At 39.7% G+C, this 65,432-nt stretch overlaps 2 protein-coding genes and 2 pseudogenes across 3 annotated transcripts in view; all 4 read right to left on the bottom strand.

Moving 5' to 3' along the window:
* Nucleotides 1-11,477, bottom strand: part of capsl.L (calcyphosine like L homeolog) — a 16,651-nt gene extending 5,174 nt beyond the window's left edge. For both annotated transcript variants that reach the window (XM_018266409.2, XM_041569625.1), the window contains exons 1-4: nt 11,384-11,477; nt 7,753-7,889; nt 4,193-4,370; nt 1,993-2,202 (exon numbers count right to left, since the gene is read on the bottom strand). In XM_018266409.2, coding sequence (XP_018121898.1) covers nt 1,993-2,202; nt 4,193-4,370; nt 7,753-7,889 — 525 coding nt within the window. In that variant the 5' untranslated portion in view covers nt 11,384-11,477. The remainder of the gene's footprint in view (nt 1-1,992; nt 2,203-4,192; nt 4,371-7,752; nt 7,890-11,383) is intronic.
* A 3,461-nt stretch (nt 11,478-14,938) lies between these two features.
* Nucleotides 14,939-30,180, bottom strand: ugt3a2.L (UDP glycosyltransferase 3 family, polypeptide A2 L homeolog). Its single transcript, NM_001094584.1, is given in 8 exon segments — nt 14,939-15,364; nt 17,108-17,327; nt 17,733-17,964; nt 21,241-21,775; nt 22,794-22,905; nt 23,806-23,907; nt 25,395-25,540; nt 30,129-30,180. Coding segments are annotated over 7 exon segments (1,572 nt in total). The 5' UTR covers nt 25,489-25,540; nt 30,129-30,180; the 3' UTR covers nt 14,939-15,087.
* Nucleotides 30,181-33,664: 3,484 nt separating this feature from the next.
* On the bottom strand, nt 33,665-44,986 carry LOC108695827 (annotated as a pseudogene).
* A 12,126-nt stretch (nt 44,987-57,112) lies between these two features.
* On the bottom strand, nt 57,113-64,283 carry LOC108695818 (annotated as a pseudogene).
* Between the last annotated feature and the right edge of the window lie 1,149 nt (nt 64,284-65,432).

The raw sequence follows: 65,432 nt of genomic DNA, 5'->3' as shown, positions 1-65,432 counted from the left end.
TAAAAGCTGGGTAAATAGATAGGATTTGCTAAATAATTGTATTATAGTTAGTTAGGCAAAAATGTGATGTATAAAGGCTGGAGTGACTGGATGTGTAACATAACAGTCAAAACACTACTTCCTGCTTTTCAGCTCTCTAACTCTGAGTTAGTCAGTGACTATAAGGGGGGCCATATGGGATATAATTGTTCAGTGAGTTTGCAATTGATCCTCAGCATTCAGCTCAGATTAAAAAGCAACAGTTATGACCCATGTGCCCCCCCCAAGTCACTGGTTACTGCCTGGTAACCTAACCTAACTAAGGGAGCTGCAAAGCAGGAAGTAGTGTTCTGGCTATTATGTTACATATCCAGTCACTCCAGCCTTTATACATGGGCAATTCATCTTTTTCATCATTTACACAAATGATAGGTGATATAGGAGATCCCTAGTGTCATCCACCTATCCTATATGCTGTGTTTCATTCCAAGAAGTGAATTCTATAAGGGCAATGTGCAAAAAATCCTAGCACTTTACACCCATTTTGTACAATTTGCCCCCTTGCACGTGAGCCCAAATGTATATGGCCATAACTTTGAAATAATGGCTTTAACAGGGACATATAGAACTAGATGTACACTTATGAGCAGTTTACATTTTTTTTCTAGATATCAAATGATATTTGCAGTTCTTAAACTGCTAATTTCATGTTGTATATAGAAGGCCAGACACCAGAAACATCTCTTGATGCTTATATGATCATGTCTATACTTATATACTTAATAGTAGTAATTAGGTGCGCTCTACCTTTATTAAAACGTGTGTAGGTTTCTAGTGCTAAACTGGACGACCCTTGCCTGCTCAGTCTTGCGGCTTTTCCTGTCACGTCGTCTATACAGCCCTCGTACCTGCTGGCGGTTCAAGAAGCTGCCAACAGGTGCAAGGGTTGTATAGACATCCCAGGCAAGACCGAGCCGCAGCAAGATGATTCATCATGGTCCTTACCACGGTCGCACACTCAAGACGAGAGAAGCCTCCAGAGTCCAGCTGCAGCAGGTGCGAGGGCTATAGACGTGGATGTGATGCATATTTTAATGACGTCTATAGCCGTCGCCTTTAAACAGATGAGAACACTAGCATTTAATAGGGCTATTCAGTGTTTAATTTATTTCAAAGTAGGCCTACACATTGCACTTTTGTTGTTGTAACAGTTGAAATTAAAAAAAGTTTAAAACTTTTAGAAGTTTATAAGCGGTGTTATGTTTTGTGGCTCCAGACTATTTTTGTTTAGTGGAAGAGGGGGCAAAATGGCTCTTTTGATAGTAAAGGTTGCTGACCCCTGATTTAGCCCATATACAGTATGAACAAACAAGGGCAACATTTCGGGCCCCACTGGACCTTTTATCAAGCCTAGGCATGAGGTTTTATTTTGCTGTCCTACTAGGCCAAACTGTAGTGGGCACTCAGGTTCATGGTGTTAGCAGTTTAACAGACTGCTAAGATCATGAAATCTAAAAAACACAAAAAACTGCTAATTGAAAAGAGGCCCATAAGAGCACTCTGGGCAATTTTACAGAGTTATATGTTCTGTAAAACATATAAATTTTAGGTTATATGTTGCCTTTAAAAAAAATTATACATACACACACACACACTTTCACACACACACAGGTATGGGACCTGTTATCCAGGATGCTCGGGACCTGGGGTTTTTCAGAACGGATCTTTCTGTAATTTGGATATTCATGCCTTTAAATCATGTGAGCATATAGACCCAATAGGCTGATTCTGCTTCCATTAAGGATTGGCAATATCTTAGTTTGGATCAAGTACAAGGTGCTGTTTTATTATTACAGAGACAAAGGAAAACATTGTAAAAATTAGGATTATTTGGATAAAATTGAGTCTATGGGAGACAATCTTTTTGTAATTCTGAGCTTTCTGGATAACAGGTTTCCGGAGAATGGGTCCCATACCTGTACACAGTGCTAAAATGTGGAGCATATCACATACCTGCCCATCCTTGTCATACGGAGAGTCAAAGTTATCGAGGAAACTCCTAAAAACCTGATCTTCTGTCCACTCTCCATTCTGGTATTTTGGGTGGTGCCTTGCATTGTAAACCCCTCTCAGATCCTCAATAGTAACAACACCATCACCTGTTTTGTCCAGCTTCCGGAAGGCCTGCATGATCATTTCTTTCCTTGCATTCGACATGGGGGGCTGCATAGAGTGAGTCACATAATTAGTAGAAGGTTAGGGTGCCGCAGATACCACTGCAGTGTTACCCAACAGTCCTCAAACAGAAAATGAATTCTTATTATACAGTCTATTTACTACTAACATATGTTGATTTAAGAATTCTGGAATATAAAACTCCCTCCATGTGCTATGCTCACGCTTACATTATTTGGTTCCACTCCTACTGTGAATACAGGTGTATCTGTGAGCACCCGTAGCGCACCATATCCTATTTTTTCATGTCCTAGAAACATCAGGAAATAAATAATATAATGTAATCATAAATGGTAGAAACCTATGTCTGACATACTTGATAAATGAACCTTACCGTCTATTCTGGAATGTAGAAATACATATAACAATATGGGGTAAATTTATCAAAGAGTGAAGTTCCGCCACTAGAGTGAAATTCCACAGCTCTCCATTCATTTCTATGGGATTTTGAAAGGCGTATTTATCAATGGGTGAAGTGAAAGTTCACCCTTTGATAAATACTCCTATAAAAATCCCATAGAAATGAATGGAGAGTGGCGGAATTTCACTCTAGTGGTGGAACTTCACTATTAACTTCACTCTTTGATAAATATACCCCTATGTGTGAAAACAAATACGGAAGTAAAGTGTGGATTTAGTCGACTGTGGATCTGTTAAGTTCTGGGCACTAAAGGGATCTGCTTGGTTGGATCAGGTGAGTCCTATACACTGCAGGTCCCTTCCCCTTAGTGATGTCTCTGCAGGTTCCAGTTATACTGTATATAGAACAGATTAAATAGGGCTCAGACGGGTGTGTTTCATTGAAAAACAGGTTAGAGTCAGGTTAAAGGGATACTGTCATGGGAAAAAAAAATTTTTTCAAAATGAATCAGTTAATAGTGTTGCTCCAGCAGAATTCTGCACTGAAATCCATTTCTCAAAAGAGCAAACTGATTTTTTTATATTCAATTTTGAAATCTGACATGGGGCTAGACATTTTGTCAATTTCCCAGCTGCCCCAAGTCATGTGACTTGTGCTCTAATAAACTTCAATCACTCTTTACTGCTGTACTGCAAGTTAGAGTGATATCACCCCCCTCCCTTTTCTCCCCCAGCAGCCAAACAAAAGAACAATGGGAAGGTAACCAGATAGCAGCTCCCTAACACAAGATAACAGCTGCCTGGTATATCTAAGAACAACACTCAATAGTAAAAACCCATGTCTCACTGAGACACATTCAGTTACATTGAGAAGGAGAATCAGCAGCCTGCCAGAAAGCATTTCTCTCCTAAAGTGTAGGCACAAGTCACATGACTGGGGGTATGATATAAAATTACTACACAGCTATAACCCCATAACCCCTATAACCCCATTCTGTCCCTTTGCAAACCCATTTGAACAACTCAAAGGATAACAGAACTAATTACCAAAAGCAATGGTAGCAACCAATGGCAATGGCTGGGCACATTGTAAATTCACCAAACTAGAGATTCAAACAAGGGGTAATTTTTCTATTTTTCAACACATGGCAGTTTAGGTTTCAAGGACTGTTAATTGCTTTTTGAAGCAGATAGAGTTGTGTTGTGTTTGCCCAAACATTATTCACATAATGCTTTGTGGTGACCACAATACAAGCTACTGAGTCAATAAATCATAGGGTTGGACCAAATCCACCTAGCTGAATCCCCAAATCCTCCATGAAAGATTCGGCCAAATATCGAACTGAATTTGCACATGCAAATTAGGGACAGGAAGAGAAAAATTGGAAAACTTTTTTTTTTGCTTCCTTGTTTTGTGACATAAATGTACCTGATTTCCCTTCCCTGAACTAATTTGCATACAAATTAGGATTTGGTTCAGCCAGGCACAAGGATTCGGCCGAATCAGGCTGAAAAAGGCCGAATCCTGAACCGCATCCTGGATTCGGTGCATCCCTAATAAATCATGGCAAAAGATAACTCAATCCATTCTAATGAAATATTTCCTTTGTTTACTTACTCGTAACGTGACAAGAAATTCATCAAAATCTATGGTTCCGCTTCCATCTTTATCAAACACAGAGAAAAGCTGTTGGGCTTCCGCTTTGTCCATCATTACTCCATAATCATTTATGCCCTTTAAAAACTCTTTAAAATCAAGGGACCTGCTATTGTCGTCATCCATAATGCGAAATACTCTGCAGAAATAAGCACAAACATTTTAGGGTACAGGCAAGTTTTCTACTAAACCAATATGTGGACAGAGCAAACTGACTGTCATTTAAAGGAGAACTAATGCTTAACTAAAGAAGTAGCTAGAAATGTTGTACATTATGTTTTGGGCTTCTGTACCAGCCCAAGGCAACCAAAGCCATTTAGCATTAAAGATGCCCCAGTAGCTCCCCATCTTTTTTTCTGCTGATTCACTGTACATGCTCTGTGCTGCTGTCATTTACTGAGCTCAGGGACCCACTCACAATAAAATGTACACATAGAATAGAAATGTCACAATATAAGGCTGATAATTACTACATGGCAGCGCAGAAACCAGTGCAATTAGCATCAGAATTTAATAATCAGCCCTATAGTAGAGTCCTGCAGCAGGTCAGGTACCCACGGGTTAGCCTCAACAATCTGCAGTACCCTGCGTGTTGCAGATAGAAGTTTCAGGATCGGGTATGGACACGGGTCGGCGGCTCTCCGGGTTTGCCGGTCGGGTCACGGGTCTTCTTAATAGCAAGTTTTACTCCTTTTTTTCTGATCATGCCTACTTCCAATGAGGTCACTTCCGGTTTACAATGACAGCACTTCCTGTTTTACTCTTTTTTTCAGATCACGCCAACTACTAATGATGTCACTTCCGGTTAACAATGACAGCACTTCCTGTTTCTTGATGGTCAGTGGGTCTCGGATCGTGTTGCGGATAAGATAATTGCGGGTTGGGTAGCAGGTACAAGTATGCGGGTTGCGAGTCCGGCCCGCATTCGGGTTTAACAAATTGGTTCCATGCAGGACTCTACCCTATAGCATCAGCTTATATTACAGACAAACCTCATTTTCTGCTTGATAATTTGCGACGACCCCTAAGCTTAGCATCTCAACAGCTGCTCAGAGCCCACTGAGCATGTGAGTGTCACAGACACTTTCCAAGATGGTGACCCCCTGTGACAAGTTTGAAGTCCTGGATCATTGCTGCTATTGACAAGCTGAAAACTTTAGGCTGGTGCAATAAGTTCAGTATATAAAATAAGGCATTTTTAGTCATATTTATTTTTAGGGTTTAGTTCTTCTTTAAGTCAATGGCACACAGGGAGAGTTGGCGTCCGCTGTTAAAACTCTGCTACTACAGAAGATAAATCTCATGAAAATCTATGTCTATGGGAGACAGCCTTTCCGTAATTCGGAACTTTCTGGATAATGGGTTTCTGGGTAACGGATCCCATACCTGTAGTTGAAATTATTATTTTTTTTCATCCGTTCTCCAGTTTGGAATCACAGAAGGCAGCTCTGCATACATACATTAAAGGGGTTGTTCACCTTTTAGTATGATGTAGTGATTGATATTCTGAAACAATTTGCAATTGGTTTTCATTTTTATTATTAATGTTTTTTGGAGTTATTTAGCTTTTTATTCAGAAGCTCTCCAGTTTGCAGTTTCAGCAATCTGGTTACTAGGGTCCAATTTACCCAAGCAACCATGCATTGATTTGAATAAGACACTGGGCTATGAATAGGAGAATAACAATAGAAAGATGAGTAATAAAAACAATACAATCAATAACAATATATTTGTAGCCTTACAGAGCATTTGTTTTTTATATGGGGTCCATTTGAAAGCTGGAAAGAGTCAGAATAGAAGGCAAATAATTTTATATAAAATAAACAATGAAGACCAACTGAAAAGTTGCTTAGAACTGGTCATTCTATAACATACTAAAAGTTAACTTGAAGACGAGCCAACCCTTTAATTGAATTAACTACTCCTTTAAGCTTATTGGACCAAGTATTTCTAATGATCTCAGACTGATTGCAAGCATGTTGGGTAAATTTTCATGCATAACTCCCAAAACTCAGGATATTTTAATTTTATTTTCGATTCACCCAAAACAGCCTCATGTACCAGTTACAACCTAATTACCCATCTGTGTTTCAGCTCATCTGTTGTCTATAATCCATTGTCAATGAGATTTTGGTTTCCCAGGCAACTACAAGGCCTGGGTGTGTTTCCTTATAGAGAAGAGGCCCTGAAAGCAAGCTTTTCCTGTACATAGCAGTCTGCGTTGCATTAAATATGTTTTCTTGCTCTGCGGGTTTGTGCTTCCTGTCAATTTCAGGTTTGGTGATTGAGATGTGCTGTTAGAATTCTCCAGTTGCTAGGTATGCCTCCTAATCACTTAAACATTGATTACTATTCATGTCACTTTCTCTGGTCTCCATATTCTTTGTCTATTCATTCCAATGAGCACCCTAGTCTCACCTCCTACCCAGCAGCCAACTCACCTGCTGCTACCTCCTGTCCAACAGCTATATTGCGACTACTTACCACTCCAGCCCAAAAGCCACACTTAGCAGATTTCACCCTAAACAGTTCCAATCTCTAAATGAGCATAAGGCAAATTTTTACATGGCCAATGTTCCATGATTCCCTCAAGACCATATATATATATATATATATATATACATATATATACACAAATACAAGAGGTCCTCTTCACTCAACCCATTATCAATATATTTAAGACAGAGACATTTTGTGCACACTGCTACTGAAAAATGCCTTACCCTTTAAACAAAACAGGGATTGTTTGTCCATATATTGCAATATATTTAAGCTGGTCAACTACGTCAAAGTCATCCCATATCTGGCCAGTCCTATGCTCAATTTTATCTGATTCATTAAGAATTCTATTTCTTCATTATGTATTCCACAAAGGGACTAAGTTCTACCTGCAACTTACTTGCTGCTTTCAAAGTAAAACTCCCAAACTTGGCTGCCCTTTTATTAGACACCAGTGGGATCACCTGACTATAGCTGGGAAGGGTGGGAGCTACAACATGGAGTGGTGAGCACAACTTTCCCTTGTTTGTTATAGTTATACAGGAGCAGTGACCAGCTCCATGTTGTAGCTCCCACCCTTCCCAGCTATAGTCAGGTGATCCCACTGGTGTCTAATAAAAGGGCAACCAAGTTTGGGAGTTTTACTTTGAAATCAGCAAGTAAGTTGCAGGTAAAACTTAGTCCCTTTGTGGAATGTATAATGAAGCAATAGAATTCTTGATGAATCAGAGGAAAATTGAGCATAGGACTGGCCAGATATGGGATGACTTTGACATAATTGGCCATCTTAAATATATTGCAATATATGGACAAACAATCCCTGTTTTGTTTAAAGGGTAAGGCATTTTTCAGTAGCAGTATGCACAAAATGTCACTGTCTTAAATATATTGATAATGGGTTGAGTGCAGAGGACCTCTTGTATTAGAGGACCTCTTGTATTTGTCTATAACTTGTACTACTGTGATAGGAAAATCAACAATTACATGTACTTTTTCAAACATTTTTTTAATTAATATCCTACCTGCCCAGGCCCTTTATGCCTGCTGATCCCCTTGAGAGACACTGGAGACGCAGCTTCTCAATGGGATCTGTACAGGTTGAGAGGTTCTTTTTAGCCTGTAAGGCCATTTCCCGATCATGTCTTGCAGTTCCTGCCATCTAGAACAGACAAGAAAAGGAAATGTTAATATCCATATAATTTACAGTAGGGGGTACAATATCCCTTATAATACATGAGTGATACTCAGAGTTCCCTGTATAACTCAGCCTGCAGCCTTGTGAATTTATATGGTCACAGAACAACCCCTCAGTGACTTTTAATATTCTTATCATTTACAGTAGGGGGTACATTATCCCTTATAATACATGAGTGATACTCAGAGTTCCCTGTATAACTCAGCCTGCAGCCTTGTGAATTTATATGGTCACAGAACCCCTCAGTGACTTCTAATATCCTTATCTTTTACAGTAGGGGGTTAATATATATATAAATGGGATGTTTAAAGAAAATTGCTCCCATTTCAAGGAAAACTAATAGTAAACCTCTTGTCTCTAAGGGCATGTCCTGTAAGCTTCCTGTAATTGCAGGAGAGATAATGGAACAAACTGGGAGACCGAGTGGGACTATACAACATTTCTTCACATTCTTGTCGGAGGCTCCCATTTATAAAAACATGCATAAAACAGATACAATAATGATAACTTGAGATGTTTCGTATTAAACAGTTTATTAGACAGACATTTGGCTGTTGTAAAAGTACTCAGTGGATTTACTTCCTATCACAAAAGCACTCATGCCCTCTGTCATTGATTAAACCATTTGGCTAGGGGAGCTAGGTGAGTTAAAAATTATTTAATGATTTTCAAAATAACCGGTTTACCCATCTGATATAAAATGCAGTGTTATTACTGATTGACATAGATAGGATATTGTATAGCCCTGGAGCAGAAACTGGTTTATGGCTATTTTATGGACATGGAAATAAATAAAGGTGTGACTATTCTCTATCAGAGAGACACTAGGAAATAAGCACAAAAATTAAGAGGTTAAATCATGTTTAAAATATATAAAATGCCTCTTAGAAAAGGGTACAGGTATGGGATCCGTTATCCGGAAACCCATTATCCAGAAAGCTCAGAATTACAAAAAGGCTGTACATTTTATCCAATGATCCAAATCTTTTAAAATAATTTCCTTTTTCTCTGTAATAATAAAACAGTAGCTTGTACTTGATCTCAACTAAGATATAATTAATCCTTTTTGGAAGCAAAACCAGCCTATTGGGTTTATTTAATGTTTACATGGTTTTCTAGTAGACAGGGAGGCACATTTATCAAGGGTCGAATTTCGAATTCATGTGAGTTTTTTTAAAACTCCCATAAATTCTAAATTCGACTGGTCGTAATTTATTATTAAAATCAAATTTTTTAAACCCAGACGAATTTAAACAACCTGAAAACTTGAATCGAATTCGATCAAGATGGATTCGAGTTTTTTCTCCGAAAAAACTGGAATGTCAGGAAGGTTACAAACATCTCCAAATTGATCCCTGCACCTCTCCCATTGACTTAAACAGTAATTTGGCAGGTTTTAGGCGGCGAATAGTTGAATTCTAATTCTTAAAGGGCCAGAGTATGATAAAACTAAAAAATCTAATTCGAATTGTTTTAAAAAAAAAACTGTAATCGAATTTGGATAACTCTCTAGTCTGACAGTTTTGACCATAAAAAAAAATTATGAATACGAATTTTCAATTTGACCCTTGATAAATCTGCCCCTTAAAGTAAATCTGCCCTCCAAATTACAGGCAGATCTGTTGTGTGCAAAAATCCCAGGTCCTGAGCATTCTGGATAACAGGTTCCCATACCTATAAAATGTTCTTGACCTATTATACAGGATTGGACTGGGATGGAGGGACACTGGCAAAAATCCCGGTGACTCTTTTGGGCCCCCCGGCCCAGTATAATCCTGTATAATAGGTCAGGCACATTTTGCCTCTCCTTACCTCCCTCTCTGACCCCGGAAAAAGGTACGCACACGACCGCGGAGGGGGGGGGTGTTCGTAGCAAAGAGGCTGCAGGCCTGTTGGGCCGATGCTGCTATAATAGTTAAAGTCCTCGAGTTCTGGTCCTTTTGATACAGTAAAAAATTGCCTTCCCTAGAAATAATGAATGAAATGTAGGTGTTATGAGCTTTTTATATGTTCCTCAGTGCCATCTCTGTTGGGCAGCTCTCGCATACCTTCCCTGTTACTGATGCTGGAAGGTTGGGATGCCCATTTAAAGGATGAGACATTGTAATAATCAGCAATGCCCAACCTGCTGTTTGGTTTATTGTAGAAATTCTACCATCACCACATGGATTGTCAGGAATTGCAATTTCCCAACAACTGGAGGGTTCCACATACTGTATGTGTATTTCCTGAAAATATCTGTTATTACATGGGTGTGATTACAGAGGAAGCAGACCCTGCGGTTGCAGGGGGGTCAGAAAGTTATGGGGCCCCATGAGGCCAAAATAAAGAGCAATTTCAACATATATTGGTAAAACAAGAATACATCTGGATATTTTGGGGTGCCCTAAAATCAATTTGCTGTAGGGTTTTAATAACAACTAATTACACCACTAGTTGCTTAAATTTTAATTTTTTACTTAGATTTCACATTTCCCAGGCCCCTCTGGGAGGAACCATCTCTACTAGTGATGTGCAGGTCTGGGTTTTCCTGACCCGCACCCGACCCTAACCCACCCGACTTCAGCCTGCGCCCGCCCGCACTTCCGGGTTCCTTTTATAGACCCGCGCCGACCCACCCCGCCGATGACGTCACAAAAGGGGCAGGGCGAGCAGGCGCGTGGCTATAAAGCCGGCATTTGATGGTGGTGGGGGGCGGGAACAGCAGGAGAAGAGCTCAACCCACACCCGTCCGCCAACTGCGCAGAGCAGTGCGAGGCCGACCCGAACCCACCCGACCCGAGGGTTCCACGGGTATCGGGTCGGCCCGCACATCACTATCTCTACTCAAACACCAGCCCGGATCCACACTATGGTACCTGCTGGGTATCCACGTCCCAAATATGATAGATTGGGAACTTGCTATTGCAAAGACCCAGGGAAAATAAAGGTATGGGGATTTCCAGATAAGGGGGGTCTTTCTGTCACTTGGATCTCCATACCTTGTCAACTAAAATATCATTTAAACATTAATTAAACCCAACAGTATTGTACTGCCTCCAGTTAGGATTAAATATTTCTTAGTCGGGATCAAGTACAAGGTCCTGTCTTCTTATTGCAGGGTAAAAGGAAACCATTTTTTTTTTTTTAATTTGACTTATTTGATTAAAATGGCCTTCCCATAATTCTGCATAATTCTGGATAACCGAGTTTCCAGATAACAGATCCCATACCTGCACTGTATAACAAACCCTCTCATATGTATAGAAAGATAATAATTTGCCCCTGTTGTAAATGATTTGTACTTTTATACAGTCGTTTCTGTATCAAGTCTTCCTTAATAAATGTATTTATTTACATAATACACATTTATGTAGATCTGACACGCAATACCAGCTACTAAGACAAAGTACAGAATATAGAGAAGAAAATAAAAGGCAAAACGCAGGAAAGTCAAAGTTTTTATACATTTACATCACCTCAGATGTTCGGAAACCTCCTCTCAATAACCTGTTCCACCTGCAACTATGGACGCAATTCTCATTCAACAGGCACCGCTACCCCCGCCCCTCTGCCCGAACATGCCGCCGCTCATTGGATCAAGCAAGAGATTCTTGCATGACTATAGGTTACCCAGCCTGTCTATCACAGAGGAGGCGACCCTCCCACATCTTTGAGGCACATACACACGCAGAAGGGTTGCTATGGATACAGCTTGGGGCGGAAGTAGACACAGAAAGGAGCAACACACAGTGATAATAATAAACACAGTTGGGACTTGGGATCTAAAGGGATATCTCAATGAATTTTCTTGGGGTTTTTTTTTAATGTATTTTACTAATTACTAAACATCCCACTGCTATTCTTGGCTGTTTCATTTTCTAAAGAATTGGCCCAAATCTTTTGAAACAAAGTTAAATATAATTTACAGTTAAATGATGTTTGTTGCCCTGCTTGTCTTCTAGTTTGTACTTCACAAGGTAAAATATTGTGAAGTAATTGTGTGTGTAGGTTATGTTATTTGCTCATTCATTAAATATTAATACAAGTACCTTCTCAGTTTACCCTCTGTGTTTATTTATTTCATATGATTTTATTACATATGATTTACCACATGGATGGCCATTAGGGTTGCCCCCTTTTCTGGAAACAAATATCAGCCTTCCTATATATTTATCTTTTTTCCCTATTAATAACATTGCGATCAATCATTATTTTTACCGGCCAGGCCGGTAAAACACAGGCCAGGTACCAACTCTAATCAGAGGCGGGCCTGTCCAGGTGGGCGCCCTAGGCAGCCCAGCCGGCTAGTTCGCCCCCCATCTCCGTATCGCTCACTCACAGTAACAACTTTTGCGCACATGGAAGCAACTGGTACCGGTCTTCTGCCTAACCCTAGTCCATGTTCACTGCTCTCCCCTCCACTGCTTTCCCCTCCCCTCCGGAGCTTTCCCCTCCCTCTCCCCTCCAGAGCTCTGCGCATGTGTGCATACACTGCGTTCGGGCGCACGCGCACACAGAGGGGTGCGCGCGAGAGCACTGATGGGAGCACGGTCGCTGCCCTAGTCGCCTCAGGTGCCCGGTCGGCTTGGCCCGGCACTCTTTATGTGACATATTTCAGAGTTAATATACAGAAAGTTACAGTAGACTAAGTGGAAAATGATAAGGGCGTGAGTTTTGACTGTTTTTGATATTTATAAGTGGAAGTTTGATACACATATATCATTTTATATATATAGTGAAGTACCCATTCTTGTAAAATATAAGGATATTGTACATTTCTGAGGAGTTCTATGATCATATAAAAACACAAGGCCTAAGGCCTCAGGTCATGGAACTCTGAGGTGACTTCTAATATTCTCATATTTTGCAACAGGGGGTACTTTATTATAATACACAAGTTTCAGTGAGTCATGTGACAGAAATTACATCACTAACTCTGGTTATAACTGATGATGTCACTAATCAACGTTTATAAGGATATCATTTACAGAATATTCATGGCTCTTGTATATTATATATATATTAGTGAATAAAGTACCCCCTTTTATAAAATATAAGGATATTATAAGTTACCAAGGAGTTCCAGGACCATATTAAAAACACGAGGCCGAAGGCCGACGGAACTCCACTATATAAAAAAAGACAAAGAAGAGCACACCTATGAAAATCAAATGCTTGGGTGCTTCCATCCCTGAGGAATGTCACTTTATATGACTGAAACGTTGGATTTGAAATAAAAACATTTTTGTTTGTTGCTAAGACCTGTGAGTGTGGTTTTCTTTGTTAAATTGTATTTACCTTTTTATTCAGCAGCTTCTAGTGTGTAATTTTACAAATCTGGTTGCTACGGTCCAAATTAACCTAGCAACCATGCACTCATTTGAATTGGAGACTGGAATATGAACATTGAAGGGTTTGAATAGAAAGACGAGTTATAAAAAGTAGCAATAACAATAAATGTATAGCTTTACAGAGCATTTTTTTTTTTTAGGTGGGGTCAGTGATCTCCATTTGAAAGCTGGAAAGGGTTAGAAAACAAATGTTAAAAAAAATAATGAAGACCAGTTGACACGTTGCTTAGAAGAGGCCAAAGAATCCCTGGTGTCCTCAATTATTATTATTTTAATTTTTTGGCATATTGAGCTGTAGTCCAACAAGACCCTCACGTGTTGATTCCATATAGCGAAGGCCCATCCTAATAAAACAGATGTTATGTCCAAATTCCAAAAATGCTTTTATTTTAACAGCTCATTCTCATAAAAGGATTTTTTTCTGGAATGTAACCAGCTGTTGCAGCCTCTGACCTAGGGGCCAAATTTGTTTTAGAAAAAAAATCCCAAAATTAATGGTATAACCCATAATTTTTCTCATATGAGTCAAAAGGAGACCATTGAATTAAGGATCAGAGCAATTAGAGAGGAGAGTCTTTGGAACTCAATTTTCAGGTGACTGTGTGTTGAGAACAGGTGGGTATATGGCAACTGGGAGTGATGGTGTTGATATAGTTAAACTTCAAAGAGATGCAACCACCCAGTTTCATATTGTGTCCATTAAATTGTATATTGTGCCCTTATTTCTAAAACTCATTCCTTCCTTTTATTCTTTGATATAATTCAGTGTTTAAATTGTTTCAACTATCCCTATTTTTGTTACACTGGAAAGAAAAATTGATTATGAATCCATAATATGTTTATATTGTAAAGTGGCCCTCATTTATTAGTTTCTTTCTTTGAAATGACTTGATTGTGTTTTGGCCAGGGTAGAAATCAGATGTAAGGCCATAGTTTATCAGCCTGTTTGTAGACAAATGTTGAAGCTTTCTTGCTAGATAGGAGGGGTTTAAGTTGGGATGGATTTTTATCAGCATTGTGGATAATAAAAGGAAATTTTTCCCAGCCATTAATAATCATTGTCCATCCAAGGACCAATGAATTAGGTGGGATAAAACGGTCAGTTTGATTCATGCTAACAAGGGGAATATGATTCAGATAAGAGTATCTTCCAAGCAGAAACTATTCAAAGGCTAGTTTGTTAGGATGAATGTCAACAAAGCACTAGCAAAGATAATGCCAGGTCTTTTTAGGGAGAATTCAGCTCATCTTTTAAAAAAAGCGGGCTCTGATATAGTGAACATAGGTGTTCGAGCATGGTGGAAAGGGATTGCTGCTTCTTGAGGGGCAATCCTGGTCAAATAAGTTGACTAGGATGTTATTGGGTGCTCCTTATCATCCCATGGTATTATTCATTTTTAGATGAACAATGGCTACACCACAGTAAAAGTGAGTGCAAGGCAGAAATATATCCAATGTACTGGTGCAGTCTACAATACTTGCTGCCAGTGTTCTTAATAAGCAACAAAGATGAAGAGGAAGCCCTTATCCAAGTGAGGTTAAAAGTGCTCAAAGTGAGCTTGAACATAGAAATATTTATTGAACCCCCTGGTTAAGAAGAGTTATTAATGGACAAGAGGCTAAATGAAACCTAGATAAGTTCATATTAGAAAGTAAAAAGTAACCATCAATAATAGAAAGTAATAAACAATGGATATTTTATTATTGAAAATTGCTATGCGCTGTTACATGTTATTTTTATTAGTCCATTTGTTGACACAAGCTGTATGCAACCTTTCTATTCATATTTTAAAAAATATAAAGTTAAACCCTTTTTTCTTAGAATGCTTTTAATTTTGTTTCAGCTTTCTGAAAGAACAAAGTTTTTGGATGAACATCTTCAGTAGCTTGACAGTGAGGTAACAGGCCCCAATGACGCACACACACACAAATAGAAAGACATCCAGAAGATACTGCTGATACAAGGGCTGCTGGTAGGAGTAAGGAATAAGGTGATCGGTCCCACCCACTTTTACAATGTGCTCCACCCATCGCACTATTTGTTGGTCCTTGGGAAAAGGCTGCGACCTCTGTATCAGGCTTAGGTGCATCGCCGAGTTCTTGTAACTGTAAGAATAAATTTAAAGTATTGTGACAAAACTGCTGCATAAACTTATCATATATCATCTAAGGAAACACAGCTTTTAACCTATAAATAGGATGAGCACATGGCAGCAATATCTAATTTAATGTACTGCATTACCATGAAAAGTCACTTTTGCATATTGATCTATGTAGATATTGGTACAAATGGTGTCAGTGTCAGACTGGTGGGTAGAAGCTGCAATCAGCACTGGAAGGGGGAAGAGATCAGGGGGCAGCACAGGCCATAGACAGGTGTGGGTCTGGGTCGGTGGGGCCCATTGGGTTTTTACCCAATGTTCCACCAGCCTAGTCCAACCCTGAATGGTGTCTCATGTCAAGAATCATTTAGAATAAATGGCACAGAACTAAATGTGCAATTAAATTGTGAATATATGAAATTCTGAATATAAGGAACCGACAGCCATTTGTTAAAATCTGACATTGATAAAGAATTTTTAACTCACAAATTGTTTTTTTGTGGGCCCCTGGTTTTCAACCTTCCTGGATTCAAGCACCCTTTGAGGTCCAAAATTTGGCCACAGACCCTTTAACAACTTTTTTTAATAAGGTAATAGATTTGTTAAACATTGGGATTGGCATCTTACTCTAGTTTTAAGAATACTTAGGGCATTAAAGTAACATTGCACTTTGCCTCATTGCTGGACTTCAGACTCTGCTTCAAGGATTACCTTGTAGAACAAATAAGAATTCACCCCACATACCACCAAAACGTCTTTCAGGGTCGACCCATATCAATTGTTTTGTGTCCCCTTGGGGAACAATCCCCAAAGTTTGTGAATCTGTTAGGGTAAAGTAATTTCACAGCAAAAGGCACTAAATGTTTTAGCCAGTAGAAGAAATTAAAAAAAAAAAAAAAAAAAAAATTACTGATATGCAGTAAAGTAAAATCAGAAAATGTTACTTATGTCAGGAGAAATATAAGGTCTGTTTATCAAAATGCCAAATATAAATAGTATGAAAGTATAAAGAATAAAATTGCAGAGCAAGTCCAAATAAGAATGGAAAAAAAAAAAAGAAAAAACACTAGAAATCTTCATTTACTCCAAATGTTTGTGCCTTTACAAGTGAAAAGAAATTCTAAACTAAATAACTAAATATTTTACAATTTGGTAAGGACAGCTTCCATTGACTTCTGCATAACCTCAACAGCTTTCAGATTGTGCAGCTTTTCATTTGCATTTTTTGGTAACACACTAAGATACAGGTATGGGACCGGTTATCCAGAATGTTTAGGACCTGAGGTTTCCCGGATAATGGATCTTTCCATAATTTTATCTTCGCACCTTAAGTCTACTAGAAAATCATTTAAACATTACGGGGGTATTTATCAAAGGTAGAGTGTTAAATCGTTTTTTGCTTTTTAAACTCAATTGTGTGTGTTTTTATTTATTTTATTTTTTTTACACAAAAATTAGAGTTTTGACTGCAAAATACAACTCGAATAATCAAATATTCATGGAAAACACAACTCGAACCTTAATAAATCTGCCCATAAATAAACCGAACAGGCTGGTTTATATTAGTTGGGATCAAGTACAAGGTACTGTTTTATTACAGAAAAAAAGGAAATTATTTTTTAAAAATTTGGATAATTTAGCCCATAGATAACAGTCTATGGGAGTCAGCCTTTTCTGTAATTTGGAACTTTCTGGATAATGGGTTTACAGATCATATACATTAAAATATAGGTTAGAGATAAAATACCTTTCACCTCCTATTACATCCCTAATAGCATTTGCCAATTTCTCAGCTTTGAGTTGATCTTTCGGAATAAATGTTCCCAAATGTTTTGCTTTTATCCGAACTGCATTGTCAAACTGATCAAAAAAAAGAGGGATTGCCACCATAGGAATCCCATGATAGATAGCTTCCTGGATACTATTTACCCCTCCATGAGTGACCAGAAGGCGAGCCTTGGGGTGTCCTACAGTGAAACAAAACAATTACTGCTACAGCAGCCTTAAACATTAATAAGCATTAAGCAGTACAATGCTTTGCTTGATCATTCATTAATTATAAATTAAAACATAAAATAATCGTCCCGTCCAAATAAAAGAATTGTGCTGCTTCAGTGAAAGCATAATTAGAAGTTTATATGGGGCTCCATTGTTTAACAACTAAGTGCTACCAAACATTCAACTTTGGGTTGATCTCAGGACAGGTTATAATGGTTCAGACAGTCATGTGACATTGCTATCATCATCATAGCTATATAAACCCAAACAACAGCAGTTATAGTAATGCCATCTCATACATCGCACAAATCTGAATATTAATGGAATTATGACTGTTTGGGAATATAACACAAAAAATAAATGGAATTTTGTACCCAGGAGATCATTCTGAGAAATCCAATTCATTATTTTTACATTCGGAGCCAATTGCAGTTCTTTCGGCCACTCTGATATTCGATATCGCCAAATGACTTTTTGTGGGATTTTCGAAAAACCGTCATTCATCTCTTTTACAAACTCAGTAAGAGGATTGGACGGTACCATCGAGCCAAATGTCACAATGATAAACCCGTGCTCTCCTGACTGAGCGATAAAATCTTCCAATTCCTGTAAAACACATCAAAGAGAAATAAAAAGGGTATGACACTTTTTCTACAGAGATATTAAAGGAGAACTAAACGCTAAGGTTAAAAAAACCCTAACCCCCTACATAGACTCCCCTCCCTCAAGCCTAACTGTTACCCCAGGCAAATGCGTCCAACTCTTTACGTACCCCTCTGTGCAGATTCTGTCCAGCGGAGTTCATGGGCGCCATCTTCAGCCACATCGGTAATCTTCAGAGTTTCGGCATATGTGCAGTTGTCGCAAAACACGCACGCGCCACCATGCCTGTCTCATTCCGAAGAGAAGAAGATGCGCCCGTGAACTCCGATGCCTGAATCTGCACCGAGGGGGTAAGTAAAACGTTAGGGGCATTTGCCTGGGGTAACACTTAGGCAGGGGAGGAGGAGGAGGGAGAGGGACTATTTAGCGTAGGGTTTTTTTTAACTTAAGGGTTGAATTCTCCTTTAATATATTTGTAGTTTATTTAAGTGCAGGTATATACATAAAGGCTGTTTGAAAACTATTAGTCTGACTTTAGCGGTGGGAAAGATTTTCAAGTGTGTTATAAGGGGCAAGATACTGAAATGCATTGCAAATCACAATAATATGAATTTGTGCCAGCATGGTTTAATGCATAATAGATCTTCCCAGTTTTATTTTATTACCTTCTATGAGGCGTGCAGGAACCTAAACGCTGGGATGGCAGTGGATGTTATCTACTTAGACTCTGTTAAAGCATTTGATACAATGCCACACAAAAGGAGACTAATTAAATTGACCTGAAATTTGGAGGCCTATTTATAAACAGTCTCATTTCACTAAACTCGCTCTCTCATGAAATTTATAAAAAAAAAAAAAAAAAAAAAAAAAAAATGTAAAGAAAAATAAAAAAGCACGAATGCTAAATAACACTGGACGATCCAAAAAAAATATGTATACCACTACAACCTCTAAAAATTTGCGTTTTTTCAGACAATTCCTATTGGGGTAAAAAAATCTGAAAGTCCAAATTGATTAAAAAATTATCCAATAGAATCAGTGCAGCTCCCATTGAATTCTATAGGACCTTGACAGCTTTAACCTGGTGAATTTTTTGTACTAGAGTTTTTTGTGGCTTTTACACTTTATAAATCATGAATTTTAAGCTTTTTTGAAAAATAGGAAGAACAGCTAATTTTTAGAGATTCGAGGAAAAAAAATAAAACAAAAACAAGTGATACCTATATTGGCTAACAATAAAAATACCGAAATTCGATAGTAAATGGGCCCCATAATGTTTGTACTTGGATAGAGAACTGGCTAAATGATTGTTATAAAGAGTGGTGGTAATTGGAAATGTTTTAAATGAGACTAGTCTTGTTTGTGGTGTATCACAGGGGGTCTGTCCTTGGCCCTTGCTTTTTAATTTGTTTATTAGAGATTTTAGAGAGAGTTACTTATTAGAGACTGTTGCCGATACTAAATTGTAATGCTGCCAGTTTGCAGAGAGGTTTGACTAAATTGGGGAACTGGGCAGCAAACTGGCAAATTAAGTTCAATGCAAGGCTATGCACTTTGCAAACAGTATAACTAGAATTTGTTATTCCTAGCAGAGAGCTGATCTGAACTGCATGTGCAGCTTCTCTGTAAGTGAGGACAGACACAGCAACTTCTGTGTGAACAGTAACTTGGTTGCTTTATAGAACTCAGCACATGAAACATTACAGCACAACATGTCTGCAACAGGAACTTTTCATAGAGAGGAGACACAGGAAGAGGAAGAAGAAAATCACACAGGGTTACAGGTCAAACATGACATCACATTGCTAATCAACAATAGACCCTCCCTGCATTAAGTAACATCCACTGGAACAATCTCTGGGGCAAATTCACTAACCTCCGAAAATTTGACAGGACATCGCTAATTCACTAAAATCTGAAGTTGCGTTCAGGGTGCTGAACACTGGCGAAATTGTGCTAGCGTTACTGCGCCAAACTAAGAAGTTGCACTAGCGTTGCCTAATTTGCATACAGCGGGAGGTTAAAGTTGAATGTACGTATATATTGCAGCAAATACATTACACAAGCCGGTTATGCTCTTTTGCATCCTATCACCCTGAAAAAAGGAAAAGATGCTAGCATTTTTTGGGACTTAGAATACATTTTCAACTATTTTTTTTTTTAGGAACTTCAATCTACTCTATTGCACTTCGCCTGGTCTGAGGAAAGTCTGGTGCTAGAGGTAACGGTCAGTAAAATCCGCATCTTAGTGAATTTGCATTGTTGTGTTCATTCGCAAACTTGCCAGGCTATGGAAGCACCACTAGAGTCTATCTCCTTAGCTAGCGAAGTTACACCAGTGACCATTAGTAAATCTGCGAAGTCCCGAAATGACATCATGCTGGTGAATTTCCACCAGCGTTAGTCACTTCACTCTTTAGTAAATTTTCCCCTCCGTCTGTTGTTTTGCCAACATATACTGGTATGGGATCCATTATCTAGAAAGCATGAAATTAAGGGAAGACCATCTTCCATAGGCCCCATTTTATCTAAATGATCCAAATTTTTAAAGAGGATGCCCTTTTTCTCTGTAATAATAAAACTGTATTTTGTACTTTATCCCAACTGAGATATTATTAATCCTTCTTGGAAGCAAAACCAGCCTATTAGGTTTATTTAATGTAGACTTAAAGGTATACTGTCATGGAAAAAAATTTTTTTTCAAAATAACTAGAAAAAGTCAGTCTGGAAAAAAAAAACTATAAAAATTGAGCAAAAACCCGAATAGTACTAATTTTTCAGATTTGACGCCCGAAGCGCTAGATTTTTTTCAGGTTATTGGATGAAACCAAGCGCAGATCACAATCTCTTCAAATTTTAGAAGGGACATCTCCCATTGACTTCTACATGACCCCAACAGGCTTGAGATGGCGGATTTTCAGATTCTGGATTTTTGTAGCTTCAGGGTATAATAAATCTTGAAAAATGTGAATGATTTTTTTTCCCTCTTACAATTCAAGTTTTTGCCCAAAAAAAATAAATACATTTGAGTTTTAGTAAATAGCCCCCTAAATAGAAATGGGCTAGTTGAGAAGTATTATAAATTTCATAGTACTTTGATCCCTGAACAGGATTAATTTGTGAAGTGGCTCAGTTAAGAAAGATACCCAAATACATTGGGTACAAATCCATGGAAAGTAGAACATTTGTATTTTTATGAAAGCAGATACATGAAGTAGAAAACTGCACATCACGGTTTGCCATTTATGTAAAAATGAAATAGGAATATTGACCACTTACCTCTGAGACAGGCTTTGCTGGTTTTGCTAATACACCTCCAATGTAAAGAACATTTGGAAAGAAAGGATGGGGAAATTCAATGGTAAAATCTGTTAAATACATCCAGAGTGCCGTTTTCTTGTAGAGTTCTTCAAAGGATGGTCTAGAACATGCTGGAAAATGTTCTTCAATTACATCATCAAATAATGAGTAGATTTTTCTCTCCAATACAGCTGATGCAATGTACATAAAAACATTCTTCGCCCGTTCAAAGAAGTCCATGTGATCTGTTAGTTGGGACTGATACACTGGCATATAGGACAGCTGGTTCGGTATTCCTGAATGCCAGGGATTCTTTACAGGAAAAGGGTGAGTAGCAATGAAGGGGATTCCTAACTTCTCAGACACCAGAAAGGTACAAGGATTGAAAGAATCTATCACTGCAAGGTCATACTTCTCTTCCTTTAATAAGTTCATAATGGACGTCTGGTTAAATATCATCTTGCACTGGCGTGAGAAATGGGTCATGAGGCCCAAATAAGAAGAAAGTTCATCGCTGCAAAAATAATATTAAAAATTGTATTAGTATAACTTTCAGAAAACATATATGATATTCTGTATAAATAAATAACACCAGCACAAAACTTTTTCTCTGTATCAGTCCAATTGGCTGCCATGTAGCTTAGCTTGACTAGTAAATTTTCAACAGGCACCAATGCAACAGGCCGAGCGGTCAACAGGACATTCTACACTCCTGACTGCTGTCTCACGCTATGAATGTCAAGTTGGGGGGCTATTGCGACAGATAAGCCGAGATCCTGGTGAATTGAGAATTATTTTTAATTATCTAGTAGAGTTACGTCAAAAGGCAATTTGAATTTTTATTAAAGATTTCTTGACAACATTTTATCACAGAGTTGCGGAAATGAAGAAGCCCCTCGGATGAGTGGTGAAGTGTTTAAGAAAAAAAAAAAATTTGGTTTTGACTTAATTCTACTAGAAGCTCTATAAGATTGTTGTAGCAAAAGACTTCCATTATATTCCAAAAAAACAGCACCTAACCAGATGTCAGGTGGTAAAGACAGGGCAACCTTTCACACAACAATGCTGTGCTCTGCACCTAATGCCAGGCTTTTAATATGGCGCAAGGTGCAGAGTGCAGCAAAGCCCCTGATGCAAGTGCTGTGATGGCACCCCTTAGTGCAGTGATCCCCAACTAGTAGCTCATGAGCTTACCAACCCCTTGGATGTCGCTCCCAGTGGCCTCAAAGCAGGTGCTTATTTTTGAATTCCAGGCTTGGAGGCAAGTTTTGGTTGTATAAAAACCAGGTGTACTGCCAAATAGAGACTCCTGTAGGCTGCCAGTCCACAATTTCAAATAGCCAATCACAGTCCAAATTTCGCATCCGCCAGGAACTTTATTCATGATTATGTTGCTCTCCAACTCTTTTTACATGTGAATGTGGCTCGAACGTAAAAAAAAGTTGGATACCCCTGCCTAAGTGCATAGCACTTGCATCTACAGTAAATAAGGCCCCTAAATTAACCAGAGTTCATACTCATATTTGACTCACCAGTCCTTAAAGTTATATTTGCTGTCTCTGAAAAACTCGCTAAATTCTTTCAAATAATTCTTATCCAGGGACCAGGTGATTAATCTGTAAGGACTCTCCTGCATCTGGTAATCTGAAACATAAACATCAGTGACTAACAGCGCACATGTCATATACATAAGTACCTTTAGAATTCAATGCAATTAATCCTAGTATGCAGAGGTGGCCTTTATGGGACAGTGGACAATGTATTATAGCCAAACTACAATTCAAGATCCCAGACAATACATAAATGTGATGCTGGGAGTGGCATAATAATATATGGGGGTTCAGCAATGTAAGGTTACCCAGTGGGGTAATAACTATGGTGCAGTTTCAGTATAGTTGCAAAACAGGGTTCTGTTATTTGGGCCAGCAGCTGCTGTTTTAAGATCCCCATTACTACAACATTCAGTGCACCAATAGCTTGTCTAGGAATTAGGAAACTGATTTCTCATCCATTATTTCATTTTGGTTGTTGGGGAAGGTTGCAATCAGTGGCATTAAAGCACCAAAAATACCAGAGACTTTCTTGTTCAGTCATTAATAAGAGTTTATATGTACAATAGTATGATACTCTAAATTCAAGCTGCCTACTTTCATTTTCTGGGTAGACCTCAGCCAAAGGGCTGGCATCAGGATCCTTTAATAAAATAATAGGACCCTTACCCTTGGGGCCCACAATTATTAGTCATCTAGGTCTATGGTAGGAGGGCCCTGTCAACAAACCCTAATGAATAAATGACCAGTACACGAAACCCCAGCCCTGATCCACCCCTCATTATGATGAAACCCAACCCATAATCAACCCCAACACTACCCACAAGTTATACCCATTTGTGACCTTTGTGTTTTGCCTCTTGGGGCCCACTGACTGCAGTACCACCCAGATGGGGGCCCTTCACCCTCTGCTGAGGAGTGTTCCAGAGAAAGTGTCTGCAGAAATTACAGTGTTAACAAGGAATAAACAATGGTAATTCTTAAATATACATGCCTGGTAGCAATCCATCTGCAATCTGCAGGAACATTGTTACCTCTTGACCATTGTTGTGGAGAATACGTGAGATTTCATCCATCCAGAGATAATGGCTTCCTCCTAAAAGCATCGGACGTTTTTTTTTCAAAATCAATGGGTAAAAATAAAAAAAATAAAGTTACTGGCATTGCTCTTAGTCCCCAAACTCTTAAACTGTGAGCCACACTGAAATATTAAAAGAATTGGAGAGAAACACAAGGATGAACCTGGGGGTGCCAAATAAGGGATATGATTGACTATTTGTTAGCCCCCTATATGGCCTGGCAGACTACAGGAGGCTCTGTTTGATAGTACATCTTGGTTTTATGCAACTAAAACTTGCCTCCAAGCCTGGAATTCAAAAATTAGCACCTGCTTTGAGGCCACTGGGAGCAACATCCAAGGGGTTGTGAGTAACATGTTACTTATGAGCCACTGGTTGGGGTTTACTGCTCTAAGCGGTTTGTCAGCATTTCCAAGTTACTCCATGCAAAACTGATATAACTGCTGTGATCATAAACAAATAAGGAGAAATCCTATGGCTGTGTACTCTGGTATGGTAGAGAATTCTGCAGAATATATATATATATATATATATATATATATATATATATATATATATATATATATATATAGAGAGAGAGAGTTCTAGCTTGCACAACTGTGGCTAATCTATTGGTAATAAAATGCATCACAAGCTTTCCTTCTCCTTTAATAATGGAATTAATAAAAGAAAAAAAATATATAATGAATGCGCATTGCAAAAGTGCAAAAGAGTAGCAACCTCATCACTTTTACATTCACTTATTTTTAAGGTTTACTTATCCTTTATAGATGATGTATAGAAATATACAGATGGTACTAAACTTGGTAAAATCAGAACTATACATTCACTAGGATAGAATTGTGAGTAGACAAGTAATGGTTTAAACTTACAAAAGGTCAGAGTAGGAAAGATAAGCTTATTATTTCCATCATTGTTGTATATTTTTAGAATGCCAACATATTGCTGCAAAATAGATGTGTTTATACATCACATGAATTACATACTGTACATAGAACATTCAGAGTTGCATAGATAACCAGTACAACAGGGGAGGATGGCCCTGTGCAAAAGAGCTTACAATCTAAAGGGGAAGGGAATGACAAGGTGTGGAGTGGGCAAGATCAGAAATTAGCAGGTGAGAGATGTAGCATAAGGTATAGAATTTGGTGGCTAAACAAAATGAGGAAGGCTTCTCTAAATAAGTGTGTTTTCAGAGATCTTTTGAAAGCAGAAAGGTTGGAAGAAAGTCGGACAGACTGTAGGAGAAAACGTGCCCAAGAAGACTATACTTCAGGCACAAATATCAAAGCGAGAATAAACATTCACTAAAAGAATAACCCAACTTCCCACAGAACACTTGTTCTTCATATATTTGACCCTCTGTTATCTGAGCTAAGAGCCGTTTACTCAGGTCTGGTAAAACATTCTGCAGAATAAATATAGTGTTATAGCTTGCACTATTGTTACTAATCTATTGGCAATAAACTGCTTCGGTAGCTTTCCTTCTCCTTTAATGACTTACCTAAAAAGCACACTGTCAGGATCTTGGCTCCATGTAGCAGCACAAAGTGTTGTATCAACAAGCTGAGGATAAGGCTCTTCCTTCCTACTGCCATTCTTCCAGGGAACTGACCCAGGTGCCAATGTACTTATATCTCCTTGAACGTGCTACAAATTAGGAGACAAAAACTAACAATATCAACACATCTTGTGCCGAATTACTAAATTGCTATCTATGAAGGATAAATTTGCTACTTTACAATGATCATTGCTTTAGGCACATCTATGGGAGAGTAATATGTTATTGAGATAAAAGTAATCTGTGTCACATTCTAATAATTGAGAGGATAATATCCCCTTGTAATTTAACAATACCCAAATGGTGATGCATTTAATAGCTGACTGCACAGATAATCATTACACGTTTTAAGTACATGAGAGCACTTTCATCCACAAATCGAGCAAACATTGTCTAGTCCAGGGCAGCTGCCAGTTTTATTGCATCTGGCATGCCTGGGCCCTCAAAAACAACATCTTAAAGGGCCGCTATGCAGTACAGTTTTCCTACTGGTATTGGGGTTCATATGGGTGTAGTAGAGCTAGTACAGTGTAAGGGCATCTTTATGTAGAGGTTTGCTATTGCCACAGCTACTGAATACTTATGGAAGACTATTAGTAACTGTCTTTGGAATGACAAAAAACTTGTACTCTCCATAATCAGAGCCACTTCAGAACAGTCCAGCATTTGTCTTTAACCATTCCAGCTTTATGATCTGTGCCTAGGGTCATTGTCCTTTGGAAGAGCCGTGACCTGCAACAGAGACCCAGCTTTCTTCCACTGGGTTCAATATTGCATTACAAAAAAATGCTTTGGTAATCTCCTGATTTCAGGATGCCATGCACAGACTCGAGGCATCCAGTCCAGGGCTAGCAAAGGAACCCAATAATATCAGTGAACCTCCTCCATGTTTGATTGTAGATATGGTGTTCTTTTCATTGAAGGCTTCATTTTTTCCTGTAGACAGATGTTTAGAGAGATCCACAGCTTCTAATGTGGTCTCATCTGTCAACAACACATTCTTGCAGAAGGATTTTGGCTTCTTTATGCGATTTTGGAGAATGCCCGTTGGTAGTTCTGCTTCGCTCTCAGCAGCGGGTTCTTCTCCTTCCATAGAGCCTCGTTTCATGGAGTTGGCAACACATGGTGCATCTAAACTATTGTACCTTTTCTCTGAACTTGTAAGGCTTTACGGACAGGAGCGAATGTGCTATATAAAACTTAAGGTAGAGTCCTGCAGCAGGTCGGGTTCCCACGGGTTACCCGCAAAAACCTGCCGAACCCTGCGGGTTGCAGATAGACGTTTTGGGAGCGGGTATAGACACAGGTTGGCGGTTCTCCGGGTTGCCTCAATAGTGAGTTCTACAACTTTTTTTCTGATCACACCTACTTCCAATGATGTCACTTCCGGTTCCAGATAGACGTTTTGGGAGCGGGTATAGACACAGGTTGGCGGTTCTCCGGGTTGCCTCAATAGTGAGTTCTACAACTTTTTTTCTGATCACACCTACTTCCAATGATGTCACTTCCGGTTTACAATGACAGCACTTCCTGTTTCTTGATGGTCAGTGTGGGTCACGGATCGGGTTGTGGATAAGGTACTTGCGGGTCGGGTAGCGGGTCCAAGCGAGTACATATGCGGATTGCGTGTCCGGGTTTAACACATTGGTTCCATGCAAAACTCCAAGGTCAATAGAGAGAGATCCAAACATCAGAGGGAACAGATAAAACAGAGCAGGAAACAGGACAAGATTACCAGATTCAGGGACAGAAACATGATCAGGATTTCAAAAGGCTTAGAGTAACAGTAGGGCCAATAATCCAGCACTGAGGAGTCTGGGATGCAAGCTTAAATAAACCTCAAAATGAGCAGTTGCCCTCAGCTGGATAGAGGGCATGTAATTGTGGAAACTGACAAGGAGGCAGTAAAACATAAGGCATCCCATCAGAGCAAGGCTGCCAATACACTACCTCCTGTGGCTCAAGCAGAAGGAGCCATGCCTAGAATGTAACATGTCCATGGTTTGAAACCAGGGAGTTCCTGACACCACCCCCACCCTCTGGGCGATAAAAAATAACACATTTTTAAATAACCAAACTTAAAGTTCAAGTCTCTCAAACAGGTTATCTGAAAAGCCGACAGGGTCAGGAACCGGGGAGCTGCCAGGGTCAGGAACCGGAGGACCACCCGGATCAACGGCTGGAACCAGAGGACCGCCCGGATCAACGGCTGGAACCAGAGGACCGCCCGGATCAACGGCTGGAACCAGAGGACCGCCCGGATCAACGGCTGGAACCAGAGGACCGCCCGGATCAACGGCTGGAACCAGAGGACCGCCCGGATCAACGGCTGGAACCAGAGGACCGCCCGGATCAACGGCTGGAACCAGAGGACCGCCCGGATCAACGGCTGGAACCAGAGGACCGCCCGGATCAACGGCTGGAACCAGAGGACCGCCCGGATCAACGGCTGGAACCAGAGGACCGCCCGGATCAACGGCTGGAACCAGAGGACCGCCCGGATCAACGGCTGGAACCAGAGGACCGCCCGGATCAACGGCTGGAACCAGAGGACCGCTCGGATCAACGGCTGGAACCAGAGGACCGCTCGGATCAACGGCTGGAACCAGAGGACCGATCGGATCAACGGCTGGAACCAGAGGACCACCTGGAGCAGGACTGCAACTAAACTCAGGAGCCCAATAAGCTCCAGGGTCAAGAGCCAAAACTGAGGAGTTGCAAGGGTCAGGAGCATCACCAGAGGCAGGAGCCAGAGGCAGGGGCCGAGTCGGCCAGAGCCGGCTGGGTCACCAGAGTCAGCATACAGAGCAGAAGAAACAGCCAAGGCACCCATTACAGGTGGAGGACCATCCAGTACAGCAGAGAGACCACCACGCAGCCATCAGACTGGTAGAATCTGGAACAACAAAACTACCAAATCTAGTAGCCGAGAGGGCAGGTGTAGAGGTAGTTTTTTCCTCAGGCGTGGAGACCACTGCAGAAAGTCCCTGGAGGCAGGAGCAGGCAGAACTTCTGGCACAGGAGCTGTAGACGGGAGGGCAGGCAGCGGGGCTGAAGAGGGGAGGGCAGGCAGCGGGGCTGGAGACGAAGATTGGGCAGCCAGTACAGGAGCACGGGCTGGCTGGGAAGCCGGCATAGGATAATGTACATGGTCACAACTGGACTGCTGGAGAGCAGGTAGGGGCCCAAGCTGGGAAGGCTGGCAAAGTACCAGAGAGAGGAACCAGCCCTGGAACTGGAGGCTGGGCAGCCGGCCCTGGAGCAGAAACTGGAGGCTGGGCAGCTGGCCCTGGAGCAGAAACTGGACAGACAATTTTGTACAAAAGAAATCTTCCAGTACTGGCCATAAATCCCCTGTAGAGAGGGTTTTTATTAGAAATAGGAAAATACAAGGATCAATCCAAGATGGGTGAATCCTCATCTATGGTCTCTTCAAGGATAAGTAAACCTTAAAGGGATACGGTCATGGGAAAAAAAAAATTCTCAAAATGAATCAGTTAATAGTCACATGACACGGGGCAGCTGGGAAATTGACAAAATGTCTAGCCCCATGTCAGATTTCAAAATTGAATATACAAAAATCTGTTTGCTCTTTTGAAAAATGGATTTCAGTGCAGAATTCTGCTGGAGCAGCACTATTAACTGGTTCATTTTGAAAAAAAAATGTTTTTCCCCATGACAGCATCCCTTTAACAATAAGTGAATGTAAAATTGATGAGGGTGCTATTCTAAGAAATTTTGCAATGTTCATTATTTATTTTTTTAAATTCCAAGATATTAAAGGATACATGTACTGTTAACCTAAATTTTTTTACAACAGTGCCACCTGCTGGTCATGTTCCGAACACCAAGTAGTCAAGTAAGTTGTCAGAAGAAAAAGGCTGCTCTAATGTTCTTCTGCTTAGGAAAGATTTGAGAAAGGTTTATATTTTTTTCCTAAGCAGAAGAACATCAGAGCAGCCTCTTTCTTTCTCCTGACAACTTCCTTGACTACTTGGTGGTCAGACTGGTGGGAAAATGACCAGCAGGTGGCGCTGTTGTAACAAAATGTCATTCATGTCAACAGTACATGTATCCTTTAATATCTTGGAATTTAAAAAAAAAAATTAAATGAATACACATTGCAAAAGGGCTTACAATAGCACCTTCATCAATTTTACATTCACTTCTTTTTAAGGTTTACTTATCCTTTCAGCCGAGTTTTGAGCTTCCTCTTCCAAAAGAAGCAGGGTAATGAGCCTTTTGCACAGTAAGAGAAAGGCCCCAAACAAGTCTTTTTGCCTTGCATATTTTTTTTAATTGCAGGGAACCGCCCAGCAGCGTGCTGTAGTTTAGCAGTGTGCAACATATTAAATTACCAGCAGGCTCCTTTGTATTAGGCTAGATTATTCTGTAAGGATTCACAGACAGGAGCCAATGTGCTGTATATCTTAAGGTTTTTATTAAACAATCAATGTGCACAGACCTCTGCAGTAAAGTACAAGGCAGCAAAAAACAAGTCCAGTTTCAGGCCAAAAGTCAAGGGTAGGTGGCAGACAAACGGATGAAGGACAGGCCAAAAGTCAGAGCAGAATACATGCAAGGTCAAAAAACAAGGCCAGGTTAATACCAGGAGATCCAAAAATCAGAGGGAACAGGGAACAGATTGGAACAGAGCAGGAAAAAGGAGAAAATTACCAGATTCATGGACAAGCTCAAGCACAGACCCACGATCGGGATTTCACAAGGCTTGAAGTCAGCAGAAGGGTCAATAAGCCAGCACTGGGATGCCGGTTAAAATAGCCCTCAAATGAGCAATTGCCCTCAGCTGGATAGAGGGCGTGTACTTGTGGAAACTGACAAGGAGGCAGCAAAACAAAACGCATCCCATCAGAGTCAAGCTGTTACAATACTTCCTCCTGTGGCTCAAGCAGAAGGAGCTGTGTCTGAAATATAACGGATCACTGGTTCGAAACCAGGGAGTTCCAGACAGAACTCCATATTGAGTCTTTCAACTGAAGTTTTCTCACCATAATTTCAACAATCCTCCTCTGCAATCTGTCATTGGTTTTAGTCATGGTCACATCAAGGGATATTGTAAAGTTTGATAAACGCCAAGGTTTCCGGTCCGGCTCATGCTTTTGCCTATAACACGCCCAGTTTTTTGGGCACACCCCTAATTACCATGCTCATTTTACATAATTTGGCAGGTTATGAAAGTTTGAACACATTTCTGTGGTTTTTATATGTTATTAAAGTTTTGCAAATGAAGGTGAATTGCCCATTAAGCTGTAAGTCCAAGTTCTTTTCTTATCAAACTGTTACAAAGAAGAATGTCAAGTATCTATTCAGGGCTGTCTGCCAAGACACAATTAAGTTAGATACTTTGTATCTGTTTCTGGCTCTTCAGTGCAGCAGATCAAAGAGAAACCCGGGACTTATCAGTGCAAATCCATGATGTGATTAGGGTTGCCACATTTTAAAAAAAAAAAATTACCGGCCATGGTGGGGGGCGGAAAAGAAAGGGGCGGGGCGTGATGCAAAAGGGGGCAGAGCCAATGAGGGGTGTCGCAAAAGTGGCGGAGCCATGGGGAGCAGTGTCACAAAAGGGACGGGACCACCGCCCGAAGCCGACGAAAAGTTTTCATCGGCGGGCAGGGGATTTTGTAAATGGTATTAAAAATTACCGGTAAATTTGTAATAGCGGCCCCGGCCCTGGCAGGTGTTTTACCGGCTAGGCCGGTAAAATACCGGCCGGGTGGCAACCCTAGATGTGATCAGTCAGAGCAGTACTGGATCTGGAACCAGGAGCTTATTCAGGAAAACAGGACGGGGTCAAAACCAAACAGTCGTTACGTTACAGTACAGAATCTGGATCCGAAAGATTGATCAGGCAATATTTGAAAAACAGAAAGAGGGACAAGAAGGTCTGCCATGCCCATTTTATGGCCACACCCCCTAAATACCACATCCATTTTATAAAATTTGTCAGTTTATGAAAGTTTGAACATGGTTCTGGGGGTTTTAGGGTAAGGTTTTATGTTATCACAGTTTTGCTAATATAAATCCGGCCCTGCAGTGATCCCCAACCAGTAGCTCGTGAGTAGTGATGGGCAAAAAAATTGCAAATCTCCTGCGAAATTTGCGAAACTGTGGAAAATTTGAGAAACTCGAAAATTGACACCTGTGACGCCAGCGTTAAAGTCAATGGATGTCCGAATAGTTTTGACACGCGCCGGTTTTGATGCGAGCAACTTTTCCAACCTGCGTCCAAAAATATATGACGCCGGGGAATTTTAGCTGGCGAATTTTCACAGGAGTTTTGCAAACTTATTCACCAGTTGTTGTTTAACAATTAGCCAACTGCCAAGCTAAATGTAAGACTACAATACCCAGCATGCAATGGGACTGACGTAGAAGTTGGGAGTTATCAGATTTTCGGCTCTGCACCCCAGTCTCCAGTCAGTCTTAAGCATTCTCGTATTTTCTGATGACTTTTCTCAATTTCAGACAATTTTGAGGGAAAAAATCTGCTGACCGTATTGAAATTGTATATGTTTTAGGGTCTTATGGGGCCCCTATGCCTCCTGTGCTCCCTCTGTGGTTACACCCTGGTGACGGGCAAAGCCATGTGCCTAGAGGGACCGGGTCCTTTAGTGTCTAAGTTGGGGAGCAGGGAACCCCGTGAATGAGGTTAGCTAAACAGGGTTAGTTCTGTCATAGACTCTCTAGGAGAGTGAGGTAGAGAGGACAGATAGTAAGAGCAGTTGGAGCTCCATCGAGGATTGTAGTAGGGAGGAGCTTCCCCAGGCTTTTGAATTGCCTAGAGTGAACGGGCCACAGTGGATAGGGTGTCATGATTAGAAAGGTGTTCTCCCTGACCACTCCACAGGGTGGGTGCCAGATCACTCTGAGGTATATTTCAGAACAAAATGGATGTACTACCTGACTACCTTGCCTGATGGGACTCACTGACCTGCAAACAAAGCATCCATACACACACCTTTGGCTGTAAGGGGATTATGGGAACTGTAGTACAGCACCAGGCCTGCAGAAACATGCGCCATATATATATATATATTTATTCATTTATGATTTGTAGCTGCATTATTATACACAAGTATTCTCAAGGGTCATTTAGTTGTGGTCCTTAAGTTGGTGACCTATTAAGGGGCAGATTTATCAAGGGTCGAAGTGAATTCGAGGGGATTTTCAAAGTAAAAAAAATTTGAAATTTGAAGTAATTTAAATTGGATACTTCGACCATCGAATAGGTTACTACGACTTCGCACTTCAAATTCGATTAGAAGTAAAATAGTTCGAATATTCGACCATTCGATAATCAAAGTACTGTCTCTTTAATAAAACTTTGACTTCAATACTTCGCCAAATTAAACCTGCCGAAGTGCTATGTTAGCCTATGGGGTCCTTCTACAGCATTTTTCTAAGTTTTTTGAAGTCAAAGTAAAATCGTTCGATCGTGCTATTAAATCGTTCGAATCGTTCGATTCAAAGTATTTAATCGTTCGATCGAACGATTTTACTTCGACCGCAGAATACACCGATTCGACGAAAAAAGTTTGAATTCTAAGTATTTTAATTTGATGGTCGAATTTTGAAGTATTTTTTTACTTCGAAATTCGACCCTTGATAAATCTGCCCCTAAGTGTTAAAAAAAAAAAGAAAAACGGTATTTATGTACAGGTCCTGGAACAACTTGGCAGCTTCTAAATTCCAGTTGACTTGTAATACACATGCCATTAGCAGAAACTTGTATAAAAGACAGGTATGTTCAGAGTAAGTGCAGCTGCCCAGTGTGCATTTTACCTTAGAGTATTCCATATCATGGGTTTCACTATTATTCACGTCTATTTATGATGCCCCTGCCTTGCGAATCTCTGTGTAAAATGTGCCGTCCAGCTATGAGTTCTGGGGGTATTTGTGTACATGAAACTGCCACTGTGCAATCCTTTATATTTAATTAAAAAAATGTTATTTAAAAAAATCAGTTTCAATTTTCAATGTGTTACTGGGGTGTGAATGATCCTGAACACAAGCTAACGACCTCGGAACGGATAGTGGTGTCAGGCTGAATGTCGAGCTGACTAATCGGACCCCACAAATTCTCACCTCACCAATTCTGCCCCTCCTTGCAAAAAGTTGGACAACCCTGATTTATAAGGGGCTAAATGAAACCTAGATAAGTTTGTATTAGAAAGTAATAAGTAACAATCTTATAAATAATGGATATTTTATTGTTGAAAACTGTTGTGCACTGTTACATGTTATTTTTATTAGTCAATTTGTTGACACAAGCTGAATGCAACCTTCCTATTCATGTTTAAAAAGATATACTTTTCTTGGAATGCTTTTAATTTTGTTTCAGCTTTCTGAAAGAACAACGTTTTTGGATGAACATCTTCAGTAGCTTGACAGTGAGGTAACAGGCCCCAATGACGCACACACACACACAAATAGAAAGACATCCAGAAGATACTGCTGATACAAGGGCTGCTGGTAGGAGTAAGGAATAAGGTGATCGGTCCCACCCACTTTTACAATGTGCTCCACCCATCGCACTATTTGTTGGTCCTTGGGAAAAGGCTGCGACCTCTGTATCAGGCTTAGGTGCTTTGCCGCGTTCTTGTAACTGTAAGAATAAATATAAAGTATTGTGACAAAACTGCTGCATAAACTTATCATATATCATCTAAGGAAACACAGCTTTTAACCTATAAATAGTATGAGCACATGGCAGCAATATCTAATTTAATTTACTGCATTACTGAAACCATGGAAAGTCACTTTTGTATATTGATCTATGTAGATATTGGTACAAATAGTGTCATTGTCAGACTAGTGGGTCAGAGGCCCACTGGGGCTCCCACCCCCCTCCAGGCCCCCTTTCCTCTGCCTCATCCCCCCTATAGGCCCCTCGCCTCAAAATTTATGATGTACTGGCCCTTTAAGAATTTCAATTTGACTATTCGCCACCTTAAACCTGCCGAATTGCTGCTTTAGCCCATGGGGGACGTCCTGGAATCACTTTGGAGTTGTTTGGAGACATCCTGAAAATCGAGTTGATTTTGGTGAATAAACTCAAATCGAATTAGATTGGAGATTGCGGGTCGATCACATTCACCCGAATTTAAAAGATTTAAATTTTTTTTATAAAAAGAAATTCGATTGGTGGCTTTTTTTAAAAAAATTTCGAGTTCATGGGAGTTTATCAAAACCCTTGAACTCAAAATTCGACCCTTAATTTATCAACGGTGGTGGTGAATTTTTCAATGAAAAGAAAAACAAATTTTGAGCTATTTCTAATAGGGAATAGTCCAAATTCAATTCGAATTTGAAAAAAAATCGAAAATTAGTATATAGAAATTTATCATGTACTGTCTAAAAATTCAAATTTGACCATTCGCCATCTAAGACCTGACGAATAGCTGTTTTAGCCTATGGGGGACCTCCTAGAACCTATTAGGAGTCAATTGCTGGAGGATTCCTACATTCACAGGATGTGATCAGAACTCATGCAAAGATGTAAGGGGCTAAAAGGGAGTTTGATGGCCCTGTGGGCTGATGCAGGGTACTCAAAAAGCCTGGAAAGCTCAACCATGCCGGTTTGGAGTTTGCTGGACATCTTTTGTGCTCATGCTATGGATAGTGCTGGGAGCTGTAGTTCTGCAGAGGAAGATATTTGAGTGCTAGCGCTATAGACAGTGCTGGGAGCTGTGTTACGAGAAAAAAAGAGGGTTATCGTGCTCGCGCTATAGACAGTGCTGGGAGCAATACCCTGAAGATAAAGCTAGATGCCTGTCCTTGGATAAAATGATTCATCGCTGTGGATGCCTGTTCCAGCTCTAGGTCAGCCTGCCAGCTCTGTGCGTGAGCCCTCGGGTGAGTTATGCCTTAGGAAGGGTAGAAGAGAATAATGATCCAGCGTATCTCCTGTTTGTGAAACAGGCTGTTTGTGTGCCTGCCACGTGGGAGCCAATATCTTGTCCAGCGGGAAAGGTATTTGGGGCAGGTAGCGCTACCTGGGGACAAATGTGCTCTTTTGGGAAATGGACTGAGACTCTTTGTCTGCAAAGGAGTAGTGTGGGACTTTGCCTGCCAGGGAGGTGTCAGGACTGGACTTGCATAGGTTCTCCAGGGTAGTGGGTCATGTTATGTTAATGCATATTTATATTATGTGTTTTGCTTACTCTTTCAATTACTTTCCTTATGTAGGGATGTGTAGAATAGCCACCCCTAGTATTATTGTCAGGCAGTCCCTCCATGTTATGGACACCTAATTGGGTCCTAAAATACAGTTGGGAGGGGTATTGTTGACTCTTGTTGTTTCCCACAGTGACCAGCAGATGGCACTGTGCTAGAGTATAAAAGGCTCTGAAGCCATACTTTCAGGGTCCATCTTGTGCTGGCTCTAGCCTGTGCAGGAGGCAGAGCTCGAGTGGAACCTAGACAGGTCAGGTCTAGTAAGAATAGGCTACTCACCCTTATAGATCACTCTAGGAGTGATAGTCAGTCAGGTTATTTAGCTGAGCAATCTGAGGCTCCTATGAGGATTGTAGTGGGATTAAGATCCCAGGGTACTCATTGCCCAGAAGTAGGGACTAAGTTTACAGACCTAGGGTAGATAGATTCCCCTCAGGTTCCACTTAGGGGAAAGGCTGAAAGCTGGGTGTACCTCCTCAAAGCTGCATGTATTGTTCCTATCTCTGAGGAGACCAAAGGTGTTGTGAGTACTGCCTATTCAATGTACTGTATGAACCTGCAATGTTCTGATCTATGTACACTCCACTGAGGATTGTATACTGTGCTCAATAAATCTGTTATTTGGTTAAGTTATAAGAACCACTGGCGCCCAATTCTTTGCACCCTGATTACTGTTACAGTTGCACTACACCTTGCTTCCACCTCGATGCGAAGGCTCACTCCCTAAGATTTAAGGTCTCATCCGGAGCATATGTACTAGGAGTGAAGCCCATAGTAGAGTAAGGTGCACTAAATTTACTATAGCACTACACTTATATGAAGTTGTTTTTATATAATAAAGTGTGTGTTTCATGTTATTCTTAATGGGCCCATCCACAGGTGCATTCCCAGATTCCATTTGGTGGAGGCACTGCCAGAGAAGAAGAATTTTCAGTACCATTTCACCTAGCAAAGGGGACTCAGGACCTGTAAGTCGGTAAATATTGTGATGTACCACTTTGGCACCAGGGTGTGGCCAAAAATGGGTTACACATGTATATAAAAAAAGGGGGAAAAACCGTATAGGCTAAATTTTGTGGTGGTTGCCTAACATATTGGTCAATCAGTGAAATTCCTTGTCTGTTACTATCTGGAGCAATAAATTAAAAGGTATAATGGACAGTGTTGGGCAACACACTAAAATACAGGTATAGGACCTGCTATCCCGAATGCTCCGGACCGGGGGTTTTCCCGAATAATGTATCTTTCCATAATTTGGATCTTTGCACCTTAAGTCTACTAGAAAATAATTTAAACATGAAATAGGCTGGTTTTGCTTTCAATAATAAATAATTATATCTTAGTTGAGATCAAGTACAAGCTACTCTTTTATTATTACAGAAAAAATGAAATCATTTTTAAAAATTTGGATTATTTGGATAAAACTGTGTCTATGGGAGTAGGGCTTTTCTGTAATTTGGAGCTCTCTGGATAATGGGTTTATGGATAATACATCCTATACCTGCACATTAAAATATACAGTAGGTTAGAGATACAATACCTTTCATCTGCTATTACATCCCTAATAGCATTTGCCAATTTCTCAGCTTTGAGTTGATCTGTCAGAATAAATGTTCCCAAATGTTTAGCTTTTATCCGAACTGCATTGTCAAACTGATCAAAAAAAAAGAGGGATTGCCACCATAGGAACCCCATGATAGATAGCTTCCTGGATACTATTTACCCCTCCATGAGTGACCAGAAGGCGAGCCTTGGGGTGTCCTACAGTGAAACATAAAAAACAAAACAATTACTGCTACAGCAGCCTTAAACATTATAAGCATTAAGCAATACAATGCTTTTCTTTATCATTCATTAATTATAAATTAAAACATAAAATAATCACCCTCTCCAAATAAAAGGATTGTGCTGCTTCAGTGAAAGCAAAATTAGAAGTTTGTATGGGGCTCCATTGTGTAACAACTAAGTGTTAACCAAACATTCATCTTTGGGGTGATCTCAGGACAGGTTATAATGGTGCAGACAGTCATGTGACACTGCTACCATCATAGCTATATAAACCCAAACAACAGCAGTTATTATAGTAAAGCAATTGCATACATTGCACAAGCCTGAATAATAGTAGAATTTGGGAATAAAACACAAAAAAGAAATTTTGTAAAAAAATAATTTTGTACCCAGGAGATCATTCTGAGAAATCCAATTCATTATTTTAGCATTCTGAGCCAATTTCAGTTCTTTTGGCCACTCTGATATTCGATATCGCCAGATGACTTTTTGCGGAATTTTTGCAAAACCCTCATTCATCTCCTTTACAAACTCAGTAAGAGGATTGGACGATATAATCGAGTCAAATGTCACAATGATAAACCCGTGCTCTCCTGACAGAGATAAAATCTTCCAATTCCTGCAAAACACATCAAAGAAATAAATAGGCTATGACACTTTTTCTACAGAGATCTTAATATATTTGTAGTTCAGTAAGTGCAGGTATATACATAAAGCTGTAAGAAAACTGTTTGACATCAGTGTGGGAAAGATTTTCAAGTGTGTTATAAGGGACAAGATACTGAAATACATTGCAAATCACAATAATAAGAATTTGTTCCAGCATGGTTTAATGCATAATAGATCTTGCCAGTCTTATTTCATTACCTTCTATGGGGAGTACGAGCAGGAACCTAGACTCTGGGATGGCAGTGGATGTTATCTACGTAGACTTTGTTAAAGCATATAATACAGTGCCACACAAAAGGAGACTGATTAAATGAAACTGACCTGAAATTTGAAGGCCTATTTATCATTTTATTTGTTTCAGAAGTTTTTGAAACCACAACTAAACTCTCTAAAAAACACTAATGTCATGAAATTTATTAAATGATCTGAATTAAAAAAAGCATGAATGGAAAATAACAAAAAAAGAAATTCAGAAAACCTCTAAAAGTTCGAATTGATTAAATATGATCCAATAGGATAGAGCAGCTCCCATTGACATTTATAGGACTTCGCCAGCTTTTACTTGGTGAATTTTTGTATTTGAGTTTTTTTGTGGTTTTTACACTTTATAAATCTCAAATTTTTAAAGCTTGAAAACCTTCAAAATAGCAAAACAGTACCTTTTTAGCGATCCATGGAAAAAAACGAAATTTGATTGTTAGTAAAAGGGCCCCATAATGTTTGTACTTGGATTGAGAACTGGCTAAATAATAGATTACAAAGGGTTGTGGTAATTGGAATTTTTTTAAATTAGACAAGTCTTGTTAGTGGAGTACCACCTGGGTCTGTCCTTGGCCTTTTGGTTTTTAATTTGTTTATTAGAGACCTTATAAATGGCATTGTAAGTGCTGTCTCTACTTTTGCTGACGATACTAAATTGTAATGCTGCCAGTTTGCAGAGAGGTTTAACTAAATCGAGGAACTGGGCAGCAAACTTGCAAATGAAGTTCAGTGAAGTTCAGTTCAGTGTTGATAAGCGCAAGGTTATGCAGTTTGGTAAGAATAACATAAATGCTAGTTATACAGGTATCGGATCCGTTATCCAGAAGTCCGTTATTCAGAAAGCTCAGAATAATGGGAAGGCCATATTCCATAGACTCCATTTTATCTGAATAATTAAATTTTTTTTAAATGATTTTCTCTGTAATAATAAACCAGTGCTTGATCCCAACTAAGATGTTATCAATCCTTATTAGCAAAACCAGCATATCAGGTTTATTTAATGTTTACATGATATTCTAGTAGACATAGGGTAAGTAAACCTTACAAATAAGAGGCTGCTCTGATGTTCTTCTGCTTAGGAAAGATTTGAGAAAGGTTTCTATTTTTTCCTAAGCAGAAGAACATCAGAGCAGCCTCTTTCTTTCTCCTGACAACTTCCTTGACTACTTGGTGGTCAGACTGGTGGGAAAATGACCAGCAGGTGGCGCTGTTGTAACAAAATTCATTCATGTTAACAGTACATGTATCCTTTAATATCTTGGAATTAAAAAAAAATAATGAATGTACATTGCAAAAGTGCTTAGAATATCACCCTCATTAATTTTACATTCATTTATTTTTAAGGTTTACTTATCCTTTAAGGTATGAAGATCCAAATTACAGAAAGATCCTTTATGTGGAAAACCTCAGGTCCCGAGCATTCTCGATAATATACTCCATACCTGTACACTAAGGGGATTATTTACTAAAACTCAAATTTATATAATTTTTTATTAAACCAAGCTCGACCAAACTCCCATCCCATTTTGCAGCTTCAGAGTATAATAAATCTTGAAAAAAAAATGTTTTCCCTCTAAAAATTTGAGTTTTTGCTCAACCAGAAAAAATTGAGTTTTAGTAACCCCTTAAATGGAAGTGTGCCCAGTTGATAAGTATTATGCATTTCATAACCCTTTGATCCCTGAACAGGATTAATTATTGAAGCGGCTGAGGTAAGAAAGATACCCAAATACATTGGGAACATATCCATAGAAAGTATAAAATATGTATTTTTATGAAAGCAGATAGATGTAGTAGAAAAATGCTCATCACTGTTTATCATCCATGTAAAAACTAAATAGGAATATTGCAAAAATAAAAGAGCACTTGCCTCTGAGACAGGCATTGCTGGTTTTGCCAATACACCTTCAATGTACAGAACATTTGGGAAAAAAGGATGGGGAAATTCAATGGTAAAATCTGTATTATACATCCAGAGTGCTGTTTTCTTGTAGAGCTCTTCAAGGGTTGGCCTAGAGCATGCTGGAAAATGTTCTTCAATAACATCAAATAATGAGTAGATATTTCTCTCCAATACAGCGGAGGCAATGTACATGAAAACATTCTTCACCCGTTCAAAGAAGTCCATGTGATCTGTTAGTTGGGACTGATACACTGGCATATAGGACAGCTGGTTCGGTATTCCTGAATGCCAGGAAATCTTTACTGGAAAAGGGTGAGTAGCAATGAAGGGGATTCCTAACTTCTCAGACACCAGAAAGGTACAAGGATTGAAAGAATCTATCACCGCAAGGTCATACTTCTCTTCCTTTAATATGTTCATGATGGACGTCTGGTTAAATATCATCTTGCACTGGTGTGAGAAATGTGTCAAATAAGAAGAAAGTTCATCACTGCAAAAATAATATTAAAAATTGTATTGGTATAATTTCAGAAACCATATATGGCATTCTGTATAAATAATTAACCAAGCAGCAGCACATAACTTTTTATCTGAGTATCAGCTCAAATGTAGCTTAGCTTGTCTAGTACATTTTCAAGAGGCGCCAATGCAACAGGCCGAGTAGTGGTCAACAGGACATTCTACACTCCTGACTGCTGTCTCCTGCTACGAATGTCAAGTTGGGGGACCATTTTGACCAGATCCTGGTGAATTGAGGATTATATTTATTAACTGGGATTTTTTTTAATTGGTAGAAAGGAAGAGAAGAGGAGATGCAGCTACTCTTCAGCTACTGCTGCACCAATCATTGGTGCCCCACTGGTCACCCTGAGGCAAGTAATAAGAAAAGGCCTGTACTTAAAGTTCCAATTCCAATTCCACCATTGGAGCCCATGACATACCATAGTTTGTCAATATAACTCTATACAATGTCTATAAAGATTCTCATTCACCTTGGTCATGATATACAGTATCAGGTACCATTAAGTCAAAAGGCAACTGGACTTTTTAAAGTTTTTTTTCTCCACAGATCCGAATGACAGAACTGAAGAAGCTGCTAGGATGAGTGGTGAAGTGTTTTCAAGAAAACTCTAAATGTCCTGTTGCCTTTTAATTTGCCTTCTACTAGAAACTCTATAAGTTCACTGTAGCAGATGACCTCCATTATATTACAAAATAGTACATCTAACCAGATGGCAGGTGGTAAAGACAGGGCAGCCTTACACTCAACAATGCTGTGCCCTTCACCTAATGCCAGGGGCTTAATATGGCACAAGGTGCAGAGTGCAGCAAGGCAGTGATCCCCAACCAGTAGCTCACGAGCATCATATTGCTCACCAACCCCTTGGATGTTGCTCCCAGTGACCTCAAAGCAGGTGCTTATTTTTGAATTCCAGGCAATTTTTTTGTATAAAAAGCAGGTGTACTGCCAAACAGAGCCTCTTTGAGACTGCCAGTCCATATAGGCACTTCCAAAAAGCCAATCACAGCCCTTATTTGGCACCCCCAGGAACTTTGTCCATGATTTTGCTGCTCTCCAGCTCTTTTTATATTTGAATGTGGCTCACATGTAAAAAAGGCTGGGGACCCAGTGCATAGCACTTGCAGCCAAAGTAATTGAGGCCTATGGTCGTATTCATATATTTGACTCACCCGTCCTTAAAGTTATATTTGCTGTCTCTGAAAAACTCATTAAATTCTTTCAAATACTTTTCATCCAGTGACCAGGTGATGACTCTGTAAGGACTCTCCTGCATCTGGTAATCTGAAACATAAACATCAGTGACTTAAAAGCACACGTCATATACATATGATATACATGTGATGCTCGGAGTAGCATTAATAATAGTATTTGGGGTTCACCAATGTAAGGGTACACAGTGGGGCAATAACTATGGTACAGTTTCTTTATATTGTTGCAAAACAGGGGTCTAAAAAAAAATCTGCTATTTGGTCCAGTAGCTGCTTTTTCAAGCACCCCAGTATTACAACATTTAGTGCACCAATAGCCTCTCTGGAATTAGAAAAGTTATTTCTCTTATCCATTATTTCAATTTGGTTTGTGGGGAAGGTTGCAATAAGTGGCATTAAAGCACGAAAAATACTAGAACAAATATGGTACTAAAAACTTCCGTGTCCAGTAAGAGTTTCATAGCTTGATACTCTAAAATCAAGGAGCCTACTCTTATTTTCTGGGCAGACTTCACCCAAAGGGCTGACAGCAGGATCCTTTACAAATAAATTAGTAGGACCCTTTGCCTTGGGGTCCACAATTATTAACCTATTAGTCATCTGGGCCCAAATGAAAAAATGATCAGAATACATAAAGCCGCACCCCTGATCCACCCCAGCCACTCCCCATTATGATGAAACCCCACCCATAATCCACCCAACACTGCCCACTTGCCCATAAGTTATACCCATTTTTGATCTTTGTTTTATGCCTCTTGGCCCCTTCAACCTCCGCTAACGAGTGTTCCTGAGAAAGTGTCTGCAGAAATTACAGTGTTAACAAGGAATAAATAATGGTAATTCTTAAATATACATGCCTGGTAGCAATCCATCTGCAATCTGCCGGAACATTGTTACCTCTTGACCATTGTTGTGAAGAATACGTGAGATTCCATCCAGAGATACTGACTTCCACCTAAAAGCAACATTTTTTTTATTTGAAAAACAAAAATCAAAAGCAATTGGATAAAAGGACTTTGCTCTAAACAAGGGGTCCCCAAACTTTCTACCTCTGAGCCACACTGAAATATTAAAAAAATTTGAGAGCATTACAAGGATTTACCTGGGGGTCCCAAATAAGGACTGATTAGCTATTTGGTAGACCCTATATGGACTGACAGCCTAGAGGAGACTCTGTTTGGCAGTAGACTTGGTTTTTATACAAACAAAATTTGCCTCCAAGCCTGGAATTCAAAAATAATCACCTGCTTTGAGGCCACTGGGAGCAACATCCAAGGGGTTGGTGAGTAACATGTTGCTCAAACAGTTTCTACATGTTGTTTGAGTTGTAGTGTTTAGTATGTTATAGATAGAAGGTTCTCTTTTTAGGGTATACATTTTTTACTACATTCTGAGAAGCCAAAAAGCTATTACTCTGTGAGTAATTTTATTGTTATTTCTTACTATTCCTTACTTGTTTTCAGGTCTGCTCATTTTCATCTTCCAGTCTCTCAAGTAAACCACTGGTTATAAGGGTAGATTTCAAATATATATTAATTGTTCTAAAGATATAAACATGGTTCTACAGGGTTCAGTCCTGGGCCTAGCTTTATTTATATTTTAGGACTGATTTCCCAGCGGAATTAAAAAGGAACTGCCAGCGCCACAAATCCAGCACAAATTTTCATTTAGGTGCTGCTGGAATATTAGTGCAAGGCACAACTTTATATGGTGGGGGGGGGGCATCCTATGTCTATTGCAGCACTTTGCACTGCATCAATGAATCACGAAGGGGTTTAAGTAAACCTTAAAAATAAGTGAATGTTAAATTAATGAGGGTACTATTCTAAGCACATTTGCAATGTACATTTATAATTATTATTTTTTTTTTTAATTCCAAGATATTAAAGGATACATGTGCTGTTAAAGAAACAGTAACATCAAAAAATTAAAGTGTTTTCAAGTAATAAAAATATAATGCAGTGTTTCCCTGCACTGGTAAAACTGGTGTGTTTGCTTCAGAAACACTACTATTGTTTATATAAATAAGTTGTGTGTAGCAATGGGGGCAGCCATTCAAAGGAGAAAAGGATCAGTTTACACAGCAGATAACAGATAAGCTCTGTAGAACACAATGGTGTAATCTGTTATCCACTATTTAACCTGTGTCATATATATTCAATTTCCACCATTGCTACACAGCAACTTGTTTATAGGAACTATAGTAGTGTTTCTGAAGCAAACACACCAGTTTTACCAGTGCAGGGCAACACTACATGATATCGTCATTACTTTAAATTTTTTTTAGTGTTACTGTTCCTTTAACATGAAGTAATTTTGTTACAGCTGGTCATTTTTCCACCAGTCTGACCACCAAGTAGTCAAGGAAGTTGTCAGGAGAAAGAAAGAGGTTGCTCTCATGTTCTTCTGTTTATAAGATCCACCCCTCATTATGATGAAACCCCACCCATAATCAATCCCAACACTACCCACAAGTTATACCCATTTGTGAACTTTGTGTTATGCCTCTTGGGGCCCACTGACTGCAGTACCACCCAGATGGGGGCCCTTCACCCTCTGCTGAGGAGTGTTCCAGAGAAAGTGTCTGCAGAAATTACAGTGTTAACAAGGAATAAACAATGGTAATTCTTAAATATACATGCCTGGTAGTAATCCATCTGCAATCTGCAGGAACATTGTTACCTCTTGACCATTGTTGTGAAGAATACGTGAGATTTCATCCATCCAGAGATAATGACTTCCACCTAAAAGCATCATTTTTTTTATTTGAAAAACAAAAATCAAAAGCAATTGGATAAAAGGACTTTGCTCTAAGCAAGGGGTCCCCAAACTTTTTACCTCTGAGCCACACTGAAATGATAAAAATAAATTGAGAGCATTACAAGGATTTACCTGGGGTCCCAAATAAGGACTGATTAGCTATTTGGTAGACCCTATATGGACTGACAGTCTACAGGAGGTTCTGTTTGGCAGTACACCTGGTTTTTATACAACCAAAACTTGCCTCCAAGCCTGGAATTCAAAAATAAGCACCTGCTTTGAGGCCACTGGGAGCAACATCCAAGGGGTTGGTGAGTAACATGTTGCTCAAACAGTTTCTACATGCTGTTTGAGTTGTAGTGTTTAGTATGTTATAGATAGAAGGTTCTCTTTTTAGTGTCTACGTTTTTTACTACATTCGGAGAAACCAAAAAGCTATTACTCTGTGAGTAATTTTATTGTTATTTCTTACTATTCCTTACTTGTTTTCAGGTCTGCTCATGTTCATCTTCCAGTCTCTCAATTAAACCACTGCCTGGTTATAAGGGTAGATTTGAAATATATATTAACTGTTCTAAAGAAATAAACATGGTTCTACAGGGTTCGGTGCTGGGCCTAGCTTTATTTATATTTTAGGACTGATTTCCCAGCGGAATTCAAAAGGAACTGCCAGCGCCACAAAGCCAGCACAAATTTTCATTTTGGGGGGGGGGTATCCTATGTCTATTGCAGCACTTTGCACTGCATCAATGAATCACGAAGGGGTTTAAGTAAACCTTAAAAATAAGTGAATGTTAAATTAATGAGGGTACTATTCTAAGCACATTTGTAATGTACATTGATTATTATTTTTTTTTTTTTAAATTCCAAGATATTAAAGGATACATGTGCTGTTAAAGAAACAGTAACATCAAAAAATGAAAGTGTTTTCAAGTAATAAAAATAAATGCAGTGTTTCCCTGCACTGGTAAAACTGGTGTGTTTGCTTCAGAAACACTACTATTGTTTATATAAATAAGCTGCTGTGTAGCAATGGGGGCAGCCATTCAAAGGAGAAAAGGATCAGTTTACACAGCAGATAACAGATAAACTCTGTAGAACACAATGGTGTAATCTGTTATCCACTATTTTACATGTGTCATATATATTCAATTTCCACCATTGCTACACAGCAACTTGTTTATAGGAACTATAGTAGTGTTTCTGAAGCAAACACACCGGTTTTACCAGTGCAGGGCAACACTACATGATATCGTCATTACTTTAAATTTTTTTTAGTGTTACTGTTCCTTTAACATGAAGGAATTTTGCAACTTGTTTATAGGAACTATAGTAGTGTTTCTGAAGCAAACACACCGGTTTTACCAGTGCAGGGCAACACTACATGATATTGTCATTACTTTAAATTCCTTTCATTCTTTTTAGTGTTACTGTTCCTTTAACATGAAGGAATTTTGTTACAGCTGGTCATTTTCCCACCAGTCTGACCACCAAGTAGTCAAGGAAGTTGTCAGAAGAAAGAAAGAGGCTGCTCTGATATTCTTCTGCTTAGGAAAAAAATAGAAACCTTTCTCAAATCTTTCCTAAGCAGAAGAACATCAGAGCAGCCTCTTTCTTTCTTTCTTTCTTTCTTTCTTTCTTTCTTTCTTTCTTTCTTTCTTTCTTTCTTTCTTTTCTTTCTTTCTTTCTTTCTTTTCTTTTCTTTTCTTTCTAACTTCCTTGACTACTTGGTGGTCAGACTGGTGGGAAAATGACCAGCAGGTGGCGCTTTTGTAATTCATTTGTGTTAACGGTACGTATATCCTTTAATGGACAAGGAAAGTTTAAAACTAAGTAAATTCAACTATAAACACTGGAACCACATAAACACAGTAATGCTGCTCTGAGTCCTCTGTGACAAGAGCCATAGTGTTCCTTTCCTCCTATTCGTTACACATGGGCTTGGTATCCGATTTCTTCCCCACAGCTCAAACCCTCTGCCAGAAGCAGCGGTGCCTGTACAGTTCTTTACTCTCCCTCCCTTTTCACTCACTCCCTTCCCATTCCCTTGCTGTAATGTGAGCCTAGAGTGGAGCAACCAGAGAAAAGGCAGGGAAGTATATTTACTCCATGCAAAGCTGATATGGCTGCTGTGATCTTAAACAAATAGGGAGAACTTCTATGGCTGTTTGCTCAGGTATGTTAGAGAATTCTGCAGAATATATATAGCGTTCTGGCTTGCGCTATTGTGGTTAATCTATTGGTAATAAAATGCATCACAAGCTTTCCTCCTTTAATATCTTGGAAATAAAAATAAAACAATGAATGTACATTGCAAAAGTGCTTAGAATAGCCCCCTCATAAATTTTACATTCACGTATATTTAAGGTTTACTTATCCTTTATAGATATTATAAATGAAGTATAGAAATATACAGATGGTACTAAACTTGGTAAAATCAGAGCTATACATTCACTAGGACACGATGGTGAGTAGACAAGTGATGGTTCCAACGTACAAAAGGTCAGAGCAGGAAAGATAAGCTAATAAAGTAAAAACTGAGAAAACGTGCCCAAGAAGACTATACTTCAGGCACAAATATCGCACTTGGAGTGCTTTGTTTTCCGAAGTTGCCCAAAGTTTCCTAGTGAGGCAACTTCGGCGACTTTCGGAAAACTAAGCGATCCGAGCACCATCCCACTGGCGATTTAAATTCTAGCCAGCAGGTAGGGATGTAGCGAACCGCCGATAATGTGTTCGCGAACGCCGTTCGCGAACACCGGCAAAAAATGCGAACAGTTCGCGAACAGTTCGCGAACTTCGAACATCCGAAAATCGTTCGATTCGAACGATCGAAGGATTTTAATCGTTCGATCGAACGATTTTCGTTCGAATCGAACGAAAATCGTTCGATTTTAGCGATCGAATGGTCGAATGGTCGAACGATTTTGACGCGAACGCCTATTGGCGAACGTCGCGCGACGTTCGCGAACTTGCGGCGGACGCGAACAGCCGATGTTCGCGCGAACAAGTTCGCCGCCGAACAGTCCGCGACATCCCTACCAGCAGGAAGGTGGTTTGGGGAAGGCAATTTGTCGCCGGGTGACTAATCTCCCCAAATCTCCTTGTGTGACTTTGCATTTAATGGCTGACTGCATAGATAATCATTATTTTGAGTACGAGGACACTTTTATCCACAAATTGTGCAATCATTATCTAGTCCAGGGCAGCTGCCAGTTTTATTGCATTTGGCACTGGGCCTCAAAAAAAAAAGGTTTCTATTTTTTCCTAAGAAGAAGAACATCAGAGCAGCCTCTTTCTTTCTCCTGACAACTTCCTTGACTACTTGGTGGTCAGGCTGGTGGGAAAATGATCGGCAGGTGGCGCTGTTGTAACAAAATTCATTTATATTAACAGTACATGTATCCTTTACTATCTTGGAATAATAATGACTGTACATTGCAAAAGTGCTTAGGATAGCACCCTCATTAATTTTACATTCACTTATTTTTAAGGTTATACTTTAAGCTGCAAGTCACAGTTTCTCCAAGAAACGTGATTATCTTAAATAGTTACAATTGTATCTTTGCTCATCTTAAATTGTTACAAATGCATCTAAGTGCAGCTGACGAATATTCTGGGCTCTCTGACAAAGCCTCTTATTTAATTACATTTCAGAAACATTGTATCTTTTTCTGGCTGTTCAGTGCAGGAGATCAAAGAGAAAATCAGGACATTTTTCTAACAATCTGGGACTAAAGGTTGAGCTGTCAAAATTGAGACGTCCCTCGAAAAAGCGAAACAGTTGGGAGGTATGGGCAAAGGTCTGTTCAGGCAGCAATACAGCAGTGGTCAAGGACAGGCAAGGGTCAAGGAACAGTAGAACATACAAGAAACGCACCCAAGAACTATCAGGAATAGGCCTACGTTAGCCAATCAGTAATTGGCTGTGGTTCTCTTTAAATATTTGAATTTCGTGCCAAAGATGGCTTTAGATGTGGCGCACCTAATATAAAAGGGCCGTGTGCATGTCAAACCCAGGCATTATTACAGAGATTAGCTACCATGCAATAGCCCCCAAACTCTTTTTATAACATTGCATACAGTGGAAAAAGAAACCAGAGCCCTGCAAGGTCAGGTTATTTAAGTTTGCCAACAAACTTTAGGGCTTTATGGCCAAGTGTTAGATATAAAACTCATATTCAATCCATTGTTTCTTACCCACAGTATTATTTGCCAGAATTCTAGCTTAATTGCAGGCACCCCCCAATTATTGGAATTGTTTGTAAAACTATTGGCATGATGCGATTGCAGTTTCTGGCATGCTGATCTTGATACCATTAGCACGCAGTAGATTAGGTCAATCGGGTTCATTTTCTATTGCATCTCTCATACCTCCCAACATTTTGGAAATAAAAAGAGGTACACACTTTTTTTTGACCATGACCATTTTGTGGCCACACCCCCTAATGACCATGTTCATTTGACAAAATTAGCAGGTTATGAAAGCTTGAACATATATCTGTGGCTTGTTTCAGTTATTACAGTTTTGCTTATGAAGGTGAATTGCCCTTTAAGCTGTGAGTCTAACTTTTCCCAAGGGACCTCCTTATCTAAATTGTTACAATTACTTTTTTGCTTATCTCAAAATTGTTACAAAGTATCTTAGTTGCACCTGGTGGCTGTTCTGGGCTCTCTGCCAAAAGCCAATTAATTAATTTTTCTGGCTGTTCAGTGCAGAGAAAGCCGGGACTTTTCAGTACAAACACGGGACTGCGGGTTGAGATGTGCGACAGTTGGGAGGTGAGCAATTGGAACAATCATAGACCCTTGTAGAGATCAGCCCGTTGCACAATATTAGAGGATCCGGCAACCTCACAATCGATCTGGGAAGAAGATATCGGCACACAAGGCATTACCTCGCACACACTTATGGACTTAACTTTTTTGATGCTGAAAAATATGGACACCTTGGACACTGAATATGTTCACTTTGGATGATTAATAATAATTCTCGTGTTTTTTTTAAAAAAATTTTTTGTAATGCAATTGGTTATTTTATAACACTGTTAATTATGCTAATTTATTAATTGATCACCCTATTTGTATTTCCTGCACTACGGTTTCTACATGCTTGACAAAGGGGCGTGTCCCCAAAACGTTGCATTTCAGCACAATAAACGAGCAGGGTGCTCCCTGCAACGGTAATGCCTTGTGTGCTGATAGCTTCTTCCCAGAGAATTGGGAGGTATGCATCTCTGTGTATGCAAAACCTCTGCTTGATTTCATGATGTCTATCCCTTCCCTATGCTGTGTTTGCAGATAATCTGTTCTGTTCCCCTAATACAGAACCAGTTGATTCGATTTATTCCGAAAAAAACCATTCAGTTTGTTGCATTTAGTACTTTGGGTCTGTAGATGACAGCAAAGTCTAGGGAATCCCTAGTATTTGGATGGTTCTAACACAAGTTGGTCTCTCCAGTAAGGGAAGGGTGAATTTTTCACCTTGTTTTGCTGCAAAAATTACGCCCATAGACTTGTATGGCGGTGTACGTCAAAAAAATTTCGCCGCGAGACAACTTTAATTTTTGTCGAAACTAAACGGGTCAAATTCGCCCATCCCTACTCTCCAGTGTAAACAATGCGTACAAGGGGTCACCACCAAGGTTCCATACACCTCACACACCCCTGGACCCACGGGCAAACACTAAATTAGAGGCAATGAAACTAATAAAGGGGTGTGATCGAAAATCATGGCAATAAATTTAAAGCGAAATATATGTATTACATGGAGATTACAAAGGAAGGGATCAGCATATTAAAGGAGGACAGGGGTCGCCCCTTAGGTTTGTAACAGAGGCAATAGTAGGCAAAAAGTATTGGGTATTAAAAGTGCCACCAGTAACCTATTTAGGGTGTCATCTGTCGTCTCCTAATCACTGATCCTGGTCACTAATCCTCCATATGATCCTTTTAGTCCTCCCACACCAGGTTGATCTCACCAATTAATTCCTCAGTGTCGGACCAGTTCTGTGTCCTCGGTGATGCAGGGGTTATTTTCACAAGTTTCACTCTCCTTAGCATAGGGCTGTCATAGAGTATATGAGGTTAAGGGAGTGGAGGGATGATAGAGGGTGGGGTGATCATGATGATTAGGGGCGGCAGGATGACATCAGTAAGGGGCGTTGAGAAGGGCGTTGTTAAAGGACAAGCTAAAACAAAAACAAAAAAGGAAAAGGAACTTCAGCAGGTTACCTGCAAAACATTTATTCCAAACTGAGGTTACCACAACCTGAAATAAATGTTGAATTTCATTTTCCTATTTTTGTTTTGGTTTGGCAATTCAACATAGTTGCAGCAGAGAGCAACTGCTAGGAAATCGGACACAAAGCATTGTTACCTTATTGTACAAACCACCAACACTTTCTTTCATTTTGGTGATAAAGGACAAGAATTGCCCCAATTGTGGGATCCTCTAGGCAGGGTTTCTGAACTCCAGGCAGTTTTAACTGAGGCATCATGTGTAAAAATCAGACTGTCCGGTTCAAAACCCTTCTTGTAAATGGAAGACAGCCACTGATCCAGATGAGACTTGTGTTCCACAGCGAAATGCAAATGGATTTCCACTAGCTTCAAAGCATGAAGTTCCGTCTGTGAGAAGTATTTCAGATACTCGGTCACTGTCCGTAACTGCTCAGTTTGTGCATGCTGCAACGTGGACTTTATTAAACGGCAATCTGTTTACACTATAAGGGGAAACAGCCTCCAAATATTTCCTTTTATACCCTCGAAATTTAATTTAAAGGGAAAGCATGCCAATTCCAGTACATATAATCATAGCTACAAAACCCCCACCAATTCATTTGAAAACCACCCACACCAATCCCTGTGCAGTAAGCAAATATATATATCAAAAGGATTTCTGAAAAAGAGGGGCCAAAAATTCTTAAAGTGGTACATGCCCATATAAAAAAGTCTATTTTACATCCAGAAACGAAAGCATTATGTTGAAAAGCCTACTATTACCAATAATTCATATTCCAAAACTGTTGCATTCTTCATTATAAAAAGTGCGTTTTTGTCAGCTCCAAATGTAAACCTCTGTTCTATTGGGTTCTCTAAGTGCAAGAAAATTCAGCATGCTGTTTCTTAAAAAACAAGTTAAAAAAATGCAAATGGGATAAAAAGAAACTCAAAATGCTCACGGCACCCAGGCAGAATATAATGGAATCAACTGGCTCATAGGTTTAATTGCCCTAAACTACAATGCATAAATAAAGCCCTGTGTAAGAGCCCTAATACATCTAGGGAAAACAGATCCATGATAACAATAGCATGGATGTATTTCCCCAAAATCTTGTAATGGGGTAGTACAACCCGTATATTATCCTCCTCCCAAAGTCCATAATCAGGACCACATAGTCAGGGGAAAGATCGGTGCATATGAAAGTGCTGCAGGTCTGCTCTGAAATAATCCCCTTAAAGGAACAATAACGTCAAAAAATAAAAGTGTTTTAAAGTAATGAAAATATAATGCAGTGTTGCCCTGCACTGGTAAAACTGCTGTGTTTGCTTCAGAAACACCACTATTGTTTATATAATAATGCTGCTGTGTAGCCATGGGGGGCAGCCATTCAAAGGAGAAAAAGCTCAAGTTACACAGCAGATAGAAGATAAGCTCTGTCTTTCTAATGGTGTTATCTGTTATCCATTCGTTAACCTGTGCCATATAGTTTTTCAATTTCTGCCATTGCTACACAGCAGCTTGTTTATATAAACAATAGTAGTGTTTCTGAAGCAAACACACCAATTTTACCAGTGCAGGGCAACAGTACATGATATTTTCATTACTTTAAAACACTTAATTTTTTTAATGTTACTGTTCCTTTAACGGATAAAGAAACCTTAACAATAAATGAATGGAAACATTTATGAGGGTGCTTTTCTAAGCACTTTTGCAATATACATGTAACATAGTAACATAGTAACATAGTAAGTAAGGTTGAAAAAAGACACATGTCCATCGAGCTCAACCTTTTTTTTTGTTTTTTTGTTTATTAACTACCTATCTGCCAGTTGATCCAGAGGAAGGCAAAAAACCCATCTGAAGCCTCTCCAATTTGCCTTAGAGGGGGAAAAATTCCTTCCTGACTCCAAAATGGCAATCGGACTAGTCCCTGGATCAACTTGGACTATGAGCTATTTCCCATAACCCTGTATTCCCTCACTTGCTAAAAAGCCATCCAACCCCTTCTTAAAGCTATCTAATGTATCAGCCTGTACAACTGATTCAGGGAGAGAATTCCACATCTTCACAGCTCTCACTGTAAAAAACCCCTTCCGAATATTTAGGCGGAACCTCTTTTCTTCTAATCGGAATGGGTGACCTCGTGTCAGCTGGAAAGACCTACTGGTAAATAAAGCATTAGAGAGATTGTTATATGATCCCCTTATATATTTATACATAGTCATCATATCACCCAACTGATAAAACTGTATGATTTAATTTTTTTAATTCCAAGATATTAAAGGATATATGTACTGTTAACATGAATGATTTTTGTTACAACAGCACCACCTGCTGGTCATTTTCCCACCAGTCTGACCACCAAGTAGTCAAGGAAGTTGTCAAGAGAAAGAAAGAGGCTGCTCTGATGTTCTTCTGCTTAGGAAAAAAATAGAAATCTTTCCGAAGCAGAAGAACATCAGAGCAGCCTCTTTCTTTCTCCTGACAACTTCCTTGACTACATGGTGGTCATGAAAGAGTAGCTGTGTTGTAATAAATAGCTTATGGTCTCACTCCTACTATGCTTTCTCAATCCCACCTGAATGTTCACCCATATCCCTGGACACCTATGTAGGGGATCAGACAAATACTTCCCTGTTTTTCTGTCTGTGACATCATCCAGCCCAGTAACAGGCTGGAGAGCCATTCGATTGGCTGGGCACCCCAGTTCATCCTTCGGAGGGACAGAGTGCCTGACTTTGGAGCCAAATGTACAGGGTTTCCGACAGAGCTTATAAAGGGATCCCTGCTGCAGCAGCCAGATCTGTTGAGTGTGACAGTGCTGCTTGAAAGGATTTTTCAGGGAGAAGGAAAAAGAAAGGGTGGCATTTGCTCTGCTTTGATAAAGTATTTGAGCTTCAGGGAGAGCTAGTTTCTATCTCCTGCCTGTGGCCACTGTTTTTTTCCCCAGGGTGAGGACAGGTCTTGCTTGTGTAGCTGCCACATGGGAGTGGAAAGGTACCTTGGGGCAGGTAGTGCTACCTGGGGACATAAGAGCTCTTGGGGAAGGGACATTACATTGACTGAATTTATTCTACATTTATCCACCCAGTGTGGGACTGTGGCATTAAGAGACTGTGCCAGGGGTTAATACACAGGTAAAGTGATATTTTGTGATTTTGTATTTACAGTTACTAAATACAGTTTTACATAAAGTTTACATTTGTTTTATTGCAAACTGTGTGTTTTATTTTTCCTAGTGGAAATCCTCTGAGGTGTGCTCCTCGGTGTTCCTTAGGTAGAGGCACTGCGTTGTAAATCCCAGTTCCCAGTACAAAATACGCAAAAGGGACCCAGGGCCCTGGATTGCCACGGGTTAATTGCTATTTAAAGAGACAGTAACCAAATTAGGGTTATACCTGCATGGGGCATTTATTGCTAATGTCTTATGCCCATGGGTCCCTCTCGTATTCTAGGTATCATGGGGCAGTTACACCCCCGTAAAGAAACCAGAGCAGGAGACACACAATCAGATTTTGGGAGATTAATCCCTGACGACAAATCTCCTCTTCCTCGTGATGCAACTTCGGGTGACTTCGGGAAAATGTAGCCTTCCGAGTGCCATTCCGCCGGAGATTTACATTCTAGCCGGCAGGAGGGCAGGGGAAGGCAGTTCGGGGTTATTAGTCGCCTGAATAAGAGCAGATTTCTCGCGGGCGACTAATCTCCCCGAATCTGAGCGTGTGTCTCTGCCCAAAGTAACAATGCTACCTAAGAACATTAAGACCAGTCTGTAACAATACAACTACCTAATGTCATGTGCGATCTTAATGACTTACCTGCAAGGCATACTGTCAGGATCTTGGCTCTTTGCAGCAGGATGAGGTGCCATTCTTCCAGGGAATTGAACCAAGTGTCAAACTACTTATATATCTTTCTTGTATGCCCTACAGCAGGGATCCCCAACCTTTAGAACCTGTAAGCAACATTCAGAAGTAAAAGGAGTTGGGGAGCAACACATAGCTCTCCATAGCTCCCCATAGCTCCTATGTGGATTGTCAACCTACATTGAGGCTCTGTTTGGCAGTACACATGGTTTTTATGCAACTAAAATTTGCCTCCAAGCCTGGATTCAAAAATAAGCACCTGCTTTGAGGCCACTGGGAGCAACATCCAAGGGGTTGGAGAGCAACATGTTGCTCACGAGCTACTTGTTGGGCATCACTGCCCTACACAGTCCAACAGAGGAAGAAATAAAAATAACCAACAGCAATTTAGTAACTAAACTGATATCTAGTGAATTAACTAATCCTGGAGAATGTGATAGCAATGCTTTTTCTCCCAAAGTAAACATTAGACAGTCATTGCTTCATGTGCAGCTATGAGACAGACAGACAGACAGACACATTATTAAGATAAAAGAAATGACCATGTCACCATTCTCATTGATAAGAGGTGATGCATTTAATAGCTGACCGCATAGATAATCATTGCAAGTTTGCAGAGTACAGAGTAAATAAAGACATCTTCATCCACAAAATGTGCAATCATTATCTAGTCCAGGGCAGCTGCCAATTTGATGGCATTCAGCATGTCTAGCTACTCAAACAAATCCACTATGTAATACAGTTTGCCTGATAAAAATTGGGTTTATTAAAGCATAGAGAAGATCTGTGTAAGGATATGGGAAAACACAGGATTTTTTTTGCTGTGGTTATGTTTGTGTAATATGCGAATAGGTTTGGATTGTCCCAGTTATATTAAACTAGACTTGTATAAGGGAAGCTTATACAAGTCTGAAACTGCAAGCTGAGACAGTAAATCTCCCAAATATGCTAGGGAAACTTCACTAGAATAATATCATAGTGTATTTACCTTTAACATACCATTAAATAAATACAGCCATGACCACAGTACTGATGCCTTTGTACTTTTTTCAATTACTCCAAATATACAGTACATCAAAAAATATCTTTGTTATTCCATTCAAAATTTCACATAGCTTTTCAGATCTGATAAAGATAAATAATTATATAGGTCAGAGACAATCCTGTTCCTTTTGCCACTTGAGGCAGCTTGCTGCTTCACATCCCCCCCTAAGCTCACCTTTTTGTTGCTGGAGGGGGCCAGGGGGAGTCTGGGGGGTCAAGAGCGCAATTGTGCTCTCTGCACTAGTTTGGGATTAGGCCAGGATTCAGGCTTTTTCAGCAGGATTCGGATTTGGCCGAATCCTTCTGCCTGGCCGAACCGAATCGGAATCCTAATTTGCATATGCAAATTATGGGCGGGGAGGGAAATCACATGACTTTTTGTCACAAAACAAGGAAGTAAAAAATGTTTTCCCCTTCTCACCCCTAATTTGCATATAAATATGCAAATTAGAAAACAGATTTGGTTCGATATTCAGCCGAATCTTATGCCAAGGATTCGGAGTTCAGCCGAATCCAAAATAGTGGATTCGGTGCATCCCTAGAAAATACATGTTTAGGAAGAAAGGACATTTAAATATAGCCTCAAACTGTGTTTGGATTGGGACAGAGGCAGCCAGATTGGGATTCGAGTAATTCCTTATAAGAAGGATGGTTAAAGGGAGAACTAATAGGTTTTCATTGTAAATTGGAGCTCAATCATTAGTTTCTTTCTTTGAAATGAGCAGAAAGAGACTACATTTAGGGCATTTGCATTTGATTGTATTTTGGCCAGGGTAGAGAGCAGATGTGAGGCCATAGTTTATCACCTTGTGTATAGATAAATACTGAAGCTAGGTAGGAGGGGTTTATATTGTTTTGGATTTTTATCAGCATTATGGATAGTGCAAGGTAATTTACCCCAGCAAATTTCATCCATGGGCCGACGATTTAGGTGGGGTAAAAACTCAATTTGATTAATGGGCTTAAGAGGATATGACTCCAATTATTTGAAGACTAGTTTGGTACTTCAATAAAGTAATAGCAAAGATAATGACAAGCCTGTTTAGGAGGAATTCAGTTTTTATCTCAAAAGGGGGTTTGGATATAGTACACATGTCAGAGCATTTTGGGGAAGGGGCTTGTTGATTTTGGAGGGGTCACCCTGGTCTAATTGTTTGACCACTGTTGGCTTGTAATGAAATAAATGAATATCATGAAGGCCGGTGTCCTTCTTACCATCTCATGGTACCATTAATGTTTAACTGAACAATAGCTCTACAGCATAGACAGGTTTGGGTAGAGAAGAAGATTATTATTTTATCATAATACAATTTACATTTTTATTCCTTACATGCCCTTAATTTTGTTTTAGTTTTCCAACAGAGCAAAGAGCTTGAATGAACAGCCTCAGCAGCTTCACAGTAAGGTAACAGGCCCCAATGACGCACACGCACACAAATAGAATGACGTCCAGAAGATACTGCTGATACAAGGGCTGCTGGTAGGAGTATGGAAGAAGATGATTGGTTCCGCCCACAGTAACAATGTGCTCCAACCATCGCACTATTTGCTGGTCCTTGGGAAAAGGCTGTGACCTTTGTATCAGGCTTAGGGACTTTATTGATTTCCTGTAGCTGTAGGTATTAATAACATTTATTGTGGTTTAAATAAAATTATTGTAGGTATAAATACAATTATTTAACATTTATTGTGTAAGATTAAGTCTGTGCAGCTCTTGCTACCTTAGTATAATACAATCCAACCACTGCTGCTGCTCGCACCTTCTTGCTGAAATGAGGAGGTGGGTATGATGAGCATCATCTACAGCAGGGGTCCCCAACCTTTTTAACCTGTGAGCAACATTCAGATGTAAAAAGAGTTGGGGAGCAACACAAGCATGACAATTGTTACTGGCTGGTTTAAAATTAGGACTGTGATTGACTAGTGGTAGCCCCTATGTGGTCTGGAAGCCTACAGGAGGCTCTGTTTGGCAATACACATGGATTTTATACAACTAAAACTTTCCTCCAAGCCTGGAATTCAAAAATAAGCATTGCTCTGAGGCCACTGAGAGCAACATCCAAGGGGTTGGGGAGCAACATGTTGCTCACGAGCTACTGGTTGGGGATCACTGATCTACAGTAAGCTGCAAAAATAGAGTTCAGCATCTACTTGGGGAAGAAATGCCTGGTCATGGACATTCTGGGGTAAAAACTGAATCAGCTCAGTATTGACACATGTTAATCTTTGCATAACTAATACAAATTTACAGATATGGGATCTATTATCCGGAATTTGGATCTCCATACCGCAAGTCTGCTTAACATTAAGGGGCACATTTACCTAGGGTCGAATATCGAGGGTTAATTAACCCTCGATATTCGACCGAGAAAGTAAAATCCTTCGACTTCGAATATTGAAGTCGAAGGAGTTACCGATATTCCTATGATCGAACGATCGAAGGAATAATCGTTCAATCGAACGATTAAATCCTTTGAATCGAACGGTTCGAAGGATTTTAATCCATCGATCGAAGGATATTCCTTCGATCAGAAAATTGTTAGGAAGCCTATGGGGACCTTCCTCATAGGCTAACACTGGCCTCCGTAGGTTTTAGGTGGCGAACTAGGAGGTCGAAGAATTTTTTAAAGAGAATAGTCGAACGATTTTTAGTTCGAATCGTTCGATTTGAAGTCGAAGGTCGTAGTCGAAGGTCGAAGTAGCCCATTCGATGGTCGAAGTAGCCAAAAAAAACATTCGAAATTCGAACAATTTTTCCTCTATTCCTTCACTCGAGCTAAGTAAATGGGCCCCTTAATAAACCTAATAGGATTGTTTTGCCACCAATATAGATATATGCAGCTTAGTAAACATCAAGTATAAAGTACTGCTTTATTATTACAGAGAAAATGGAAATTATTATAAAAATTTTAATTATTTGCTTAAAGGAACAGTAACACCAAAAAATAAAAGTGTTTTAAACTAATGAAAATCTCATGTACTGTTGCCCTGCACTGATAAAACTGATCTGTTTGCTCCAGAAACACTACTATAGTTCGTATAAACAAGCTGCTCTGTAGCAATGGTGGAAATTGAAAAAAAGGCTATATGGCACAGGTTAAATAGTGGATAACAGATAACACCATTGTGTTCTACAGAGTTTATCTGCTGTGTAACCTGAGCCTTTTCTCCTTATTTATATAAACTATAGTAGTTTTTCTGAAGCAAACACATCAGTTTTACCAGTGCAGGGCAACACTGCATTATATGTTTATCACTTTAAGGGCAGAGACACATGTGGAGATTTGGGGAGATTTAGTCGCCTAGCGACAAATCGTCTCTTCTTCGTGCGACTAAACTGCCTTCTCACTGGCTCAATTCTAAATCGCAGGCGTGATGGCACTCGGACCGCTTCGTTTTCCGAAGTCATCCTAAGTTGCCTAACTAGGAAACTTGAGGCGACTTAGGAAAACAAATTGTTATCCCGAAGGCGATTTAGATTCTAGCCAGCGGGAAGGCATTGTAGGGAGATTGAAGAAGAAGGCGATTTGTTGGCGGGTGACTAATCTCCCCGAATCTCCACATGTGTCTCTGCCCTTTAACATCTTCATTTTTTGATGTTATTGTTCCTTTAAATTGGACTTTAATTTTGAGCTTACTGTATAATGGGATCCTACACTTGTACTGTACACTAACCTGCTGCTATCAAGTCATTGCAAAAGGCAGGGGACCACTACAAAAACCACTGGTTGCTATTTATATATAGAGCCCTGCCCCAATAGCATTGGTAAGTGAAAAGCAAATCTAGGGCAAACACATTATAATATACTTTACAGATAAGTCAATTACCTTTCATCTCCTGTTATGTGTCTAATGGCACCAGCAAGTTTCTCAGCCTTGAGTTGATCCAGTGGAAAAAATATTCCCAAGTTTTTAACTTTTATTCGAACTGCATTGTCAAACTGATCTCCAAAAAGAGGGATTGCCACCATAGGTACCCCATGATAGATAGCTTCCTGCATGCTGTTTATTCCTCAATGAGTGACCAGAAGACGAGCCTTGGGGTGTCCTGTCATAAAAGATATTCAGAAACAGAAAAATTCTAACAGTCTTACACCTTAAAAATTAGTAACCAGTACGATTTTTAGCTTTACCAGTGATTAAATATGAAATAATTATCCCCTCAATATAAAAGAACTGCAGAGCTTCTGTGAAAACAAAACAAGTACAGGTATTGGACCTGTTATTCAGAATGTTTGGGACCTGGGGTTTTTGGTATAAGGGATCTTTCCATAATTTGGCTCTTCATACCATAAGAGGCCTATTTATTAAATTGCAACTTTTTCGGGTCTGACTTTTTCACAGTAAAAATACGAAAAAAATGCAAAATAAAAAGCAGGACTTTTCCGGGATTATTATGCAACAATAAAATACTGAACATACTCCAGCTAAAACCTCATATAGAAGTCAATGGCAGATGTCCTTTTTACAACTGGAAGGTCTTTCTTTGATTCTTGGTTTTAGAGGTGTTTGACGCTGGCTTCTTTGTAACAATATGAAAAAGTTGTAGTTATTATTCAACAAGTCAAAAAAGTCACGGTCTTCGCAACTTTTCTGCAACTTTTTCGGTTTGTGCTTTTTCAGTTTGGATCTTGATTAGCCGGGCCCCTCCTGCTGTCAGAGCGCTGCAGACTGTATCTTTACTGTAACAACTTTCTCTACTTTTCATTGGTCACTGAAGTTTAAGATCCAGGAAAGCTGTATGGCGATTGGATAGGCTAGAGGGGAAGTTCAGACTTGACCCATCCAATCCCTGTTGGGACTTAGACTTCAGTGACCAATCAGGAATCCAGGATTTGGTTAGGGATTCGGCCTTTTTCAGCAGGCTTCGGATATGACCGAATCCTTCTGCCCGGCCGAACCCAATCCGAATATGCAAATTAGAGGTGGGGAGGGAAATCAAATGACTTTTTGTCACAAAACAAGGAAGTAAAAAATGTTTTCCCATCCCTAATTTGCATATGCAATTTCGGTTCGGTATTCAGCCAAATCTTTTGCGAAGGATTCGGGGGTTTGGCCAAATACAAAATGGTGGATTCAGTGCATCCCTAATCCCTACCCTCCCTTCTGAACTCCCTGACAGCAAAGGGGGGCTGGAAATCAAGTAAGTCAAAAAAACTTTTACCCTGGCCACCAATGTTATTTTTTTTAACGTGAGTGGGGGGAACCCTGGCCCCCAATATTTTTTTTTACTTTTAGGGGGGCTGCCACCAATCACTTTTTTTAAAGAAAATTTTGTGGGGGGGGGGCTGGCCATTACTGTTTTTTTTTTTAACTTGCACAGAGAGTCCTCGCCACCAGTGGGTCTAGCCTGGGATGGGTGGAGCCCAGGGGGCTCAGAAATTTTTGACGTGCAGGGCCCCACGATTTCTGATGGTGACCCTGGTGGGTCACAGAACACTCACCTGTGAGACAGGCTTTGCTGGTTTTGTCAATAAACCTCCAATACACAGAACATGTGGAAAAAGGGGATGGGGAAATTCAATGGTAAAATCTGTAATATACACCCAAAGTGCTGTTTTCTTGTAGAGCTCTTCAAGGGATGGTCTAGAACCTTCTGTGAAGTGGTCTTCAATTACATCATCAAATAACGAGTGAATTTTTCTCTCAAATACAGCGGAGGCAATGTACATGAAAACATTCTTCACCCGTTCAAAGAAGTCCATGTGATCAGTTAGTTGGGACTGATACACTGGCACATAGGACAGCTGGCTTGATATACCTGAATGCCAAGAACTCCTAAATCCAAATGGGTGAGTTACAGCAATGAAGGGGATTCCTAACTTCTCAGGCACAAGAAAGGAGCAAGGATTGAAAGAATCTACCACCGCAAGGTCATACTTCTCTTCCTTTAATAAGTTTACGATGGACGTCTGGTTAAATATCATCTTGCACTGGCGTGATAGGTGGTTCATGAAAGCTAAATAAGAACGCAATGCATTTCTGGAAGAAAAAAATTAGAAAATATTTGTTCTGCCAATACTTTCAGAAAACATATATGGCATCTTGGAGAAAATGAAATCACATGAACAGTAACATCATTTGTGGCTTATTTCAAATGTGAAAAACATCTTGAATAGACGAGGCAGTCCAAGAAGTTGAATTCACCATTAAAGACAGATCTGCCCTCAACAGAGCATCAACTCTCCTACAACTAACACAATTAGTGTAAAGGCCCCCATACACGGGCGGATAAAAGCGGCCAACAGACCGAGTCAGCAGGTTATTTACCCGTGTGTGGGGTCATCTGATGGGCGTCCCTGATCAATATCTGGCCGAAAGTCAGGCAGATGCCGATCGGGCAGGTTTAAAAATCCAGTCGGATCGTGGCAGCATCTTTTCGTCAATGTGGTCCCATGATCCGACCGCCCGTTTGGCCTCCATTCTGATTAGATCGTTGGGCCTTAGGGACCACGATCGGATCAGCCTGATATCACCCACTTCAATGTGGTCATCTTGAGGAAATCTCCCTGTGTATGTCCACCTTCATACTCCACTGTGAACTTTCATTATTCATTATTTTCCCAACACCCCACAGCGACTGCATTCTTACTGAATGTGTGTTTTTGAAAAATGATTTTGTTTGTAAGCAGTCTCTTTTCAGAATTTCCAGGTTCAGGAAACCCAATGAGTGCAAAAGAATACAGAGAGCCCAGAGCATGTACAAAATACAACATTATCCTAAAGGATTGAGGGACATACCATTTCGGCAGGACCTAGTACAGGTATGGGATTTATTATCTGTAAACCTGTTATCTGAATTATGGAATGGCAGTCTCCCATAGACTCCATTTTATCCAAATAACCCAAATTTTAAAAAAGGATTTCCTTTTTCTCTGTAATAATTAAACAGTAGCTTGTACTTGATCCAAACTAAGATATACTTAATCCTTATTGGAAGCAAAACCAGCCTATTGGGTTTATTTTATGTTTACGTCATTTTTAGTGATGAAAAATTTGCAAATTTCCCACGACATTCGCAAAACGGCAAAAAAAGGCGAATTTTCGCTGGCGGCGAATTGCGGGAATTAGCCACAAATTCCCGCCTGGCGAATAAATTCGCCCATCATTAGTCATTTTCTAGTAGACTTAAGGTATGAAGATCCAAATAACAGAAATATTGTTTTTACAGAAAACCCCAGAGCATTCTGGATAACAGGTCCCACATCTGTATTGTCTATTGAAGCTTTTAAAGCCTCTCAGAAGACTTGTCTTTTCAGTTCCAATTATATTTATTGGCATTTTGAAATATACAGTGAGACACAAACAACAATGCAATAAAATTGCACCAAAAAATCTGCTTACATAGGGTGAGTAAGACAATTACATTCTAGTGAAAAATAGAACTTAACATAGAATACAGAGTTAACTGAAAATATAGATGAACAATGAACAGTTTCTCAGAATGAATAACATTCTCTTCTCTGTCATACACTTAAGAAGGAAAACAATAAAGATATAGGGAAATTAAGGGGGATGAGAAGAAAGCTCTTCAGAGTTATACATGAATTTTTAAATCATGTCTATCATCAGAGTCTGGAATATCTAAGAAAGGGGACCCCTTTTTCAAAAAAATTTTCCTAATTCCAAGATTTCTATATCTAAAGCTCACTGCATCTCGCAGACAAAGAGTTTTAAGATACAAAAAAATGACTTTTAGATCTGGAGAGTTCTCCTGAAAACTTGTCAAAGATGCACTCGGCTACAAGTGACATGATATTAGATTATTGTTTGTTGCAGGAGAAACTAGGAATGGGGATATCTAAAACGATTCTCCTTTAGCCCAGTAACCTATGTCTAATCTACCAATTTCTCCTTTCCAAGACAGGAAAGTGTTGGCATAGCTAAAAGCTTATGAGCCAGCTCACCCCCAAACCCACAATGTTTTTAGTTTCTCCATCTTGCCTCCTCTGTCCATGCATCTACCTGAACTATTGCTTGGGGCTTTGTGTGCATTTTACACTGCACCTTTTTTCAATCTATTAGGAACATGTCATTCTTTATGGCCATGGTCATCGTTCTACAGATCATGATGTAGTTACACCACCTCAAAAAGCAGCAACATACATTTCTAAGAAAAAATGCTGCCCAGGAACATTCGGGCTGCCAGTCTGGGAAAAAGTTACTACATAATATTTTTAAATAGCCCCCTTCTTAACAACTCACCTAAGAGGCAAACTGTCAGGATCTTGGCTCCTTGCAGCAGGACAAAGTGTTGTACCAACAAACTGAGGATAAGGCATTTCCTACCCACAGCCATTCTACCAGGGAACTGTACCAAGTGTCAAGGTACTTACAGTATATGTAATTCTTGTACAGTAGGTGCTTCAGAGTTTAATTCAGGTCGAAACAAAACTAAACAACACCAACACCTCTTCTGGCAACCTACTAACTAAACTGGCATCTACTGGACATAAATCATCCTTTTCATGCAGAATAATATGACAGCAATACTACTTCGCCCAAATGATGCATTTAATGGACGACTGCATAAGCAATCATTACAAGTTTTCAGTAAATCAGGGCATCTTTAGCCACCACGTGTACAGTCATTATCTAGTCCAGGGCACAATTTTATTGCATTTCTAGGTCTTCAAAGAAAAACTTAAAAGAGTTACTACAAACAACAGTGCCTGTAGGCACAAGGCACAGTGGGAACCCTTCACTTTCTTTTTCCATTTAGGTGTGCCAAGGTTGCAACAGGGCACAACCAGTACATGGGCACCCTTGCTCTCAGTTGTGTTCTTGTTGCAACAATACAACCAGTCAGTGCCTTTCCACTGGGCAACTGGTAGTAAACATGCCAGCACTTGCCTAACATAAGCAAGGCCTCTAAGGTCAGTGTACTTTAGTGGCATAATAAAGACCATCAAGTGCAATGCTAAGGTACAAGTCCCTATCCAATCCACCATGTGCAAACCCAGGTCCAGTGAGAAAATGTATTGTGCTGAGAATTTTTCAATAGAGAAAATTTTCATTTTTGGGAAGTTGAGCAGTTCCATAAGGTAATATCAAAAAAGGTAATATCATATTCATATTTTATGGGTTCTCGAAAGACCACCCTGTGAGGGAAGATGTGATCCAGGTCCCAAACTGGGATTTAATAGGGATGAGCTAATCTGTCCCATTTTGCTACGTTTAAAAATTCATGAAACAACTGAAAAACACAGTGCAGTCAATAGGCGACAAACAGATTTTTACTTGCGCAACTTTTTTCATCACTCCAAATGCATTGAAGTCAATGGGTGGTTTTTTTCTTGCCACAACTGTTTTATCTCTGTGAGTTTTTTGTCTCTGTGACTTTTTGTCCAATTGCATTAAAGTCAATGAGTGTTTTTTTTTCTCAAGTTATTTCTCAAAATGCATTCAAGTCAATGAGGGTTTTTCTTGCAGCAACTTTTTTCATTGCAGCTAATTTTTAAGTGGCAAATTTTTGCCACAGTTTGGAAAGAACTTTGTAGATGGCAAATGCAGAATTTCTCTGCGAATCAATG

Source organism: Xenopus laevis, chromosome 1L (assembly GCF_017654675.1).
Source record: "Xenopus laevis strain J_2021 chromosome 1L, Xenopus_laevis_v10.1, whole genome shotgun sequence".
NCBI lineage: Eukaryota > Metazoa > Chordata > Amphibia > Anura > Pipidae > Xenopus > Xenopus laevis.
This window is presented reverse-complemented; position numbering and strand designations above follow the sequence as displayed.